Source organism: Triturus cristatus, chromosome 8, assembly GCF_964204655.1.
Source record: "Triturus cristatus chromosome 8, aTriCri1.1, whole genome shotgun sequence".
Lineage (NCBI taxonomy): Eukaryota > Metazoa > Chordata > Amphibia > Caudata > Salamandridae > Triturus > Triturus cristatus.
In genome coordinates this window covers 515,889,224-515,961,312 of record NC_140591.1, presented here as the reverse complement: position 1 = coordinate 515,961,312, position 72,089 = coordinate 515,889,224, and positions in this window count along the sequence as shown.

Sequence of the window (72,089 nt, the reverse complement as noted above, 5' to 3'; positions counted from 1 at the left end):
CATGAATCATATTGTTGATCTTTTTCAACTTTAATATTCATATAGTTTTGCTAATAATTTGTTGGCATTGACTATCTATCTCTACACTTATCTTTACACTCTTACCTTTTCTCATATCAAGTACTATCATCTATCGTTCCTTTTCCTTCTCTTCTCTTCTTTCTTTCTTTTTTCCTTTATTGTTTTTATCCATTAATTATTACAATTGCACCTTGTTTAACTTCATAATGTTATTTCATTCTTTCTACTACCCCTGCTATAATTCCTTGTGCATAACTATTGCTGTGATTCTGTAACATTTGTTTCAACTTTATTTAATAAATCTCTTTTTAAACTAGAAGTAAAGTTGAGCTCTGGCTTGTCCACATCCACAAAAATCCAAAGCAACAAGGGCTTAAAGGCTGCACGCTTGCCCCGTAGTATTCAATCTATATCTTGCCGACCTAAAGAAACATCTGGAAGAAGCAAGGGCATTTCCACCCAAGATAGTGGACCACAAATACAGATGCTGAAGTATTCAAGCACACAATGCTTCATGACCAGGCCCAGACTGGGTTACAGAGACTTCTGAAATCCCTGGTCAAGCATAGTGAAACTAACATTCTACTGATTAAGGTCACAAAGACTCAAAGACAACAGTCATGATCATCAGTTGCATGCTCATAAAAGGGGAGCATGGTTTATCCAAGAGAGCAGAATCGAGAAGGTCGGCACTTTTATAAGTACCTGGGGGTTTGGCTGGATATCTGGGTCTGAACAACAGCGCACATTCACGCTCAGCAAGCATTTGTCAACTCATTGACTTTTGCCTTTTGCAATCTAAAAAATCGATCCTGAATCCTGACTTACAAGCTCTATTAAGGGTCACGTCTAGCAAATGACTATGCACTATGGCATATGGTATGCTACCATTCAGAGGCAAACTGGCTAGACAGAGCTCAAGTAACATACTATATAAGAATGTGTGCTCCACTGGAGTGCATGACCCAAGTCTGTCTATGATTGAAGTTGACCTCCCAGTAGCTGTTCTGGATTGCAACATTTCTGAGTTACTGTCTGAAAGCAAATGAAGCACAAAAAAATACCTTAAAACACATTATCTGGATGGTAATAAACAGGACATATTCCAACTGGCACCAATATCTGAAAAGCTCTGTGGCTATCTAGTAGCAGAGGACATATGGGCCACTTACCTCCCTGCCAACTAGATATCAAAGTTACTTTTAAAGCAAGCAAAATTAATATTCTCAGACCGAGAAATGAAGCCCCTGAAGGGGAAGGCCTATGGTGGCTGGGCAAAAATCTGTACGACAAGGAAGCACTCCCAAGATATGTTTCTCAACCAATTGCCAAGAAAATGAAAAGCAAACTGATGAACTTAAGATTCGGTCTGATCCTGCTGAAGTCTTACTGGAATGCAGATAGGAGCATGATGGAAATAGTCAGTGTAGGCTATGTGTGAGTGGATCAGAATCCCTTGTCGACCTCACCGCAGCATTCGATCAAGTCGATAGACCCACCTTCTGGAAGGAACTAGCAAGCTGAGAAATTCCTTTCCCTCGCCTAAAGGCCATAGTCTCTCTCTATTCTGACACCTGGGTGCGAATGAGAACAGGCCCTACATCTTTATCCACCAAAATTCGAACCATTGAGAGTCTGAAGCAAGGCTGCATGTTGGCACCCCTACTTTTTAACTTGTAAACAGCAGATTTTGGAAAAGCTCTGGTGAATATATGTCTAGCTCTGCCCCGCCTAGGGCACAGCCCTCTTCAAATTCTCCAATATGCAGATTACATACTCATCATGAACCACACCAAAGTGGGGTTCCAACGTGCCTTGACCAGCCTACACAATACAGCGTAAATAATGTTCTTACCGTCAATCCTCACAAAACCAAAAGTCTTGACCTCGGCAGGCACAAGTATAAAAAAACTGGTTGTTTGCACCATGGGTCCCATGTCTATCTTTTCAGCTCCGAAGTATAAATCCCTGGGTGTCTGATTCACAGAATCTGCCCAATCATCTGCTAACAAAAATGACTTGGGGATGAAAGTGACGGCCATTACCTATGGTCTAATTAAACATAACAATGCCATACAAAGTCCATCAGCTTAGGGAATAAGGAAAGTCAGTCAAGCATCTCTTCTCCCAGCACTTTCCTACGGACATCAAGCGTTCCCGGGAGCCTGCTCTAAAATCCTGGAGCAGGCTCAGTGTGTGGGATACAAAAACATTTTCAGATTGCCAAAACACATGCTTAGACTCCGGCTGGAATTCAGACTGGTCAAACAAGCTTTAACCACTGAGGCTGACTTTCCTAAATACTACATCCGTATTCTGAAAATCACCTGAAAATCTCTAAAGAGTCATCTCAGAATCATATTTGAAAAATCCTGCTCCCCGTGGAACATCCAGCTTAAGAAAACACATGTCACCTCGGAGATAAATTAATCCGCACTTGTTTTGCCATGTATTTCCTATGCAACCTGGAAAAAGACCTTTAACATACAAGTGCAATCAGCCTCCTTCCAGCAAGATCAGGCCTCAAGAAAAACCTCTTTGTTCCTGGCACCATTACATGCCTCATATCTGGTAACCAAACCGCAACCTTCCCTCTCAGCTGCTCTCAAAGCCTAAATTCAGAAGAGATATAATGTATATGCGACTGCTGGCCCTACCGATTGCGGATTTCAACCAGGCCTGGGCCAACAGAACACCTGGCTGGAGGAGCCTGTAGGCTCTGTAATTATAAACACAAATCATGGCTACATCTCTTATGTTGCTGTCCTGCAATAGCCCACGCAAGGAGAATGCTTCTTAGGGAACTTTATCTAAGGGGAGGAGCGAGTACCTGCCTAGAGGCCTCGGCCATATGCTTTACACAAAAGGACCCCTCCACCTTGGCTCGCTGTGCCAGATTCATACAAACCCTCAGTGACGCTCTCCAGCCTCGTCTTGACACTCTCCGATGCCCACACAAAGTGCAAAAACTGATACTGGACTACTTTAAATAGAAATCGGAGGTTGGTCCTTTTGTCAAGTTAAAATGAAATCAAGAGGTCATGGCCTTACATTAACAAAACCACGCCGTGGGTGGAGCCTACAGCACTCCGACCAGATCTATTCACCCTCAGATTAGGAGCTACAGTGATTGGGGATCACAAAGGACCTAACCTTACAAAAGGCAGCTTTAGGTTCCAAGGTGGGACAAAGAACAAGCTCTTTCAATCAAGAACATGGATCATGGGGAAAATAGGCACTGCCAAATGGAAATGGAAGAAGAACCCGAAAAGTAGACTTTCTTTGGGAGATGACTTACTTAGCAAAGTGATGCTGATAACATGAACCTTAAGCTCTTAAGCTACCTAATTGCACAGAGCACATGCACTTTATTAGAGAATGGCCCTTGGGCTAAACACGTGCTAATAAAGGGTGAGGGCCATAGAGTTGGAGAACTAATGGGATAGATCCCTGGGGATATGGCATTCATCCACTAGTTACCCAAAGAAGATTCTGGCTGCGACCTATATTACAAACATTAAACATTCGGACATGTGCCGTAGCTCGGGCAATGCTGCTTGAAAGGGAAACTCAGTCAGCTATCAGTGAGCTTTCTGAAATGTTTTATAATTTCAACCCTAACCCTGCAAGTTTCAGAAGAGCACCACCAATGATCAATGGGCCTTACAGGCATCATACAAAGGTAATGAAGTAGGGGTGGTTCTCACTGGGTATTCCTAAGTAGTCCAGCAAGAACCTCAGTGAGGGTATTACATTTTAGACCTGCTGTACAAAGCATTCTACATTTATATAATGATGGAGTTTTTAAAACAGCATGGCATTGCCCTCTGCAACTAGCAAGTCTGAAGTACCATAATGCTACAGTTTGCTGCTACCTCCAATAACTCCAGAAAGCATCAAGCGCAGGCTACAGCACTTCAGACTGGCTGCACGAGGCACTTTACAAATACAATTATGAGTGTTTTTCAATTTTTTACACTCAGGCCCCTGTTACAGTATTTTAGACTTGTTGTACAAGGTACCTTCTATCTATAATGATGAGCCTTTTAATTTTTTTTGCGGCCAATTTTAACTGTGAGACCATTAAATCCTGTATGCTGAATACACACGTTAGAAAGTGTGTTTATCATCACAGCAGGTATTTTTAGCTTTAATTATCAGCTGATGACATCAGGGGGTTATTATTATACCTACAGGTATTTATAGCTTTAAATGCCAGTTGAGGACAATAAATTGATTTTTATGGAGAACGGCTATATTCTGTCTCTAGTTTGTACAGAAGTTTGCGTCATTGTAAGGCATTGTTATGATTTTAAATAATTGTGCAACATAATCTGTTTCTGATTCTGATTCACTTACATGATGATTAGGGGGAACACGCATTATCTGGCAGACAAATTCCTCTATAATTTGGATAAACAGTTCATTTTGGTCGAGATTATGCATTCATTAGAAGATCGCATTGCCACGACTTCAATGCCCTTGATAGCACTAAACATTTTAAAACATCTTACATGACACATTTACCGATTTTAAGACACAAAGAACTAAGGGCCAGATGTATCAAACAGTTTTACCCATCTATGTCTATGAGAAAATGTGTTTGTACATCTGGTCCTAAATGTGCACATTGCACTCAAAAAGAGAAGAGACAGCAGTTGAGACTAAGCTGCATTTTTCCCATTTAGAACTACAGTGGTCCTTTGGCATTTTAGCAAATGTTGCTTTATTTGTTCTGCATATGTTTAATTTTAACTTTCTTTAAAAGAACATTCCTTCAAAGTTCACGTAGAAATGGCTCAGTGGGAAAGTCAACTCTAACCTGATGCCATGGACAGTTACATTGTATAATTATATCGTTGACAAACTTGTGAGGCCAGGAAAACAAATTCTTTATCATGAACAGTATGGGAGAGTATGTAGCATTTACAAAATGTATTTAGTAATTCCATACGCTAACTAATCATGTGATGGACTGACCACTGTAGGGTGATACCACAGCACCTAAGGCATCATAAAGACTATGAAAGAAAAAACACCAAGGAAGGGGCAACACTAATATTTTTCTTTCTATGGTACACACACTCTAAACGCTATTACTTTTTTATCTCTGTGCTAGAGCAACGCTATTCTTTTTTTTGGGGGCAAAAAGACTGAATGCTTTCCCTATGATTTTGTAACCATCCTTTGAGCTCCTATTTGGCCTGCTTTTTTGCTGATACTGCTTCCTTGAGCAGTTGATCTGGATCCCTTGTTTGCCGAACTGCCAAATGTTGCCTACTTCTCCTTTATGCTTATGGACTAACCCATAGAGGACATTAATATGATTCCTTTTACAATAATTTCCACTAAAATTTTGATCCTTCAAGAGACACAAATTTTCAGTCTGCCTTTAATGATGGTAGGACTCTGTATTCTGTGATTGATGTCTATTTTGTGACTATCTTCTTTGATATTTAAATTTGCCTAAAGTCATAATTTTGTACTACATGATCTAATATTTCTGACTGAAATGCTTAAGACTGCTTAGTTGTATTGATTTGGTATCATTAAGGCATTTAGGACTAGTAAAGTTAGGAATCCTAACTTTACTACTCCTAAATGTCTTTTGTGGATACCCAAAGTCGTAAAGTTAAGATTTTTCCCAGTTTAGAAGTAGTAAAGTTTGGAATCTTAACTTTACTGACCCTAAATGCCTATTTTGAATACCGAAAGTCGTAAAGTTAGGATTTTTATCAGTGTAGGAGTAGTAAAGTTAGGAATCCTAACTTTACTACTCCTAAATGCCTTTTGTGAATACCGAAAGACGTAAAGTTAGGATTTTGTCTCTGATTACTTTTGTGAATAGGGCCCAATATCTTTATCTTTCTTCACCTTCTCTCTCACAATTTTAAGATTTGGGCATACATTTTTCACTTTCCCTTTTCTGTTTTGGTCATGAAAGTTACTGATGATGATGACAACGTGAGCAAACTGGTGAGTACCAACCAGTAGCTCCTTGGGTGCTGCTTTGTGAGGTACTTTCCTACCTCTCACACCTTTCTTTTCTCTATTTTTGATGTGAATCTGTGTATGGTGGGTTAACAAACTCTAATTTTTTAGAACGTAGAACACTCAGAGTTGGGCACAACTGTTAAATTGGTGGTGCCTGACCTAGGGACAGATAGATTATAAAACTGTTCCTTTTTCTGAAATTTAAATCATATTGAAGGGTCATAGTGTTCTATGTAATCAGGTCATTTGTGTATGGATCAATGAGTGGAGGGAGACCTGATTATTAGCCCTCTGTTGCTCCACCTTATTTGATGAGTTATTCATACACTCTGTAACTACTGCTGGTAGGACTTTGTGGGGTACTTTTGAAATGTTTGTTAAAAGTAATGATGTTTTTTAAGAAGTTGTTTCTCACAGTTTTACACTTTTTCTTTGTTCCAAAGAGAACTGAGAAGAAGCAACTAGTTTCAAACAGCAGATGCAAGACGTATGGAAAATGAAATCTAGGGTCCTCAGAATATAATCTTGTTGACTTGTACTCTGCTGCAGGTATATGTACATGACTGTCATCATACTGCCTAGACCACTTTGAAATAGTTGAAGAAAATATTGAGCCTCTAAACTTTTCTCCACTCATCGGAGTTCTTTTAGCTTACTTCATCTGGTACAGTTCAATGGCATCCCAAATAACCTCTTTTGAAAGTAGTGGATGGGTATTATAATGCTAATATTTTTTTTCAAATATACTTCTATCCACTTTTTCAAACTGTCCACTTGAAGGCAACATTTCTTCCTCCTTGCAACTTCCATGTTAGACAACAGCTACATATTGATAGTACACGTTATTTTCTTTAAGATGTAATGTAGCTTTCTTCTCATTATTTATATCCACTAGTTCCTGCCCGATCTTTTTGTTTTTTTAGGCACACCATTCATTAGAATAGCAAGCGGTTCTTCCAAATCTCTCTCTATACCTATAGTTTCAATATTGCGTTTAACATCTAAAGGTAAATACACAACTCTACTTTTAAGCCCTCTCTGAAGCTCAGTGGATGATGCTTTTAATGTTAAAGTTTGCTTCTCTCAGAAAGTAATGTGAGTTATCCCATGGATATTCAGTACAACACAAGGCTAGAAACCAAGTTGGTGTTCCTTACATTTCACAACATGCACTTAAGCTCGACATGACATTGATTCCAGTACTCATTCATCCCAATATTTGCAGAGGAAGAGTAAATAGACAACAGCACTGCAAGTACACAGGTGGGGTCCCACTGTATCACTGTATTCCTGGAAAATGCTTCAAATACTACTGTATTCTCATTTATACACAGGTGCATGTCTACGCCTTCCTTGTAGATCTTTATCTATCTCTTCTTCTACATTTCTATGAACCATCTTTTCTTTTGCAATGAGACTACTGTCTTTTGGTTCATTACATCAGCCAGTTTAGCAAAAGTTACTTGTATTAATAAGCCTTTTAATTTTCTTTTTCTTCATAGACAACACTGTTTTATCCTGTGTTGTCATTCTGTTTAGTATCAAAATTAATAGTTTGCGTTTCTGAGCAAACACTTTATCAACCACACTCTCAATATATTATTTTTGTTTGAGTGCTGCTCTTCTCGTCTTAGTGTCCCTCATGTTTCATGCCAAGTTCTGTAGTTACTCTATTTCTACACATTCGTATTCGTATTTCTTTATATTGTTTCAACTTCCTTGTCAAATTAGGTGTTTTTTTATAAAATGTTTTCCTTTTAAGCTGGCTTCTCTGTAACTAATTTGTAAAGGTAAAATAAATAGACAGCAGCACTGTGAGTATATGGGTGAGTTCCTACAGTAGTTAATCAAAAGTTAAAGTTTCAGTGTGTTTATGTATTTGTAAATAGGTAAATAATTTATGTCATGTTTGTTTGTTAATTGCCCAGCTGACATTCCCTGCCATTCTTCAGGTGATGCATAACAATAAAATGCAGAACTTTCGTAGAACAGAGGGCGCTGCGGAATTTCTTAAATCTTTATCAGACACAGGGGTGAGATAGAGACCTGTGTTCTGGTGTTTCCCGAACCCAGGCTGAGTATGTCTTACCTCACGCTCCTCTTTGCTTCTATTTTTTCCTTTTTTGAACTCCGTTTTAGGGTAGCATGGATGATATGTTTTTTTATTCCCTGTTCCTCTTGGTAGTGTCAGTTTGATTTAGAGGAACAAATTTTCAATTTAGATAATGGTCTCATAAACTTTGGGGGCCTCCTCAGGCTTAGGCCATAAAGAAGGAAGAGGAGGGTTTTCCAAGGGAGGGGGGGAGAGGTTCACAAGTAGATGTTAGTGCACACATTCATATAAAGAGCCACTTGACTTTAGACACAATGTTTCCGTAATGATGTGCTTTAACCACTGTTAAATATCACAGTGGTACTTCCAACAACCTTTTTGCAATACACAACACATTTCATATGTTAATGAGGCAGATTAATACTGAAATGCCCAAGGAAGCGCTTCAGCACTATGTATCACAGTTCAAATATGCAAATGTCCAGGATGCACATCAGTGCGATGCACTGAGTCCAAATATGCAAATGTCCCAAGAGTGCTTCAGCGCAATGTGCCCAAAATGCCAGTCATCAATATGTAAATGCCCAAAGAGCGCTTCAGCGCGGCGTGCCAAGTTGCCAAAATCACCAAACATGTAAATGACCAAAGAGCGCTTCAGCCCGATGTACAACAGTGCCAAAATCATCAAACATGTAAATGACCAAAGAGCGCTTCAGCGCGATGTACAAAGTGCCAAAATGACCAAACATGTAAATGCTCAAAGAGCGCTTCAGCGCGATATGCAACGTCCTTTCAAAATGCAAAATAACTAAAACAGCAAATAACAAAAACAGCACGTAGTTTCTTTCACGATGCTGTTGGTTAAGAAAGGAACAATCCTACCTGATTGTAGCTGAGAGAGGATCTAGAACCTGGGAAAGAAAACAGAAGTCTCCTTTCTGCAACCAGAATCTTCTTTCAGCAACCGGAGAACAGGAACAGCTGCTGCTCAAGCACAGGGTTCTCAATAACCAGTAATGAGAACAGGGTGTGGCCCCTATTTAACGGGCTCAGGAAGAAGCTTCCAGATTCCAGCTCACAGGTAAACTACTGGAGCTGAGAAGGGACAATAGGCTTCCAGATTCCAGCTCACAGGGAAACTACTGGAGCTGAGAAGGGACAATAATCTGCAACAAGCATTGGCACAGACCAATGGCAAAGTCACAACAAGCATTGGTAAAAACAATAGAAAACATTAAACAGCTGCTAGACAAGGTTCACCAGGAAACTGATGTGGCAGAATCATGACACTCGGAATCCAACTTTCAAAAGATTAGTTAGGAAGTGAGGAAATAACTACTAAGCTGGGCCCATCTTCTTTTGACTTTATATGGTAGAATTAACCTTGTGAAAATGTCCATTCTCTCTAAGTTCACCTTCCTGTTTCAGAATATTCCTATGGCTTTTAAGGTAGAATGGCTCAAAAAGGTTCAGTAAACAATTACCAGCTTTATCTAGGCCTCAAAAGGTGTCCGAATTGCATGGAAAAAGTTAAGATGGCAGTATGATAAAGGGGGTCTTCGATTACCGGACTTATCGTATTATGCTTGGGTCTTTCTTTTAAACGGAGGGAAATTGCTATTTAGTACACCAGACGATTCTGATGTTGGAATAATGTTTAAGACAATGCTTCAGGATGTGGAAGGGGGAGAACAAGGCTTTACACATAAATGTGGAGATCTGCATTTTCCAAAAAAGTGAGACTTAAGACCCTGCATTCTTTTGCAGAGACATGATATAAAATTCGGAGAGAATTAAAACTAAAATACTACAGCGGAATGGCTCCTATCTGGAATTCTCCTGGGTCTCCGGAGTGGTCCAAGGACAGCCTGGCTCTTCCATTGTAAGATACAGGATTAGTAAACTGGGGACAACTGATAGTGGATGGGGCCTTGATTTCCTGGGGTGTGGGACAAGGAATAGCTAACAATCACCTCTCAAGATTTAAATATCTTCAAATTAAAAGTTTGTACCTTTCGGCTGGTCCTGGGAAAATCAAACAAACTAGAATCTCGGATGATGACCAATGTGACCCGGAAAAAAGAGGTGGTGAGTTGGTACTGGCTTCTAATGGATTTATCAGATGGAGACTTCATTTTACCATTGATAATGTGGGAGAAGATCTTGCCTGGAGAACAGATGAAAGATTTATGGCAAGTATCGTGTAACTTTTTATACTCCAAGGTTCGTGCTGCAAATTTAAGGCGGAACCACCTTTTCTGTCTTCACAGGGTTTATTGGACTCCGTATAAATTGTCCAAATTGGGGAAAGGTGCTATGTCGAGATGTCCAAAGTGTGACAAGGATAAAGGAGACAATATACACATGTTTCTGGAATGCCCTGAGATTCAGGGTTTTTGGTTGGACATGAGTAACACTATATCCATAATACTTGGAGAGACACTCGGTAAGCAAAATCCTTGTTTTCCTTGGAATGTTATGAAGTCTTGTCAAACAATATTAAAAAATTGATTTTCTATCTGATTCTGGTGGCCCGTAGAGAAATATGTAAGAATTGGGTAAAAACCACCCCTCAGAATAAATAAGAATGGATGATGTCAGTAAAGTACACTACCCGGTTAGACAGGGAATCTAAGAGCAAGCGTACCGTGTTCTGGATCCTGTATGAGAACTGGGAAAAATCCTCTACACATATATAGTCCGATGATTAGGCCTCTATACTGCTTGATCACTCCTTTGCTGGCTTTAAAGGTGGCTTTGTGAAACTAAGATACCTATGGTTGGAGAATTGTAAGCAAGGTGTAGAGTGATCCATCCTTGGTTTGGAACAAAGATCTCCGGCTGGTGCTACTTCAAGGGAGACCTCGGAGTTCGGATTATAATAAACCAGGGCAAAGCAGGACTAAAAAAAAATACTACAAAAAAAACTGGTGCCCACGTAAAGCGCTCTGATACCTGATACCTTTGTGTCAAGATCGTACTATATAAAACTCCCCAAAAGAACCTTCACAGACTGCTGATATTATGATGATGTGATGACTGCAGCTGATAAAGGTTCTACCAATGATGCTGTGGATAGGGAATAGTCTGCTGCACCTAGTTTCTCTTGCATTATTCAGTTGTACACATGTTCTTGAATTATTTTTAAGTGCTTCCAATTGGAACTTCTCCCATGTGAATATGTCTTAGAAATGCTGCTGTAACGGTATGCCACAAATATTACACTGCACATATTTAGCTGTAATCTTTTCATCTGAAGGCATTCTAAAATGCTTGCTGGTGTAATGATATACCTGCATATGTTTAAAGTGGTTGTGCAAAAAACTGTATTTATAAATAGTTAAATAAGTTTTGTTATATTTATTTCGTGGTGAGTGCAAAGCACAGTGTTCCTTAATTGGAATGAGATAGTGTGCAGTTTTTTTTCTAACATTTTTAGGATTGTTTTTTACCCACTATTCAATGATGACTGCTTAACAAGTGCATTGTTTACGGTGTATGAGTAAAGAAGCTGAGAACAGTAGAAAAGGGAAAATGAAATGATCGTCTATATAAATGCATACTATTACAGTATGATAAATGATTAGTTAATTTTTTTTATTCTTTCTTTATGCAATGTTCAAATTGTAAGTTACTTTTGTGATTTTATTAATTGTAAAACTAATAAATATTTCAGTTTTTTCGTTTAATACAAATTAATGGTACCATCTATTGGAGTAATGTACTTTAATAATTAATTCTTGCAGTCTTTTTAAGTAACTTTAGATTTTAAGGATGCATATCCAAGCATTGCTAGAGTTGCTAACAAACCTAAGCACACATCAGAACAGAAACTCCCACAGCCAGTTTTACACCAATACAGGTGCTCACATTGATACAGCCACATCTAGGCACACATCAATACAGTGACTGACAAACCCAACTACACACCGATACAGGCATTGACACATCCAACCAAACACTAATACATCCAATAACACACCAAGGCACACGTTTACATACCCAGGGAATTATCCAATGCAGACACTCACACACCCAGGCATACAACAATGCAGACACTGACACAGCCAGTCAAACACTAATGCATCCAATTGCACACCCAGGAACACACTGATACACACACTGAGGCACCCAGATAATTACCTAAACAGACACTGACATACCCAGGCATATAGCAATGCAGACATTGACAGAGCCAGCCAAACACTAATGCATTCAATAACACTCCCAAGTACACTTTGACGCACACACTGAGACACCCAGAGACTAACACATACAAACACTGACACATCCAGGCATTTAGAAATGCAGGCTCCGACACACCCATCCAAACGATAATGTATCCAATAAGACGCACAGGCATACACTGACATATCCACTGACACACCAAGGCATAAAGCAATGCAGACACAGACACATCCAGCCAAACAGTAATGCATCCAATGACACCTCCAGCCACACACCAATGCATACATTGGTATATCCAGACTGACACCGGTGCATACATTGACATATCCAGACTCACACTGATGAATATGCTAGAAAACCCAGGCACGTACTGATGCATACACTAACACATCCAGGCACACACTAATGCATACAATAACACACCCAGGCACATACTGATACAAATAGCAACACACCCAGGCACACACTGATGAATACACTGACACACACAGAAACGTACAATGCAGACACTGACACATCCAGGCATACAGCAATGCAGACAGTTACACACCCAGTCAAACATTAATGCTTCCAATTGAACACCCAGGCACACACTGGGCACACACAGACACACCCAGGACTTTACCAATGTAGACACTGACACACCCAGGTATACAAAAATGCAGACACTGACACACAAATCCAAACACTATTGCATCCAATAACACACTCAGGCATACAGTGATGCATATGCTGACACACCCAGGCATAAACCAAAGCAGTCATTGATATACACAGGCAAACACCAATACAGACACTGACACATTTTACCTAACTCGAATGCATCCAATAACACACCCAGACACACACTGACACATATAGTGACACACGCAGGGTGATACTAGTACATACACTGACACACCTGGGTATACCTTAATGCAGACACTGACACCACCAGTCATACACTAAAGCAAGCACTGACACACCCAGCAAAACACCAATACCCTCCAATAACACCCCAGGCATACACTCATGCACACACTGGCACATTCACTCTCATACGGCTGCAGTCACTGACACATTAAAAACTCAGAGTTGGCTCTTTGTTGTAGTAGTTGGTGGTTTTAACAAGAACCATTGTTTTTTCTTGAAGTGTTTTTTAACAGTTTTCCCTTTTTTTCAAAAAGTGAGCAGGGTAGTAAAAAGGGTAAGGATGGGGAAATGCAAAGATGCAACTGGCTTCAGTCTTCAAAAAACAATATGTAGTCACTGGAAGCAAAATAAAAAAGTAACAGATGCTTCTTCACTGTATCCAAGAATGCACTTACAGAAGACATATTTACAGTGACAAGCATGTGGCATTTTTTACAATAGATAGCCAGGTTACTCTATTCTTAGCGTGCAGCTGGGATTGCAATGGCTGCAGCTGATGAAGGAACTCCCACGGCTGCTGTAGGGGTCGACTGTCCTGCTTCACTTGCTTCATCTGGTTAAAGAACCTTTCATGAATTGTTTTTAGGTGCGTACACATGGAACTTGTCTTATGCGAATACTTCTTTGCAGTGCCTCTGGATAACTGCTTGCCACACATATTGCATACTGCAAATATTGCACTGCACATATTTTGCTGTTATCTTCTTTTCCCCAGAAGGTATAGGAAAGTGCTTCCCCGCACCACTTTCTTTTCTGAGAGGTGGGTGTCTTCCACCTGATCCTCAACAGGTTGTGGATGCTCATCTTGAATGGATGATGTAACTTCAGTCACTATGTAAAAGTAGAGCACCACTGGCTCACAATCCTCCTTCTAGAGAAGTCACTGGTTAAGTAACTGATTTGGCAGTGGTTTTCCATGTGCAAGGGTGGGGTCTCAATATATCCAATCAGAAGACAAGGTCTGAGTGTGCTTGCAAGTGATTTCGCAAATTGGGCCTGAAACTTTGCAGATTCATGAAAGTTGCAAAATGGGTAACTTTGTTGAAAAACAGATATAAGGTGGTTTATATATACTTGCAAATATGTTAACACTGATGTGATTATAGACAATGGAGGAGTGTACATATTTGCAGTAATCTATAACATTTTCAGCGAATTGGCGGATTCGTTCAGATCACGTAATGGGGATTAAAATACATAGAGTAGTAGTCCGACTATGTTTATGGACCCGCGAAGGTACTGCAGTACCCCAAAAATATCTTTTTAACAGAACATTTGTTTAATTACATATATAGTTTACATTAACTACATCTGTGATTTTATTTGTTTTTAAATGTATAATAGTGATATTTATAAAAAAAGAATGTCTCCAGTACAAAATAAACTGAACTGAAAATCAAAATGAAACAGAATTTGAAAAACCTTTAAATTTCACTGAAAAAGCAAAGGTTACATGGATGTTATAGTTAGGACATAGTAATTCAAAAAACCTTAGAAATTCACTGAAAAGAACAAAGGCTACAGGGATGTTATAGTTAGGTTCAGATTTCACTCGTGCAAAGCCATAGAAATTCAGCAGTTATATTTATTTGATGTTAGACATGGCATCTTTGGCGTGTTTTTCCCTAGTTTTTTTGCTTCTGATTGCCTGTGTTTTTTTTTCTGTGTGCTGCCTTTTGTTTTTGCTGCTTTTAGAACTCTGAGTACATTACCAGTGCTGTTCAGTACTAAAGTGCAAGTGCTTCCTGTGTACAATGTGATTGTGATTTGTTATCCATTATTGGCATATTTGATTTACTGGTAAGTCAGTAGAAAAGTACACTATGTGTGCCCTGGGCCTGTAAATCAAATGCTACTAGTGGGCCTGCAGAACTGATTGTGCCACCCACACGAATGGCCCTGAAGACATGTCTCAGACCTGCCACTGCAGTATCTGTGTGTGCAGTTTTAAACTGTCATGTCAACACGGCAAGTCAGACCACTTGCCAGGACCAAACCTTCACTTTTATTACATGTAAGGCACCCCTAAGGTAGGCCCAAGGTAGGCCCATGGGCAGGGTCCAGTGTATGTGAAAGGTAGGACATCTACTGGTGTGTTTTACATGTCCTGATGGTGAAATACTGCTAATTTCATTTTTTACTATCTCTCCCTTAGGTTATCATTGGAGCTGCCTTGTGATCCCCACACTGGCTCTGAGATAAGCCTGGCTGGTTGTGCCAAGCTACCAAGGGGGTGAGCAAGGTTTATCTTGTGTGTGTAACTTCCTTACCCTGAGAAGAAGGATGGGTCCCTACTTGGACAAGGTGCAAGCCACTGCCAACTGGAGACCACACCTTCTCTAAAGAACGATGATGGATTCAACCCAAAACTGTGACTGCGGGTGAGTGTCTGAAAAGTTTCAACGCTCCGTCCATCATCTCCTTGTGTTTGCTTTGTTTGCCCTCAGTTGGCATGGTATGCCCAGACGTGGATCCCTTGCTCACTTTGCCACTGTATTCAAGCTAGCTTGGCTGATGAGGGGTGTTATCCCGAAACCGGTCCCAGGATGCTTGTTTCCGGTCCACGGAAGACATGGCTTGGCAGTTCGGGCTGGACTGTTCCCATGAGGTACAGGGTCAAGAATGAGTTGCATATAGCTTTGTCTGAACTGGGGTGGTGAAGTGAGCTAAAGAACAATGATGGATTCAACCCAGATTTGTGACTGGGGATGAGTGTCTGAAAAGTTTTAGCACTCCGTCCATCATCTCCTTGTGTTTACCACAATTTCTAAAACCTGAGCAAACCATAACATACACCACCGCAATGCACTGCTTATGACCTCACATATTACATCACTCATGACATGGTCAGTGACATCTCAAATTACATCACTGATAACATCATCCACAGAAGCACTCACACCATCATCCAACTCTCTTATATAGCTATTTACACACCCACCCACACAACCACTCATATACCCATTGACAAGCTCATACAATTTCTCACAAACCTACTCACTCCTCCATAGAGTCACTCTCCCATACTGCTACTTATACAATCACTCACTCACCCATGCAGCCACTCACACACCCACTCACTCACACACCCACTCACTCACTCACAGAGCCACTCACTCATCCATTCACTTACTCATACAACCACTAACGCACTCCTATAGTCACACAGCCACTCTCGCACCCATGCAACCCCTCACACACCCACTCAGTCACTCATAGAACCAATCACACAGCCACTCACTCACCAATACAGCCACTGGCTCAGTTACTCACTCTTCATACAGCTACGCACACAACCACTCACTCACTCATACAGCCAAACACATACCCACTCACTCATACAGCCACTTACACACACCCTCCCTCACTCATAGAGCCACTCACACACCCACTCACTCTCCCATACAGCTACTCACACTGGCACTCTCTCATCCATACAGCCACTCACACAGCCACTCACTCACCCATACAGCCATTCACATGCCCACTCACTGACCAGTAAGCCAGTCACTCATCCATACAGCTATTGACACACCAACTTACTCTCCCATATTGCACTTAAACACTCACTCGCCTGCTTATACAGACACTCAGAGAAACTCACACACAGATACACAAAGTCGCACAGCTACTCATATAATATATGTTAGAATTAGCATCACAAAGTATACTAATTTAACTTTTGGAATACCTTTGTTGATATCTTTAACATTCATAATAAACTATTTGTAAAGACTCACAATAACTGGATGATGTCATCATTGTTGTAATTTGAGATGCCACCTGTGATTTCACACACCATGCGAGTCATAAGTTCGACTTAGCTCATGTAAGTATAACTGCTGAATTTCAATGGTTTTGTAGGAGTGAAATCTGAGACTAACTATAAAATCCCTGTAACCTTTGTTTTCTCAGTGAATATAAATATATATATTTAACAGGCAGTCGCCAGTAGGTCATCAAAGTTAGGACCTATATCTTTGGCCCTTGTAGATCACTCTTCACTAAATGTTCCCCAAAAAGTACCCTGGTGTTTCTTGTTATGCATGGAAAGTTTTGGGATGATCCATCAAGCGGGGAGAGAGAAAGATGGGGGTAAAAAGAAAATGCAATTCCCATGGGAATTTAAGACACACTACAGCCCAAACCACTGAAGTGACTTACACCAAATATGGCAGAAAAATAGCTGCTGGTCCAGAAAGCGACCTTTTTGTGAATTAGTGTAAATCTGTTCAGTAGTTTACTAAATATTAGAAGAAATCCAAATTGAGATATATAGGGACGTGCATCCTCTGAGCATCCGACAGTCCCCATGCTAAAATATAATTGGTTGTCACCACTTCAGCCAGGAAGTGTTGGGAGCCATCTTGAGACTTGACTTCAACCAAGATCTTCAGAAAACATTTTTTTTTAATGTCAGGGACAGGGTAAGAATAGGTGTTGTGGTGAGGTCCCCTTGTGACCACAACAGGGCCAAAAACCACATTAAAAAAAACATGCAGCACAAACGTGATGAATCCGCAAATTTACACCAAAAATGTTAATAAAAAGAAGCATGGGCAAGGTCCTTGGGGCATTGTTTTTAAAAAGGAAGAGGGTGTATGGGGCCTCCCTCCTAAGGCTCATTGAGCCCTAGGGACCAATACCTCGCTGAGGCTAAATAACAGCTAATGGAGGGTCCGCATACCCCCATGGACCACCATCTCTCTGGCGCCAGCCTGTGCATATCAAAAGAAGGGGGCAATTTTCTTTTCTCTCTTACTCACTTATTTTTAGGAAGTTTATCACCCATTAAAGATTGTTGATTTACTGTTGGCTTTTCAGCAAATCACCAAAAATGTGAAAGATTTAACCAAATTATCATTGCAGGCTTGGTGGTACGCAGTATGCCATAATCACAGACTATATAAAGTACAATGGTTCTGTCGGGTAAAACCACACAATTACTTTGCTTTATAAAAACATTTAACAGAAAACTGAATATATCAATCGACAAAAAAATAAATTATATTGAGACAGAACACATGAAAAGCAAACAAAAACGCACAAACTAGCGTAGAGTCAGATATGTCGGGTGATAAGATATTTTTTATATATAAATGTCATCATTTATATTAGCACCCATATACTTCTTTTTAGCAAAGGAAGGCTGCCAAAAGTGTAAGCATTAAAGTGAATTCGTGAAAAAGTGACATAGTGACATATGTGACACAATTAGTGCGCGATATATACACAGTGATTAGAAACAATATATGTACATAGTAAAACAGGCCAGTATAAAGAAAGGCAATGACAATGTTTCCAAAGATTACTTAAATTCGTTATGAAACAAGGTCTTGAACTGGGCCTCAGTAATGTCGACGTTTCAACCCTATAAAAGCGATCCTAGATCGTCATGCGGGTCTTCACCAGGACTAAAGCTACACAATGGCAACCTGAAAATGCAAATGAAGCACATATCAAAAGTGATCCTCTATAAAAATTCATGTGTTCCACAAGCCACCAAAATATGGAAGCAAGATTGGATAACCATGACTCACCTAACGGACAGTCTAGGTGGGCCTTGAGTTGGCACGGTTTGGAAAGAATCGCTCATCCAATCGAGTTCTACAGACAAAGTTGGAATACAATAAGTTGTCTGATCATTTGCCCTCTGTGCAAACACTCCATAATGAACGGTGGTTAATCATCCAGCCCCCACAGGTTGTGCAGTAAAGAATGACACATGCAGCACGTAACCAAGTAGGCATGTACTGACCGGATCACGAAAAGACATCTTTAGCAAGCTCGAAAGTGTAAGCGCTACATGTATGCAAGCACTGATCAAACAGAAAGATTACTTCGCACTAAGTCAACGGGCACAGACCACCACTCTGAGAGCGAAGTCAACATCAATCGGGAATTAGGAAGGACTCCTCCCATTCGATTAAGGTGAGCATTTCAGCTGCTTTCCCCTCGGCTTCCCTTAACTTTGTCCTTTAGCACGCTTAACTTTGTCCTTTAGCACGCTTAACTATGCGCCCACCTAGACTGTCCGTTAGGTGAGTCATGGTTATCCAATCTTGCTTCCATATTTTGGTGGCTTGTGGAACACATGAATTTTTATAGAGGATCACTTTTGATATGTGCTTCATTTGCATTTTCAGGTTGCCATTGTGTAGCTTTAGTCCTGATGAAGACCCACATGACGATCTAGGATCGCTTTTATAGGGTTGAAACGTCAACATTACTGAGGCCCAGTTCAAGACCTTGTTTCATAACGAATTTAAGTCATCTTTGGAAACATTGTCATTGCCTTTCTTTATACTGGCCTGTTTTACTATGTACATATATTGTTTCTAATCACTGTGTATATATCACGCACTAATTGTGTCACATATGTCACTTTTTCACGAATTCACTTTAATGCTTACACTTTTGGCAGCCTTCCTTTGCTAAAAAGAAGTATATGGGTGCTAATATAAATGATGGAATTTATATATAAAAAATATCTTATCACCCGACATATCTGACTCTACGCTAGTTTGTGCGTTTTTGTTTGCTTTTCATGTGTTCTGTCTCAATATAATTTATTTTTTTGTCGATTGATATATTCAGTTTTCTGTTAAATGTTTTTGTAAAGCAAAGTAATTGTGTGGTTTTACCCAACAGAACCATTGTACTTTATATAACTCATACCCAGGGACACAGGGACACAGGGTCACCCCATTGTTTATGAAACATAATCACAGACTAGACACAGCATTTGTTCATCCTATTCACTTAGTTATAAAATGTTTAAATCTATGGTTGCCTGTTACAACGTTTATTGATGCTAATGCTAAGCGCTCCTTCTCCATGTCTCCTTCTCAGCAAGAAGTTACTCAACCTCCATGATATTTCATTTTTCTTTAATCTTATGTTGTACCTTATCAATATGCTTTATTGCTTAGGTTCTTAAGCATTGCACATCAAATGTAGTATCTTATAAATGATATTGTTATTTGATTGTTTACTTTAAAATATTATCACTATGTTTGCATACTATACTGTATTGATTGAATTCTTGTGATTTTTACTTTTCTTTTTTCACTCAGTTTATCCTTTGTGTATTCTTTCTGTTATCATATTGTGTACTTTTATTCTTTAATAAAATTATTCTGAACTCAAAAAATAAAAGAAGAAGGGGGCAGTGCAGCCCCCCTCCTGGAGACAATAATAAACTTGGGGACCACCACCCACCAGGCCCAGCTCCTGCTATGTCCCAGGGTGCCAACCTAGGGGACATAGCTGTTCGCTTTGACTTGGCGGGAGTTTTGACAGCTCCCGCCAAGTCAGAGACAACATGAACTTTGCTCTTAGCAAAGTGAGAGCTGTGAAACAGCTCTCGCTATCTGAGATTGGAGTTTTTGTTGCTTTTCCAGCCCAGGAAAACAGACAAAAGGATTGCTCTCACAGACAGTGAACAGCATGCTTAGTAGCTCCCGGTCTGAGAAAGCAATGCCTGTTTCGGCAGGAGGCTGGGAGCCGGCAGGGACTGCGGGGGATTTGAGTCTCCCCCGCAGTATCGGTGAAAAAAAGACGAGAGTGAGGCTAAATACAGGTCAGAAACAAGTAGAAATAGGCAGAATAAAGGTAAAAAAAATTAACATAAAGAGGCAGAAAAAACATCAGCAATTAGCAGAAAAAGGCAAGATTAGGTCCAAAACAAGCAGAAAGAGGCAGAATAAAGGTCAGAAACAAGCAGGAAGAGGCAGAATATAGGTCAGCAGCAAGCTGAAAGAGCAAAATAGAGGTAAGAAGTGAGCAGGAAGAGACAAAATAAAATTCAGAAATGAGCAGAAGGAGGCAAAATGAAGGTCAGAAACAAGCAGAAAGAAGCAAAATGGAGATCAGAAACGATCAAAAAGAGGCAAAATAAAGGTCAGAAACTAGCAGAAAGAGGCAAAATAGGGTTCAAAATATTGATGAGAAATGAGCAGAAAGATGAAATCTAGAGAACAGAAATGAGCAGAAAGAGGTAAAATAAAGAGCAGAAATTAGCAGAATGAGGCAAAATCAAGGTCAGAAACGAGCAGAAAGAGGCAAAATAGAGATCAGAAATGGGCTGATAGAAGCAAAATAAAGGTCAGAAATGAGGAGAAACAGGCAAGATAAAGGTCAGAAATGAACAGAAAGAAAGAAAATAAGTGTCAGAAATTAACAGAATGAGGCAAAATACAGATCAGAAACGAGCAGAAAGAGGAAAGATAAAGGTCAGCAACGAGCGAAATGAGGCAATATAAAGGTCAAAAGAGAGCTGAAAAAAGGCAGAAAATAGGCAGTCTACTCAGGCCCTCTTGCAACATCTCAGACACTCTCACAGCCACTCACAGACCCATTCATTCATGCACCCATTCACAGACAAACCGAAACTTGTACACCCACCCACAGACAGTCAAGTACTCATGTACCCAATTACAGATTCACTCATACTCTTATCCACTCATAGATCTACTCTGAGACTCATGCACTGACTTACAGACCCTCTCAGATACTCACACAGCCACTCACAGACCCACTCAGACACTTATATACCCACTTACAGCCCCACTCATACTCTTTCACACCCACTTACAAAGCTACTCAGACACTCATACATCCGCTGAAAGACTCATCCACTTGTGCACACACTCAGTGTCAAATGTTAGTGATTACAGTTAAGAAATACAATTTAAAACACTTTACAAATTCACTTAAAAAACAAAGGTTACAGGGCATTATCGTAAGGAAATAAAAAAAATTCAAATTTAGAAATTCACTGAAAAAAACAAAGGTTACAGGAAAGTTAGAGTTAGGCTCAGATTTCACTCATACAAAACCAGGGAAATTCAGCCGTTATAGTTACCTGAGCTAACTATAACTTACGCCCCCTCAATGCACTGCTGATGACCTCACATTTTACATCACTCAGGAGATGGTCATTCACATCACTGATGAGATCTCCAATTATATCACTGATGACATCTCCAATGAGATCACTGAGGACATCATCCAGTGATTGTGAGTGATTTTCAAAATGTTTTTGTGTGTTAAACATATATACTAAGGTACCACAAAGGTTAAATTAGTATACTTTGCGTACTACTGAGTGATTTCTTTTTTTAACATAGGTTATGTGAGTCACTGTGAGACTGTGTGTATCCGTATGAGTGGGTGTCTGAGTGACTGTATAATCATCACCCTCCAGTGGGGTTTCCGATGCCAGCTTAACCAGATCAACAGGCTGGAAACCGGCATCCACAAAAAGATTAATCTTGCCTGATGCATTTCAGACCTTCCTGGTCTTTGTTCACAGACTGGAGAGAAACCTTGCACCAGCGCTTTAAAAACACTCTTTTCTGCATGCTAATTGATAATGTTACTGCCTTCCGGTGGGTCTCTTATGTGAGTTGTTTCCACATGCATGATGGGACTGGTAGTGCTTTGAATTAATTATTACCCTCTGGTGGGTGTGCTCAGTGACACAATATTTTTAGCTCTCCTGTGGGCCTCTCAATGGAATAGGTTATGTGAGTCGCTGTGTGACGTGTGTATCCGTATGAGTGGGTTGTCTGAGTGACTGTACAGTCATCACGATCCTGTGGGCTTCCCTGGTGCCACCTTAACCAGTTTGCTGCAGATGATTACATATATATATATATTCTCCGTAGGCTCTCGTGATTACTTCTCGCCACACATGGACACAGACCACAAAGTAAGTATATTATATATATATATATAGATATATATTTATATATATTTTGCTCCTCCACGCTGGTGGATCAAGCCTGCAGGTCAGGCGAAACGCGTACAACCGGCTGACTGTACAATAAACTAGTCTGAGCCTTTGTTGTCTTTCAGGGGATTGGGTGATATTTATATATATATATTTTTATTTTTTTTCACTGAAAAAAACATAGGTTTCAGGGGCGTTATAGTTAGCTGGACATTTCCCTCGTACAAAACCCTAGAAATTCCCCTGTTATAGTTAGTTTAGCTAACTATAACTCGCGCCCCCCCAATGCACTGCTGATGACGTCACATATTACATCACTCATGACATGGTCAGTGACATCACTGATGACATCACTGATGACATCTCAAATGACATCACTGATGACATCATTGATGACGTCATCCATGTGACAAATTAGTGCACCTTCTCACACCCTAATATAACATTTGATACACCGACTCAAAATTTCAAACGGCCATTTTGACAACCATAGATACTCCAAAACCAATAACTACACACCCACTCATTGACTTTTAGGTCTACATACATGTTCACTCACTCACCTGTACAGTCACTCATACTTACAGTCACTCTGTGCATTTATACACCTATATAGACACTCACACACTGCCAATCATCCATTGAGGTACTGACACATCTAGTCAGTCATGCAAATAATTAATCACAGTCCAATTTACTCACCTATACAGTTAAACACACTCAAGTTCACTTACTCATTAAAATACTAACAAATTCTGTGTCTTCCTGCAGAAAAACAAACAGCACATGACACAGATATCCTTGCACTATGGCGCATACAGCCACTCCCAAAATCACACATTCTCACATATAGATAGTTATATACTCTTACACACATATACACTGCGTTTCACATATGTAGTTACTGACACATGTACAACTGAGATTCAATCACTAACACACCCTTACATACAGTCACCCAACCATACAGTCCATCACAGATGCACTCCTAAAACCATGCACCCACTGAATCACCCACTCACACATCTAGTCACAGAGTCACACACACCCTACCCACACAAACACTCAGGCACCCATACAGATACTCAGACAACCAATCAATAACCCATATAGACACTCATATAGCTATTCACAAAACCATGCAGCCACTTATACACCAACACACAGACACATACAGAAATTCACACAGTTTAGTCACTAGTCTGCAGTAAGATACATTTAATGACTCACTTATAGAGTCAGTTACGCACCTAGAAAATCATCCATTCACACACTTGTACACCCACTTATTCTTCAACAGGCCTTTCCCTATAAATATTAAACATATTAAAACTGTTCAGAAACACATACTCAATGGATGATGTCATCAGTGATGTCTAAAAACAATCGTGAACTTTTAACCTGCACGTGTCGTTAAATGTTCAAGAAAATGTTGCAAAAAAATATCGTTAAGTTTTGAAAAATTGATGAACTTTTAACCTGCACGTGTTGTAGAATGTTCTAGAAAGTGTGTTGATAGAATACGTTGCATTTCTGACTTCTATGTGTTGTTGAATATTAAAAAACTGTTCATATGGAAAATTAAAAAGAAACAAATAGAGAAGTTTTGAAACCTAAAAGAATCAAGGAACTATTCTAATTTATTCTTTACATGTATTTATGTGTGGAGCAACAAAATTATAGACACAACAGCACCAGGAAGAGGGAGAAGCAGGGAGTGGGGGGAGGGGGGGAGATGGGCAGAATGGCACACATGCACAATTAAGTACAACACACATATAGACTAACAATGGCCAAAATGAAACACACCAACAAGGAGCACAAGGAGCACAACCCGCCAACATCACACCACTGAATGAGCGTAGAAGTGAAAACCACACTGCATTCATACAGGATGTGTACAAAGGCCTGTCATTGATGTTGTGGGATGTCTGCGGCCGTGGTCATCATGGATGAGATGCCCAGCATGTGGCAAATGGTCGAGTTCACTGTGTGTTATGTTGCCAAACAGCTGCTCCTCCCTCCCACGATCCCCCACACTTTTTTACGGTGCGCTGTTGTATCTCATGCACTTGTACGGCACACCATTGTAATGCCTATTTGCGCATGTCCTGCTACATTCCAACTACACCATCACAGTGCCGTTTGGAGGTGGTGCATGCCACTTTACAACATCGACTGCTGCGGCTCTTGTAGCAGGCCACACCAGAACACAGAGACACACTTACCGCACATCCTGTACACGGACATGTCCGAGACACACCGTTCCCCTTGTGACAAATGTGCATGCGCCCACGCATGCGCATTTCTTGCGAGAAATGCGCATGCGCGGGCGTCCGCGCATGCGCATTTGTCAAAAGAAGTTGGAAACGAGGAAGAGGGAGCCCCGGAGATGCCGCGCTGCAGGTAAGTCTTTACATTTAATTATTTTATCATGCATGATATTATTTTAAAAGGAGGGCGGGCGGGAGGTGGGTGGTGGGTGGCAGGCAGCTAAGCTTCGCCCTGGCGTGTGCGTAGCGCTGCCTGCTTCGCCTACTTCGAAAACTGCGAAGCAGGCAGCGCTACGTACGCTACGTGGGCGAAGCGTAGTATAACGCCCAGGGTTAATTAGTACATGATGCTGAATGGGTCACTAGAGGAGTGCAACGGGAGTGACAGGGTGTTTGCTGGAAGTGAATAGATACTGACTGAGGAATTGAAGGTGTGAAAGACAAGTGTGTAGGTGGTTAGAGGACTGCATGCATAGTGGATAGGGGTTTGAAGAAGTCCATGTGCTAAGACCTGCTCAGTGCATGAATACTTAGGCAGTGACTGAATCATTAGAGTACTGGAAAGAGAGTGTCTTGGTGAATTTATAAGTGTTTGGGTTTTGGCACAGTGAATGGATTAGTACATGGTGTTGAATGGGTCACTAGAGGACTGCAAAGGGAGTGACAGGGTGTTTCCTGGAAGTGTATGGATACTGACTAGGGAATTGAAGGTGTAAAAGACAAGTGTATAGTATGTTAGAACACTACATGCATACTGCATAGACATTTGAAGCAATCTATTTGGTACTTTGAAACTGACTAAATAATCAGACTACTTCTAGGACAGTGCTTAGGTAAAACTTTTACATTTTCAGTTCTGCCACAGTGAAGAGAATAGTACATGGTACTGCACCTTAGTGTCAAACCCTGACTCATTTTATCAATGCATAAGCAAAGACTAGCTTCTAATGCTACTAAAACTTGACAACAAGACAGGTTTTAAAAAAGTTATCTGTCAGCAAATACACGATGTTACCAAATGCTTCTCTCACAGTGCTTCCCAAATGCACACAGACTCACAGTGTGATTCTAGACAACAACCACTATACACAGGAGTTTACCAAAAATCATTCACTACTGTGGAAGTGGTAAGGGAACTGCACACAATCTTCATATTTCAGGACTGCACTTTTGTGTCAAAGCCTGACTCATTTAATCAAAGCATAAGCAAAGACTGGCTTCTAATGCTACTAAAACGTGACAACATGACCGGTTTTAAAACAGTTATCTGTCTGCAAATACACGATGTTACCAAATGCTTCTCTCACAATCCTTACCCAAATGCACACAGACTCACAGTGTGATTTTAGACAAGCAACACTATCCTAGGAGTTTACCAAAACTCATTCACTAGTCTAGAAGAGTTAATGGTACTGTACACAATCTACATATTTAAGTATAGCACATCAGTATCAAAGCATGACTCATTTAATCAACGCATAAGCAAAGACTGGATTCTAATGCTACTAAAACTTCACAACATGACAGGTTTTAAAACAGTTATCTGTCAGCAAATACATGATGTTACCAAATGCTCTCTCACAGTGATCCCAAATACACACTAACTCACAGTGTGATTCTAGACAAGCACCACTATCCCTAGGAGTTTACCAAAACTCATTCACTACAGTGCAAGTGGTAAGGGAACTGCACACAATCTACATATTTCACGACTGCACTTTACTGTCAATGCCTGACTCATTTAATGAAAGCATAAGCCATAACTGTCTTCTAATGCTACTAAAACTTGCCAACATGACATGTTTTAAAACAGTTATCTGTCAGCAAGTACACCATGTTACCAAACACTTCGCTCACAGTGGTTCCCAAATGCACACAGACTCACAGTGTGATTCTAGACAAACAACACTATCCCTAGCAGCTTACCAAAACTCATTCACTACAGTGGAAGTGGTAAGGGAACTGCACACAATCTACATATTTCATGACTGAACTTTAGTGTCAATGCCTGACTCATTTAATCAGCGCATAAGCAATGACTGGCTTCTAGGACATTGATCACTCCTGAGGCACAGCCGGGAGGAAACGCTCGCTAATTTTCTTTTAAAACCACTGTATTTTGTGTAATTTTACGTGTAATCCACTTACTTCTGGGCACTTTTCTAAGCTGCACTCTGCCAAATTACCCCGTGCAGCGGATATTAGCGCTGCTGCGGGTTGAGATCGACACTGACGCCATCCTCGCGCCAAGACCTTGGCCACGCCCACTCTTACGAGGCCACGCCCACTCCGCCCCACCTATATAAGCCGCGCTGATAACTAGCACGCCATAGGACATTGATCACTCCTCAGGCACAGCCGGGAGGAAACGCTCGCTAATTTGCTTTTAAAACGACTGTATTTTGTGTAATTTTACTTGTAATCCACTTACTTCTGGGCACTTTTCTAAGCTGCACTCTGCCAAATTCCCCCGCGCAGCGGATATTAGCGCTGCTGCGGGTTGAGATCGACACTGATGTCATCCTCGCGCCAAGACCTTGGCCACGCCCACTCTTACGAGGCCACGCCCATCACACACTATATCAATGTGCATTCCCCGAACGCGCAGCGGGCGAGCGCAGCAAGCGTGCCGTCAGTGCGCCGAAGGCGCGCCAAAGGGAAGCCCGTCTGCGCCCGTCCGCGCCAGACCGGGCCCAGGGGTCAGCCAGGCCGGCCATACCATCACTTACTCGGCCGACTCCCTGAGGGATCTACAACTCCCCAACCTCACTCCCTCCCCTTCTACCATCAGACGCATCTCCATGACCGGTATCTCCCCATCTGATCGGCGCCCCACCAATCTGGTCACCCCCCCTACCCAGCCTACCAAGAGCAATACCACCATCAGAGTTCTTTATCTTAACACCCGCTCCTTGGTTAAACATCACGCCGACATCTTCATCCTTCTATCCAACGAGAAACCGGACGTCCTCCTGCTTACTGAAACTTGGCTGACTGCGGACTCGCTTCCTGACATTCTGGCGGCCCTCCCCCCAGACTATTACATCCTCCGCGCCGATCGGCCAGGAAACCGCCCTGGGGGCGGGGTAGCGGCCATAATCTCCAAACGCCTTAACTTCATCTCTACTCCATCCATCTCACTCCTGGGAGTAGATAACCTTATCTTCAGCCTAAAAACGGATAGCGGGGCCTTAACTCTCCTTCTTCTTTATCGCCCCCCCAACCGATGCCTTCCTTCGCGGCCACCCTGACCAATCAGTTGATCAACCTTCTCACTTCTCACCCCAGATTCGCCCTTTTCGGCGACCTTAATTATTGGTTTAATGACATCAACGCTGGGCCTCACGCCTTGGAGGTCTTCGAGGCTCTCACTAGCCTCAACCTGTCTCAACAAATCACCTCGCCTACACATATTAAGAGCCACATTCGAGACCAAATATGGACCCAAAACCTAACTCTTTCCCCCCCCTCCGTCTCACCCTGTACCTGGTCAGACCACCACTTAATAGATACCACCCTTATGATCAGTGGCAATCCCCCCACCCCACTGATGGCCGGTGGTCTATCTCGCAAATGGAACGCCTATGACTCCGAAGGATTTCTTGCGACTCTCTCAGACACCCGCCCTGCCCTCGTTTCGCGAACCAACATTGACAAATTAGAAAGTGACATATGCTTCTGGCTGCAGTCAGCCAGTGACCAATTTGCCCCCTTAATCAAATTTCCCCCGACCAGACACCACAACTCCCACCGTTGGTTCTCGGACGACCTCAAAAAACTTAAACTGAAGGTACGTCAGCTAGAAAGGGCATGGAGACGCAACTACTCCGAACCAGCCAGATCACAATACACCTCAGCCCGCAGAGACTACAAAATCGCAATACTTTCAGCCAAATCAACCCACTTTTCTGACCGAATCTCTTCTTCGGAAACAAATCTAAAGAAATTTTTAAAATCATGAACGAACTGACATCTGACGACAGAACCCTCCCAGGCCAAACTCCCACCCAAGAAACTTGTGATGCTCTCAACCTTTTTTTCGTCGAAAAAATTAATAAAATCAAGGCATCGATCTCCACCGTCCCTCAGATCACCACTCCGGAAACTCCCCTTAACAACCCTTCCGCCTTCACCGAATTCCCCCCATGAACCCTATTTCCCTAGTACAGCTTGCGTCCCGGATAAAATCAGGTTCCCCGAACGATGGCTGCCCACCCTCAGCCCTACGAAGTGTATGTCATTCCTTACCTGAATGCATCCTACCTCTCTTGAATGGCTCGCTCAGCACAGGTACTGTTCCCAGATCCTTCAAAGAGGCCATCCTAGTCCCGCTACTTAAAAAACCTGGCGCGGACTCAGCGGAACTCTCCAACTATCGCCCCATTTCGCTTCTGCCCTATTTCTCAAAACTTCTCGAAGCACACGTCACTAGATGCCTCTCCAACTTTATTGAGACCTCTTGCTACCTGGAGCCTAATCAGGCCGGCTTCAGGCCTTCATTTTCTACTGAAGCCGTCATCTTAACTGTTCTCGACACGCTGAGGAGAAATGCCGACTCAGGGATCCCCCAGGCCCTCGTTCTCCTGGACCTTTCGGCCGCGTTCGACACGGTTGACCATAACATCTTGCTCAACCGTGTCGCACAGGCTGGCATCCAGGACCCTGCCCTCAGCTGGATCCGGTCTTTCTTGTCTGGTAGAACCCAAGCCGTCCGGCTGGGCCCCTACACAGCACCCAAGACCCCCACAACCTGCGGAGTTCCCCAGGGCTCCTCCCTGTCACCTTTACTGTTCAATCTATACCTTCGGCCCTTACTCCACTCACTCCGTAACTGGGAAATCACAGTTTATAACTATGCCGACGATCTGCAGATCATCTGTCCACTCAACTCCCCCAATGCGATAGATAATTTTCATTCCGTTATGCTCCACATCCAAGATTGGATGAATTCCAACCAATTGAAGCTGAACCCCGGGAAAACCGAGCTTCTTCTCCCGGGCTCCAGCCCCTCTTTCTGGGGAACCCATTTCTGGCCCACTGAACTGGGCCTCCCACCGACCCCTTCGATCTCTGTAAAAAGTGCCGGCGTGACTATCGACGCCGAACTCTCTCTCCGACCTCATGTCAGCTCCGTGATTTCATCCTGTTCCTTCCAACTCAGAAAGATCCGGAAGGTCAGTCACCTGCTCCCCCCAATTGCTCTGATTCAAGTAATCATATCTCTTGTGCTCTCCCGCTTGGACTTTTCCAACTGCATCTACCACGGACTTCCCAAAACCCTTCTCCACCGCCTTCAGGTGGTCCAAAACCAGGCAGCTCGTATCATCTTCAAATCTCCAAAATGGCAATCTGCCAAACCTCTGATGCATAAACTACATTGGCTGCCCATAGAACAGAGGGTGGCCTTCAAGTTGGGCTGCCTCACGTTCAAAGCCCTCCACTGCCCCAGCCCTGCTTTCCTGACTTCCCTCATCACTCCCTACTGTCCAAATCGCAATCTTCGCTCTGCTCATCCTAAATCACTTGTCATACCCAAAACCAGAACCAACAAATTTGGCGGACGAAGGTTCGTCCTTTTGGCACCGAAGTTCTGGATCTCCCTTCCCCTGATCATCAAATCGAGCAGCTCCCTCCTTCATTTTAGGAAGCTGCTCAAAACCTCTCTCTTTCCCCCACCCTGCTAACCCTGCATTAACCCCAGATTGTGTATCACCTTTGTCCTATAGCGCCAGGAAACCCATGGTGTCAGTGCGCTCTACAAATTTCATTTAATAATAATAATAATGCTACTAAAACTTGACAACATGACAGGTTTTGAAATAGTTATCTGTCAGCAAATACACGATGTTACCAAATGCTTCTCTCACAGTGGTTCCCAAATGCACACAGACTCACACTGTGATTCTAGACAACAACCACTATACTTAGGAGTTTACCAAAAATCATTCACTACTGTGGAAGTGGTAAGGGAACTGCACACAATCTTCATATTTCAGGACTGCACTTTTGTGTCAAAGCCTGACTCATTTAATCAAAGCATAAGCAAAGACTGGCTTCTAATGCTACTAAAACTTGACAACATGACCGGTTTTAAAACAGTTATCTGTCAGCAAATACACGATGTTACCAAATGCTTCTCTCACAATCCTTACCCAAATGCACACAGACTCACAGTGTGATTTTAGACAATCAACACTATCCTAGGAGTTTACCAAAACTCATTCGCTAGTCTAGAAGAGTTAATGGTACTGAACACAATCTACATATTTAAGTACAGCACATCAGTGTCAAAGCATGACTCATATTATCAACGCATAAGCAAAGACTGGATTCTAATGCTACTAAAACTTCACAACATGACAGGTTTTAAAAAAGTTATCTGTCAGCAAATACATGATGTCACAAAATTCTTCTCTCACAGTGATCCCAAAAACACACTAACTCACACTGTGATTCTAGACAAGCACCACTATCCCTAGGAGTTTACCAAAACTCATTCACTACAGTGCACGTGGTAAGGGAACTGCACACAATCTACATATTTCAGGACTGCACTTTTCTGTCAAAGCCTAACTCATTTAATCAAATAATAAGCCATAACTGTCTTCTAATGCTACTAGAACTTCACAAAATGACAGGTTAAAACAGTTATCTGTCAGCAAATACGATGTTACCAAATGCTTCTCTCACAGTGGTTCCCAAATGCACACAGACTCACTGTGTGATTCTAGACACTATCCCTTGCACTATACCAAAACACATTTCTTCATCTAGAAGTAGTACTACATTTTAGTATAGAAACATAACATTTCACAAATTCATAAACAATGACTGGTTTCTAATTATACCAAAATATAAAAACAGCACAGTTATCTGTCTGCAAACACATGAAAAACACAAATGCTTATCACAGAATGGTTTCTACATGCACACACACTGTCAATAAGATTGTAGAGAAAAAAGTACTCCCTACACTTTAGCAGGAGAAATACATTAGTCTGATTAAAATCAAAATAGTCTACATACATCCCCTCACAATTAAATAACTCATCTTTCAAGTTCTTTTGTAGATTAAGAAGTATATCAGTCACTCACCATATTTTCTTTTACAGAATCTCTGCACTGTGCACCTCTCAGCAAAAACAAAGAATGGAAAAGTTTCCCTTTAATTTTCCACACATATACATGTAAACATCAAATCACAATCCTTCACACATAAACTCAAAAGCAAACACACATTTCTATTGGTTAAACATTTCAACCCTTTCCAACTGAAAGACATTTCAACCCTTCCCCCAATCTGCCTTCTGCCTGTTACCATAGAAACAGGTCATGGAACACTGCACTAAGCTCACAGGTCAGAAGTTCAGCACATAATGTTCCTACACAAGAGAGGAAGTGTGCTTCACTTTTCAACATATCAGCCAATCATATATAATGTTCCTCACAATCTGTTTTTGTTAACCAATAAGAATCATACCTTTAAAAAACAGAAATATACACCCTACCTTTCAGTGTACAAAGTAGTCATACAACCAATGATTTCTTGCCTTTTTAAAAAAAATTCAGTGGATCCGCATACCCAACGCGATAGGATGCGCGCACTGTGCACGCATTTTGCCGTTTTTTTAAAAAGGGGGCCCAAGGGGCTCCTTCTGGGACCCCCTAAGCACCTCTAGAGGGTCAGAGTATTTCCACTCTGCCCCCTTTATATGTTTTACACACTTATTCCCCTTGCATCTTCAACCTCGCTTCTACCGAGGCAGAAAATGGCCGCCAACAGTTCCTGGTTTCGAATGTAGAGAGACACTCGACAGCCAATTAGCATTCAGCACACGATCGGGAGGGTGCGCGCTCGATTCGGGGAGGGTGCGCGTACGGTGCGTGTACGGTCCGCGGATCCTCCGCAGCCATAGATATTTAGGTACTTTTAACTCTAATTTTCTCAGGAACTACTGAACGGATTCACACCATTTATGTAAAAGGCACGAGTCTGAACTGAGGGCTACCTCTTTGCCAAATTTGGTGTCATTCCGTTCAGCGGTTCAGTCTGTAGCTGCGACAACAGATCCTATGGGAAATTGCATGGGGAAAACGCGTTTTGGGACCCCCCTTTTTTCTCGGCCCCCACTTGACGAATCACCACAAAACTTTCAGGATAGGAGCCGAGCGGAGCTGGCCAAAAGTTCAGAAAATTTCGCGAGGATTCGTCAACTGGCGCCAGACTTATTGGGAATAGAATGTTGCGGATTTCCTATGGAAAATAGGCCCTAACTATAACTACCTACTGGCGACCGCCAGTAGGTAATACATATATATTAAATGTGAGGTTAGAGGATGGGTAGGGGTAAAGATAATTTAGGGTTTAAGGGGTGTGCAAATTTTATGAGTGGTAAGGGTACATTTTCAGGTTAAGTGTGGGTAAAGATACAGGATGGTATGGGTTATTTTAGGGTTTAGGGTTGGGAAGTGGTAAAGGTAATTTAAAAAGGGGGAGGTGCTTGGGGGTTTTACTTACCTTAAATATACTTACCAAGCATGGTAACAGCATTTGCGTGATAAAGGCATGCATTATAAAGGCTGCATTGTAAAGGCACATGTGGTAATATCATACATCCATACCACTGCATGATTCAGTGAGTCATCCAATAATTTGCAAGCCTGGCGGACATGGGGGAGGGATTTAATTCATACATAAGCAATTGAGGACTGAGTCCACAGTATTTGCAAGGCTGGACCTGCCGCACCAGTCATTGGGCATTTCACCCGAAGTCTGGAAATGTGGGGGGCTAGTTCGGTAGTGGGGCCGGTTTGTGTAGCAATGCAGCAGTATTGAAAGCACCTGCTACAGAGTTCCTTGTATATCCAGTAGGTTTCAGGCAACAATAAAAGTGTCAAAATTCCTCTGGTGATTAAACGACTTGCTGGAGAAAGATAATAGTTTTGTCTAGTGGCAGTTTTGACTCATCTAAGGAAGCACGGAGGGTTAACATGCCTGCTGCAAAGGACATGTAGCATGCAGATCACAATGTTTTATGTGCATAGCTTAGTGGGTTACTGCTTTTGTCACAGAGACCCATTGTTACTGTGCAGTTCAAAAGTTACAATCATAATTAAGGCTCTTGGTTTTCAGTTTAAACGGATCTTTGCATATAAATACAGATGGAAAAATATTGTCCTTATAAAAAGAAACAGAAATATGTCAGTAAATATGTTTAACTGGGAGATTTTTTGTTGCTACAATAACATCACGTTTGCCTCTGTGGACTGGTCAGCCAGGTTTCAGCTGCTTCAGACGTTATCTTTTTGTAAGGATTCCCTGTGAAATGGATCTAAAAACAGAAAGAAACACTTTTGTTGGAAATGTCCTCGTTTCCTGACATTTTTCTCTTCGAGTGCAGCTTCGGAACGGATAACAAAAGAAGGAAAATTATAAGTTCAAAACTTGTAAGAATAAATAAAGCAAAACACAGTGGTTACACCTAAATGTATTAGCACCACTTTACAGAGTTTGCCAGCTTAGCTCTACTTTCGTTTTCTCGTCATTCTTTTAACAGCATCGTTTTCCCCGGGTGGAGAAGTGCACCATTCCTGGAGGTACTGCAGTAGGTTGTAGCCATAACAAAGGCAGACTTTAAGGGGCCATCAGGCCTACTTCTGTTGGAGTATCCTGGCTGGGAGCTATTGGGGAAGCGAGGGGGAAATGCACACCTAAAGGCAATGGAGGGAAAACAAATGCACACAGGTTATCATTTCACAGGTATTTAACCCCTTCAGCGCGGCGCGGATTCCCGCGCCACGCTGAAGGTTCGTTGCGCGGGCGGGCTCATGACGGAACGGTTCCGTCATGAGCACAGCCCAACCGACGCTCATGACGGAACCGTTCCGTCATGAGCGTCGAAGGGGTTAAGACAGGCATGCTTTTTTGACTTTCTTCAGTCCCTGTATATAAGAGATAGGCATGCTCTGTAGAAATGTTAAGTGTGTATGTCTGTCCCAGTATTTACACATATACTAATTTTAAATACCACTACTTTGTTTCATTTCTTTTATATAACTATAGCGTTACTCATCCCAATGACAGGTGTCAGAGCACTTTACATCACACGTACACATTATACAGTGACAATAAATTATATGTGTGTAAATCAATGTGTAGGATGTGTTGAAATAAGATAGTGAAGGTTACAAGGTGTAGGAGCCACATGTCCTTCTTAGCTCACTGTGCTATATTAGAAGGATTACAATTTATGAACTGCAAGTAACAACAAAAGATCTCTTTGTTAAACGCAGAAACCCATTTACCCGTCTACATACATCTATCTTATCCTGTAACAACCAAGTGCGCATTGCCTATTTAAATACATGTGAAAAAATACTAGCTGCAGCATCTTTATATGCTTGCAACAAAAATAAATGTGGATGAATACAGATAAAATGACCAAAAAATAAATATGGATAAGTACAGACGGAAATGTTAAAAAAATATATACCATAAAACCGGGAGCCCTAATCATATTATAGCAAAGTGAGCTATGAAGCGCCATCGAAGATCTACATGCAAACTACATGGTACAGGTTAGGCATTTATATGGTTTTTTTTTAGACTTTTTAATTATCCTAATTTTTGCTAGAAATGATTTGTTTGGGTAGAAATACATTTGTATTACTAAAGCCAACCCTCACCACTTTGTTACTTTCTGAATCCTGGGTTTGTGCTTCTCCACACGAAGCACTCTTAAAAAATGCCTACCAGTATTGGTAGACATGTGAATCCTACATCTTGTATTTGTAACCTTTTCATAACACTGATTTACATGTGTATTACTCATTAGTACTGTATTTGTGTGTGATGTAAAGTGTCTCCACACCTTACACTTCTATGAGAGGCACTATAAAACAAATGAAATACATGTGAGAGAGAGCCTAAGGAGAGATGACAGGCACTGGTGGAGGGTGATAGTGAGGGAATCATTGAAGAGCCCTAACAAAGATTGTTGTATTCTTGTGCACTGTAAGGTCATAATTAGGGCTTCCGTTTTTTTGGTATTTATTTTTCTAACATTTCCATCTGTATTTCTCCATATTTATTTTCCGTACATTTTATCTGTATTTATCCATATTTATTTTGTGTTGTGTAAAGATTAAGTTGTAAAACTGTACATTTCCATATTTATTTAACTGATCGACACACAATCATGCGTTGATGCCTGTCCTGTTTTTGCTATTTAACCCGTTAACCGTGGCGTAAAATCCGCCACGGTGCGGGTAAATTCTTGCGCGGGCGGGGCCGCGTCGGCCAACGGATGTGCGCAGCACTACAGAGGTAGTGCTCGTGACGGCCGTTGGCCGACGGGCGCATCGAACGGGTTATCGAACGGGTTAAGCTACCAAATATTACATAACTGTACATCCACTGGTAAATATTAGCATTATACCACAAATGTATGTTGACATATGCCATTATTTAAAGAAATGTCATTCTGCTTTTTTTATTTTCATTTTCCATGCTGTCCATCTGCTCAGCTGTTGGGCTATAATTCATGAAAGACAGCACAGTGGCTCACTTAAAGAGGTGCAATTTTCTGTATTTATCCACCTTTAACAATTAATGCAGACAGAAAGCACATTGTTTTCTGTCTGTCTTTATCTGCACAAATCTGTAAAAACAGGGAACCTTTAGTCATAATTTACTATGCTTTAAAAGCTAATACAACAGAATACATTAGGAAAAATGTGTTGTAGGATGCGACATTTTTGCCAAACGTTTTTAGGGTTGCGGGAGAACCCCCAAATCCTCCTTGTAGTGGTCAATCTCACTCGCTGCACTCATTATGGTCCATATTTGGGCTGGCCTGACAACATTTGCCAGGGCTACTTTGGGTTCTCAGTCCATCCCTGATTGTTTATGCAGTTATGCCAGCTACATCATACTGATTGCTGACATTTTTGGGCCTTGTAGCAAACAGAGTGTTAGAAGAAGAATAGATAATTCAGCCCTTGTCAGTGAATCAAAGAAATGGCTGAAGTAATGTAAGAAAGCAGACAGCATTTTTCGGATACTTTAGCAAACTTCACATTTAAACATTTATTTCTACATTTCTGTGTTCACTGTGTACTGTGCATGTAAGTACTCAAAAATAAAGCAAATAAAGTAAACCTATATTAATATTACAATATTATTTTTATTATTCTTAGTAGTAGTAGTAGTAATAGCAGTAGTCTTAGTATATTTCATATTAAGGGAGCCTTATTTTCACAGTGCATGCAAGGAGTTAAAATGTATTTATTAACTACCTCCTCCTAACTCCAGTGTGAGATAAAGCGAAAATGTAGACTCATAAAAGAACCTGTTGCTCAGGAAATCATGGCACAATGTCACTGCTCTTTTTGAAGAGACAAACGAGCTGTAAAATATTAGAAACCACAGCGCTTTTCTTTATTTTTTCTCTGTCTGTTCATGTTTGTGGCTTGCTCTGCATAGGCACTATTTTGTCCACAGCACAGTAGGTTGATAAATATTAGCCTCGAAGGGAGAAAGAAAGCGCGCGGCTGACACCTGACCCCTCAGCCCAGGCGTACGGATCTCCTGCCAGCGCGCCGGCTTGACGCACTGCGAGGCTGATGTAGTCCTGCTGTACACCAGACACTGCCGCCTGATTCCCTGTCACTAGCAGTTGAATCATTAATCATAATTGTAGGAGTGACAGCGCATTTCTTGACCTCCTCGAGACAGGCAAAGAGGTGAGGCCCTGGAGCAATTTATCCTTCAAAGGAGCGAAAGCTATGGGGAAGATTTCTCTGCTCTCTTGAGTTCTCTGTTTCTTCTGATCCCTTTGTGGCCGGCCAGCAGGGTGAAGACTTTAGGCAGATAAGCCAGATACTTCCACGTCCCTGCGTTTACCGCACCTCCATGGGAGACGGCCAATATTCTCATCTCTCGGCTGCTCTCCTTGCAGCATCGCATAAAAAGAGCTCATGCACAAATGCAGACCTGCGCAGCGATAGAAAAGTAACGCGAACACTGTCGTGATCAAGGCTGCAGCTGGAGTGTGCACCTCAGAGACAATGTAAGGGGAAGGAGGAGGGTCCCAAGGAAAGATTTACTACCTAAAATCAGAGGTAGCTGGATTCATCGAGTAGTGTTATGATTTTTGACATTAGCAATCAATAAAGCGTTCTGGCCCTCAATCAGCAAGGCTAGGCCAATACATAATCCATAACAACACAAAAATGCCAATACTGATACCATTCATTCAATAAATTCCAACAATCACACGTGCCACTCATAGTGATCGAAGCCATATTAGTTAGAAAAAAGTTTTTTATTTTTATATTTGATTCAAATAAAAAATAAAAAACTTTTTTCTAACTAATACAGTTTCGATCACTACGAGTGGCACGTGTGATTGTGGGAATTTATTGAATGAATGGTATCAGTATTGACATTTTTGTGTTGTTTGGGATGATTTTTGACATGGCACAATTTCAGTTTTAGTGATCCAGTCACGGGAAAAAGGAAATACACAATGGATTGATGAGAAAACAGTGCATTATATTCACATCTCACAAGAGTTAAAATATATATCGATTAGAAAACAGGCCTCATTGGAAAAAATATATATATATATATATATTTACATATATGGATGGATGGATGGATGGATGGATAGATAGATAGATAGATAGATCATACTATGGGCATATATCCAGTGTGCGCAGATGTGCGCAGAAGGACAGGTTGCCTCATACAAAAAAGTACAATCCGGTGTGCAGGTGATCAAACAAATCGATGTATTTATTTACATTTCTATACAGTTTTCTATAGCGTGAACATGGCTCAAGGGCATTAGAGTGATTTATACGAGTAAAAATATATATGGCAGTAGAGGCAGGATAAACGGAGCAAAAAGAGGAGTTTGCACATTCTCAGTCTGCCAAAGTGTCTTTTCAACAAGGTGAGTTTAAGTTGTCTTCTAAAAGGTGCAAGACAAGGAGTAGAACATAGAGAAGGTGTAAGTGCCTTCAGCAAGTGAGGAATGTATCAGAGCATCATATAAGGTGGCAGATGTTTGCCCAGTTTCTTACATATATTCCTGGGCACCACATCAATAAAGTGGTTAGAGGGTTTTACCTCGGTGAAGTTTCAAATAACTTACATTTTGAGAATTTGATCAAATGAGGCCAGGTTATCTGAGCTGTAAAGGTTAATTTACAATTACCCAGACAGTCAGAGATTGGGTGAAGCGAAAGTTCAACGGGCCTAACATTCTCAATGAGGAATTTCCCAGAATCTTCACATTTGGATTCAGTGCCTCAATAGAGATGGAGGTATTGTACTGATTGACTATTTTTTTTTTAAGTTTAGATTTTTTAGTTTAGTTTAGAATCTGATTGACTATTTTAACAGCTATTTTGGGCAGTTCTTGGAGGAGTGCGGCAGTGCTTTGATGAACTAGGACTCTGCCATGTATTTTTGATCTGTGTAGTTTTTTCTTGCTTATCTGAGCTGAGAGAGCTTAGTTGGAGAAGGGGATTGTCTCCATGTATTCTCGAGTCTTCTTTCGGTTTTTCTTTCCTCACATAATTCTTGCAAGAACCAGGGAGAAGAGAGCACTGGTCTTTTCTTCTTACTTTTGAGCAGAGTAAAAATCTTCGATCAGGTCTTTCATGCAATTATTATAATTCATCGCAGCAACAGTATTGATTCTCGATTTCAGATACTCGAGCCCTTCTTGCAGGAATGTTAATATTTATGTTCTTGGAATGCCGAAACCAAACTGTCTCGTCTTTTTGTTGACGCAGGGTTTACAATGGCCTAAGGTTAATGTGAATGGAACCTGAAGGTGGTCAGACCACTTAACAAGGATGGGGGTCAGCCGGGGTTAGTTGGAGATCGTTTGGAATGATCAGATCACATTTTGAGCCTTTAGTGTATATAGATGTTAGGCAATGTGATAGAAGATCTTGTCTTGAAAGAAAGCAGAGAGCGGGTTGGCAGCTGTGGATTTTGCATTGCATCAGTGCAAGTTAATCTAACAGTAAAGGCATTATGAGCAGAAACTTCCTGTTAGAAATTGGGTTACTGGTTGATTGGGGCGTGAGGCCTGGTCAAGCAGCAACCACAATCCTAGTCAGGCTAAGGCACAAGCACACCGTAAATTAACCTGTGCTCATCCCTGGTAGCTTTGCATACAGCAGTGAGGCTTAATTTAGAGGTAGTGTGTTAAGGACGTGTGCAAAACAACAACCAGTAAAACAGTGTAAATATCACACAAAAAAGATCCCACACCATGTTAGACAAATAGAGCAAAATTGAATAAATAAAACAGGACCAAAATGACAAAAATCCAAAAAGTAGTGATTTTTAAAAGATTAAACTGCAAAATAGCATCAACATTCGAAAGTAATTCTGGCACCTTCTGATACAAAGCGCATAGTCCACTGGCCGAACTTCTACAAATGCTTGGGTATTTTTCATTGACATTTTCTTTTCCCTTACAATTTCTCTCACCATTTCTACCTAGTGGTGAAATCTTGCATTGCATCATACTGGATGGTTAACACAGGTGCCCCGTAATCATGGGATATGGTTTGTCCCACTGTACTTATTTACAAAACAGACATTAATTCTATCTTTTTCGAACCAGTCACTATGGTCATTACTTTGCGCAACAGAATACCATGATCCAGGAGCACTGAACTCTTTCTTGGACTACCTGGACACCGTTGACATGGACACAATGCACACAAGTTATATAATTCTGTCCATGGTGCCTGATGGTGTGAATTAAATGAACTCTTCAGATCATGACAAGTACTGACGTTGGGAGTCAATCACATGGAAATGGTCGCAGAATGGCAAACCATCATCGTGAAAACCCTCTGCCATGAAAGACAAGTCAAGATCTTTGCAAAAGGATTGACCAGGGCATTTTCAGACTCTGATTTTGCTTTATTACACAGTATGTTTGTTTGCTGTTTGGCCAATGTTGGAAGATAGGTTGCTCACTGGGGAGGGAGGGGGGTTGAAAGCCTACTGAAGCAGCAGCCACAATTTATGTCATGGTGAAGTCCCAAGCAAACCCCAAATGAACCTCTGCTAACCATCTGTAACTTGGCAGAAATCAGTCAGGCATAACTTAGAGGAAATGTGTAAAGGACTTATGCAGCAATTTAAACTGCAATAAAGTGAAAATACAACAAAGAAAAATCCTAAACCAATTTAGAAAAGATAGAGCAAAATGTAATAAAATATTTGGGAGCAAAACAACAAAATTACAATCAGTAGAACCTTAGATATGCAATTTCAAAGTTTTAACTAAAAATACTGTGTAAAAGCACAAAGCGGCAACAGTGGTTATCTGGCCGAATTGACCGGGACAAAGTCAAAAGTTCAGGCCAACCAAATAGAGCATGGGCCAGATACAGGAACCAAGTTAGACCCACTTTATAAAGTACCATAAATCCTGGTTTGCAGAGATTTGTGAAATCCTGTGTCCAGGATGCATTGCGTAACATCTGTTCCAAGAAGCTGCAGGGCTGTGATGAAGAGTCCTTCATTATCGTTTAGGATGCCTTTGACAAGAGGCTTACAATGCACAGTCTGTCATCGAAGATGCAGCACACACCGCGATTCCAAAGAAGCTGCAGGGCTGCGATGCAGACTCCTGTGTTATTGTCGATGATTCCATCGACCAGGGTCTTGCGGTGCAAATGCCTACATCAAGGATGAGTTATGCAGTGGCGGTTCTGAGGTGGTTGCGGGCTGCGAAGCAACTTCCAGCATCGGGGATGTGCGTGCTGCAGTGGTCACGAAGTGGTGCTGCGACGAGATGCATCACACTGCATTGGTTCTGCCCACAGGACAACAACAGTGTTGTCAGAGCACCTTCAGGCCCACTTCTAAGGGTTTTGGACTCAGATGTCATCACTTGGGGGGATAGGACTCACAGAAGACTGAGTCCAGGTGCTGATTTCCAGCTGGTTGGAGCCTTTTATGTCTCTGAGGCTCTGATCAGGAGTCCAGCCAACTAGCCCTTGAAGTCCCTTTAGTGCTCCTGAGTTCAATATGCAAGCCTGGTCCTTTTAATGCAGGTCAGCAGAGTAACATTTTTTCTTGCAGAGCAGCACTACAGTCCTTGTGAGTCGTCCACAGGTCCAGAGATATACTGACGAGTTGGGGCTGAGTGCCCTCTATTTATACCTGGTGCCCACTTTGAAGTAGGAAAAGGTTCTGGAGGGTTCCATCCTCAGAGGTGTTTGAAATTTCCTGCCTCCCTGTCCTGGTCCCAGCTTGTCTGGGCTCAGGAAAAACAAGTGCCACAACTCTTTGTGAGTGTGCTGGGCAGGACATCTGTGATGTGCAAGTGTGGAGGGTGACAGTGACAGCTCCTACCCCTCATCAAGTCAGAGATGGCCCATCCTGCCAGCTACTATTACCAATGTGTCTCACTGTCTGGGATCAATACACAAAGACCAGCTGCCAGCTACACCTAGTCATGTGACCCACGATACAGGCCGCAGGCACCAAATTGCTGGGACAAGAAAATGCCAGCATTCAAAAAGTGACATTTTCAAAATTGTGACTTTAAATCAAACTTGAACATTACAGAGGGTTTTAAATAAAAAAACGTTAGCCACCAAACTTGACAGTCCTATCAGCTACCAAACAAAACCTATCACTTATTAAATGTAATAAATTAACCCAATGTTATCCTATGGGAGAGCCAGGCCTTGCAGTACTGTAAAATGAATGTAATCGCTTTTCACTACCAGGACATGAAAAAGTACAGGTCCAACATTTTAAATATACTACACCCTGCCCTCTTGGCTGTGTAGAGTCTGCTCAAGGGGTGACTTATATATGTATTAAAAAGGAAGGGCTAGGATTTGCATAAAGGTTATTTAGCCAGGTCGAAAGGCAGTTTAAAGATGTACATACAGGCTTCAATAGCCGGCCAGAGCAATGTTTAAAAGTGCTACTTAAGTGGGTGGGACAATCATTGCTGAAGGTCCACTAGTAGAATTTACTGCATAGGCCCTGGGTACACGTAGTACCAATTCACTAGGGTCTTACAGGTAAATTAAATATGCAAATTGGTTATAATCCAATTTTATATGTTTAAAAGAGAGAGCATGCACACTTTAGCAGTGGATAGAGGTAGTAAAGTGTGTAGAGTACTAAAAGCCAACACAAACGGGCTCAAGAGACACAAGGGTGAAGGCAAAAGGTTTGGGGTAAGACCCTCTACAAAGAGGCAAGTCCAATAGCCCAATAGTTTTTTACCTAGCTTTGTTCCTCCTACAGAGGATATATCAAGTCCTAGGAAGAGCGGAGTGGCAATCCTACTACATAAGAACCTCCCTATTCCTTCTTGCACACATGGTTAGATGTAGATGAGAGGTATATTTTAGCTGAATCAATGTTCAAGCTATATTCATTATTGCATGTATCATATATTTACCCATAACTGACAAGCCCATGTGTCTCTCTAAAATCAGAAGATTGCTCACGTCCTTTGGTTCCATAAGAGCTAGTATAGAGGGATTGGAACATTACGCTTGATCCCATTCTCGATAGGTCAGGCAAGACCTGATCTGCATAATGATAAATACAGAAGTACCATGTTAGATGTCATCCAAGGCAACGTGCTGCAGAAACCCTGGAGGCTATTAGTCCCCTGTGAGAGGGACTACACCATCAACTCCTATTCTCATGAAATAAGGACTAGCATTGACTACTTTCTATTCACGCCCACTCTCCTACAACACCTGCTTATTGCATCTATAATGCCCTGTGCGGTGTCTGATAATGCCCTCATTGATATCCATTTAGACCTAGATTTACAAAATCCCCCGAAGAGTCCCTGGTGGCTGAACCTCTCTAATTACAGAGACCATCGTGCTCATGCTCGCACATGGAGCAATACATCTCAGACAATAAGGGCTCCCTCACACTGGCTCAAATATTAGGGGGCTGGGAAGTTTACTATAAGAGACATGCTGATGAGGGATGTTGCCTTGGCCACGTCACAAAGAACATAGACTCTGCTTCATTTTAAGGCCAGAATCAGGAATATGACAGCTGCTTATTCTCGCTTATCCTCACACAACCCTCAGAGAGAACTCATGTACTCATGTCTGCCAAACAGCCTCAGCACACTATATACAACTGAGGTGGAAAAAGTTATCTTTTCTATTAAGCAAAATCACTTAAACAACTGGAGTCATCTGGATTGATCCATGCCTAAACCAGCTCTGATGATTGTCTCCTTATACTCCTGATGGACATAACTATGGGATTCCAGAAGTACCATGAGTTTGTCTGTACCTATGACTCCTCTACAGGACTGATGGACAAAACAATTGGAATAATGGTTTGCAATGGCCTATGCTTACCAGTGGCGAGTCGAATGAGTTTGAAGGTGAAATTACGATGGAAGACGGCGCGATAAACTACATGGCCACTGGCAAGGCACCCTGAATATTTGGCTTCCCAGTAATTTTAAAATGGCCAAAGTGCTCCTGAACCCCGTTCTCACTCTGTGTTTAATGAAGCGCTTGAGAGGGACCACATTAATAAAAATATTCTTAGAGCTCGGATTCCTGTGATATCTAAGCTGGGAAATTATCAATTGGAATGCTCCAGCTGTAGGCTTATAGCGCTTATTAATGCTGACGTAAAAATCTTAGTTAAAATCCTGGTGAACCACTTGAGTAAATTCATCACACTACTTATATACCCCTTGTAAGTAGGCTTTACACCAAGGCATTCTTGAATTAATCATGTACATACTCTCTCCCACATACCTTGGCAGTTACAAGACAATTTGGAGGAGAAATTCTTTTCCCTGGGTGTCAGAAAGGCTTTTGAACTGGTAGAATGAATGTATGTGTTCCAGTTGATTGAACTAATGGGGATTTGACCATTTTCTTTTCACATTGACTAATGGAATGTAATATACCTCTTCTCCCTTAGTTGGCAGTGGTTACTTTAGTTCCCCTTATTTTCACATGCACTGCTTCACTAGACAAGGCTGCCCGATGTCACCCTTTTTCCCCCTGAACTTTTATATAGAGCAAACTTGACCGGAAGGTACCAGAGCGCTTTTCATGAGCACCAGTTGTGTTACAGACGGACACATTCATTTTATGTTAGGCATGGGGAGATTAACTGATTTTCCCAGAATCACAGGATGTTGAGTGCCCTGCCGAGACTCGCACCCAGCTCCCCAACATCGAGGTTGATTGCTCTAGCAGTAAGGCCACATACTCTCCCTTTGCTGTTACTATTGGCATTAGTACCCCTGGTGATTTCTATCCGTAATAATGTTATGTTATGTTATGTAGGATTTCTATAGCGCACGGCTACTCCATTGGAGTGTCCCGCCGCTTTTTATTGGCAGCTTGAAAACATAAAATCATAACACAGAAAGACAAAAGAAAGACAGCAAAACTGAGGAAGAAAGCATGCTAAGAGGCAAAGAGCCAAGTTTTAAGGCCCTTCCTGAAGGTCAGCAAATTAGACGTGCTACGTACAGACAATGGCAAAGCATTCCAAAGCTGCGATGCCTTCAGCTTGAAGGAACGACCCCCTACGCGGGCCCTCTTTACTCGAGGGACCACCGCAAGGAAGAGAGATTCGGATCGCAAAGATCGAGCCGGGCGATAAAAAGTAAGCCTCCTTTGCAGATATTTCGCGCCCGAGGCATAGAGAGCCTTATGAGCCAGCGTCAACGCCTTGAAGACTATCCGCTTCCGGATAGGCAGCCAGTGCAGCGACTGCAGAAGGCCAGACACTCTGGCTCGCCTATGAAGGCCGAAGATAGCCCGAGCAGCCAAGTTCTGGACCACCTGAAGGCGCTGTAACTGATATTCCGGAAGACCCAGATATAGGACATTAGAATAGTCCAATCTGGAGCCAATTAAGGCCTGCACAGTGATCCTCTTGTGCTCTTCTGAAAGCAAAGGAAGAAACTTCCGGAGCATCTTCAGGAGGCCAAAACATGTACCCGTAAGACCGACGATCTGAGATCTCAGCGTCAGACCATTGTCGATCTTAATTCCCAAATTTTTTGCCTGCTGGGAGGAATGTGCAGGAGGAAACATATTAGTCGGCCACCATTCCTGCCAATCTGGATCAGAGGTACAACCAAAAAAGAGTACCTCAGACTTATCTGAGTTGCATTTCAGGCTGTTCAGCTGGAACCATTTGAAAACAGCCCCAAGGCACTCACGAATACTCTCTCCGTCAAACTCCTCACCTTTCCCACACGTAAAGAGGAGCTGAGTATCATCGGCATAGGATACGATCTGGGCCCCCAAGGACTCTGCCAGAGCGGCCAATGGAGTCATAAAGATGTTAAAAAGAGTCGGACTCAACACAGAGCCCTGAGGGACTCCGACTCCCAAAGGCGGCATCACGGCAGAGCTTGGGGAGACCCAGACCGTTTGTCGACGGTCCGCTAAGAATGATCTAAACCAGCTGAGCACCGTCCCCCTCAGACCGATCTCATGAAGTCTGACGAGGAGACATTAAGGGCATTGTGATGACAGCAAGAGAGATCAAGGCATTCTATTATAAAGAAAACAACCCCTAGACCATACCCAAACACCTTGAACTTAGCCACATCACTTATTACATAATTAAACTACTTTTCCAAATGATTGGCATACAAAATAAATTGGTCCAAATGGAATCTTTTTCATTAAACCTAACCACTATGAAAGCAGTTATTGGGACATTCACATTTAAATGGCTTAAGAGAAAATGTAAATACCTCTGCACAATAATTAATCAGGGTTTTCGAGAAATGGTGCAGGACATCCTATCCCCGATCATTGACAAGATGAAAAGAGGGTCTCATAAGTGGGCACACCTAAATCTCTCCTTTTTTAATGTGATACCCAAGTTTACCTATTCATTTGCCATTATACCTCTCTTCATACCCACAATTCTTTTTAGAGATATACAATTTACCATTTCTCAATTCACATGGAGGGGCAATAAGCTGAGATTGATAGACTCCAAGTTCTACACTTCCTCCATGAAAAAGAGCTCCACTTACTCCACATAGGATGTTATTGGTTGGCACAGCAGCTGGCACACTCAATCTACTTGAAAGACACCCATAGAGCAACACCTCACTGGGTCATAGCAACATATCCTGAGTATGAGTGATAAGCTACTGCACAGCCTCGATTTACCCAGCTCTCCAGCCCTATTATACACACTTCTCAATATGCTTGGGGACAGGCCTTCTGAAACTTCTGAGAATCCCTGACCTTCTATACTCCAAAGCACTGTTATGATGTAATGCTGACATCACTGGTGGGGGTGAAAATGAATTGGCCCCGTTGGAAAGCTCATAAGATTCGATATGTGGATGATTGTGAGAAATGTAGGTTTCTGGTTGGTAGAGTATACACCCTGTTGAAGGAGGAGCCGCAATTCTAGCCAGGGTAAGTCAGATACACAACCTAAATTAACTTGTGCGCACCCTCTGGTAGCTTGGCACAGAGCAGTCAGGCTTAGCTTAAGAGGCAATGTTTAAAGCATGTGTGCAACACTTAAATTTCAGTAGCGCAGTGAAAACACCACAAAAGATTCCACACCAGTTTGGAAGAATAGAGGATATTTATCTGAGTAAAACAAGACCAACATGACAAAAATCCAATAAGTAGAATTTGAGATGTGAATTTTTAAAGATTAATTCTAAAACAGTTCTTAGACTTCAATAGTGCTGAAAGGTTACTTGAGGTCGCGATAGACCGTGGTAAATTCAAAGTTCCAGGCCAACCGCGATGGAGGACAGGCTGACTACAGGACCCACACAGGGCCCACTGAAAAAGTACCTTTGTATGGAATAAGGTTTGGCATCAGAGGCTCAATGTGTTGATTTCAAATCACGCAGTTTGGGTCAAAGCATCGAAGTTGAGTCTTGCAGCGGATTCTTCAGATCGGCGCTGCATTGTCGTCGAGCCTCACAGTTGAGATCTCAGATCAACACTGCGTGATCGTTGAATCTCGCAGTCAGGTCAATGTGTCTTTTTTGAGATGTATAGGGATATACTCAGATCGGCACTGCCTCAGTGTTGGAAGGCACTGTATTGGTTTTGATTGGTGCAGTAGTCACAGTGGTTTGATTTTTGCAGAAGCAGCTGCAGAACCCACCTGTGAGGCCCAAGACTGGAGGGGGCCTCTCAGACAGGGGTAGGACTCACAGATGGCAGAGTCCAGAAGCACCAGTGAAGTTGCAAGAAGTCTTTTGTGAACCTGAGACTTCAGAGAACAGGAGGGAGGCCAAGTAGTCCTTCGAGAAACTTAGGCTCAGGGATATAGAGAGCAGGTGTAGCCCCTCTGACTCCCAGCCAAGTAGCACCAGGCCATAGGCCAACACAGCAGAGTAAGTAGAAAAGGGACAGTCCCTACTACAGCACAGCAATCAGCAGGCATCAGGTCAACACAGCAATGCAGTTAGCAATGTGGCAGTCCCTTCTACAGCAAAGCAGCTCTTTTTACAGGCAGAAAGTTCTTAGTTCCAGCAAAGTTCCGATTTGGTGGTGTCAGGAGTCCATTTCTAATACCCAAAAGTGCCTTTGAAGTGGGGGAGACTTCAAAGAGGCCTTTAAAGTTCACAAGATCCTTGCCTTTCCTGCCCTGTCTCCAGACTCACTACAGGGGGGTAGGCAGCTCTTTATTTGGAGACAGACATGGCCCTATTCAGGTGTAAGTGTTAGCTCCTCTCTTCCAATCTAAGTCAGAAAGGTCCATCATTCTAGTGATGGGCCATCAGGATGCACATGTCACACCCAGCTCCCTTTGTGTGAATTTCTAGAGGAAATGCACAAAGACCAGCTGCCACCTCACCCAGGCGGGTATTCAGGGACAGGCAGAGGCACAGAATGGTAAAAGTAAGAAAATGCTAACTTTATAAAAGTGCCATTACCAGGCTTTCAATTTAAAATCTGACTTCACCATAAATTGTGATTTCAGACTGTGGGTCCAGAGACACCACATTGCAAATCTCTTTATTTTCCCTATTGAAAAATTACACTTAAAAGATGTTTTAAGGCAATCCCAATGTTAACCTATCGGAGTGATAAAACTTGCAGTAGTGAAAATCGAATTTAGCAATTTTTCACTACCAGGACATGTACATTTCAAAAGTATGTACATGTCCTACCTTTTAACTATATTGCGCCCTGCCCATAGGGCTGCCTAGGGCGTACCATAGGTGTGATTTACATGTCATAAAAGGGAAGGTTTGGGCCTGAGAAGTATGTTAACTTGCCAATTCGAAATGGCAGATAAAAACTGAACAAACAGGCTCTGCAGTGGCAGGCTTGAATTATGTTTAAAGGGCTACTGAGTGGATGGCACAATCAGTGCTGCAGGCCCACTAGTAGCATTTAATTTACAGTACCTAGGCACATATAGGCACAGGTACTGCACTCTACTGAGGACTTATAAGGAAATTACATATGCCAATTGTGGATAAATCAATGTTACCATGTTTTGAGTACAGAGTATATGCACCTTAGCAGTGGTTAGCAGTGCTAAAGTGCCCAGAATCCTAAAGCCAGCAAAAATGAAGTCAGCAAAACAGAAGGTCAGAAGGCAAACAGTCATGGGCAAACCACGGCAGCGTTGCCAGGTCTAACAATGATGTTCTTTCTCAGCGTGTGATTAAAACGTTCTCCTCGCTCCCATGAGACTACAGCTTTCCCATCTCACAGAAATGGAAATATTTTCAACGGTTACATGCTTTATCTGGAAGATTAGGGAAACCTCTGATTGCACTGTTACAGTCCCCCATTGCACTCTACTTATGAACCTGCTAGGTGATCCAGAGTTAGCTGTTAGTTGTTCAACTCAATGAGAGAAGACTCGAGTAGGATTCTGATTAGGTTAAGACATGGAGAGCTAGTTAGGTTGGAGGTTGAGGCTTTCAGTTGGCCTAACGGCTAGGGTGGTCAACCTCGAATCTGCGGAGCTGGGTTTGAGTCTTGTCAATGACGCTAAACATCCTGTGATTCTGGGCAAATCACTTAATCTCCCCGTGCCTAAAAAAAAAAAATGAATGTGTCCTCCTCATGTAATACAACTGGTGCTATTTAAAGCGCTCTGATACCCGATTCGGGTCAAGTTCGCGCTATATAAAACTCTGTAAAATAAATAAATAAAAATGGTGTGAGAGGAGGTGTGAAATATCAGACATTCAGTGATATTAAACACATATCTATCCTCCAGCAAATGAATTTAAAGATGAGAAGGGCAAATCAGGTCATTTGAGTGCTATAGTGAGCTTGGGACTTAAATAAGGAAGGAAAGAATATATATTGTCATAGTACATAGGAGTAAAACTTTACTGAACTATAAAATTTGCCTTCACAATATTTTTATCCTCAATATTCTTGACTCGTTATTTTGTCCCACTATATTTTTGTTTCTCTTATTCTGTGTCAACACCGGTGGTAGGGCTTGGCAAAAGAGGTGTGATAAAAGAGTTTAGGGTGAATGTACAGAGATGAGAATTGAGAGGAATTAATAAGTGGGCAGTGGCGGCCGCAACATACAAAAAGTGGAGGGTGGTGTAGAGCACGCGGCACAGGGGAGGGGGGGACAAGGGACTGTTTATAATAATAATAAAAAATAAAAAGTTAAACCTATCTACTGCCGCACTCCTGCCGCCTACCGCGTCGGTGCTAGGACTTCCTTGTCCCAGCAGACAATGTGACTACATCACAGACTCCCTGTCCAATCGATTGGCATGAGCAGGCTCGAAAGACGGTCCGCTCTGCTCAGGGATCTGTGGTGTTTCTGAAACCTGGCTGTTCAATACATCCAGGTTAGGAAACCTAAGTGCATATGTGTGTTTTGGTCAGCCAAACACACATGAGCATTTAGAGAGTGCATGTAGCACTCCTCCTCTCCCCTCCCATGCCTCAGCCCCACACCTCCCTGCACATGCTGGCTGAGCCAGCAGCTTAAAATTAAAACAATATTGAAATATAGTTTTATTTTTTTACTGCCGCCTCTAACCCAGTGGGGCAATGCTCCTCCACGATTGCGGAGGAGCCGCCCCTGTATATAGGAGAGAAAAAGCAAAGAATGTCAATGTATCTAAGGGATTGAGTTGAAGAATAGCCAGTGAGAAACAGGAAGCTGGGGACAGATGAACCAGGCAAGGTGAGAAGAATGAAGGCTAGCCAGAATGAAAAATCTGTGTCCAATCTGGTTGGAGGAGGTACAGAGGTCATAGGACCTGCCATTAAAGATATGCTTAGGATAATAGGCAGGGGAAAACATAGCAGACAAGGTAACGTTGGATACATAGAATTCGGGTGGAATAAAATCTGTTGATTCACTTTTAGGAGTAGAAGAAAATGGAGCAATTGGGGTATTAGAACATGACAGATTGGTCAGAAAAAGGGCTAAGAGAATGAAAGAGATGCTCAAACAAAGTGAATTCTCAGTCTTCATTTGAATCATAATCTTGCCATTAGTAACGATGGAAACAAAGTGTGAGTGCCCTCACTAGAGAAGATGCAGAAAATAGACCTGGAGCATTGGGTGAACCTCTCACTCCCTATCTGTGTTTTGCTGTCCATTCAGAAGGACCAGAAGAAACCCAACAAAATAGTAGGCACTATTTCAAAATGCACTCCTGGTGGATTTATGTGGGCCCCCACTGGGACAGCACTTGCATTACACTCTCAATTACATTCACAGGCCTGATTACAAGTTAGGTAGAGTGGTGTCCTAGAATGTTGCGGCTCTGCCCAATTCCATGTGTCTGGTGCTCCCATATCTGGTATTACTAAATGTGGGAATGTGAAGCCCAATTTTCCTGGATGGAAAGGCAATCAGTAAAATGAAGTACAGGTTTGGGCGGAGTGAATGAAAATATGCGTAGCTCTACTCCTCCTAATTCCCTCTTATGACACAGTAGAGCAACAGTACTGCTCCCCCTGCCTGGTACCAATCTCTCCCAACCCAAGATATGGCTCTCCTCCGGGCTCTTTACCACTGCTCCTATTTACCACCTGCTCAGAGCAGGTTGTCAATGGAAGCAGAATAAGAATATTATTTGTTCAGAATTAGAATCACATGGTTTTTGACCCAGTAAAACTGTATCCAAACATTATTCCTCATTCCAGATGGAATAACTCATGATAGCCAGATTTAAGCTTGGAGATACCAGCTCGAAAACCAAAGCCCAGTGTGGTATCCTGTATTCCATATCAGTGTTCTATATCTAAGAGATGAAGCACTGTTCTGGAAACTGTTGCATAATACATGGAATGTGATTATGTGATTGTGGGACAGCAGTTGGAACCCCAGGCGTATGCTGGACTGAAGCTGCAGATGGGGTTTCCTGCTATGTTTCATCTTGATTAAAGGAAAATAACCCTTAAGCTGTTCTCTGTGTTTCATTTGACAACTTAACACTTGTGACAACCAGGATCATTTTATATGGTACAGCTACCTCTAGCTTTAATTGGTTTGGTGGCATTGGAGACCCCAACGGGACACATTGGAGTATGAACAATTCTTGGGAGAAGCATGCTTCTTTCTGTTGCACTTCCAGGTAATGCCTGGATTATTAATTTTGCTTTGACTGGAGCCATTTACTGTACGTCAGTGTAGGTGCCCCGCTTGAGTGCAGGCACACGATAGACACACTGGTGACTTGAGCGCAGGCTCACAGTTGATGCGCTGGTGACAAGCATCATCACTGTTACCTAAATCCTCTCTTGGATGACCACACCTCCATGCGTAGGATGTAAACGTGGGGCAATTTTGGATTGGGAGACATTTTAGGCACCGTTGCCCTTCTGATATAAGCTCTGATTGTTTGGTGCTACATTTCTGCTATATGCATGCATTGGGGTACATCTCTCTGCCATTCTCCTCTCTTTAGTCTTTAGTGGCTAACACTACCATCCATTGTAACACATACGGATGGTTGTCTATGTCACTCGCAGTTGATGCCTTTGCGACATGCACACATTTTAGTGGCTCTTTGATATACACATATTTCATCTGGGTAAGAGTTGCTGTGTGCATCTTATTCCTCATCTTCTGTGATTTGCAAGCACTTGCTTGGCATTAGTTAATATTTTGGAGATGTTATATGTGCTTGGGATTACAGTTTGGTTGATTTAAAAATTAAATTTCATTCCTGCAGTTGTGTTTCCATGCATCGGTAAGATGCAGAATGTTCCAGCTCCTCTGTTTTTCCTGAGCTCAACTGTTATACCTTTGATCAAATGGGAAAAGTATCCTTGCACTATGCCAAGGTGTGCTGCACATCTTTAAGTGCAGAAAGAAAAATGTCATTGTTAATCTGCTGTCTTGGGTCTGAGGTATTTGAGCATCTTCTGCGTTTATGTTATGGAGATGGTGCTAGTCTCAATGATTATGAAATATGTCTTAAGAAATTGGATCTACACTATCTTGCAAAGATGAGTACTGTTCTAGAGAGTTTCCATTTCGGGAAGAGGATGAAGTGACAGGGAGAGACTGTTGAGCAATACATTACAGAGCTGTGAAGATTAGCCTCTACTTGTGGCTTTGGAAGAGCGCTTGAGAGACCAATTCATGTGCGATGTGCATTAGAAGATGCCAAAGAAGCAATATGGCAGAAGGATAATCTCTCTCTACAGGAAGTTTTGACAATGACAAAAACCTATGAGCACTCCAAAGCATGTGTTGAGATTATTCGTAAAGACTTGACAAGTGTAGAGAAAAATGGTGAGGCAGTAGTTAAAGCTGTTTCTGATCCATGTAGGCCAGAAAAAGAGGCACAAGATAAACTGTTGTTTGGTAAGGGTGGTACAGATAAAGGAGAAAAACAAGGTAATGTTTTAAAGTCATTTTGAGGTAGGTGTTTTCAATCTGGCAACAATGGTCACATGACCAATCATAACGATTGCCCCGAGTGGAAATCTCTATGCAAAAACTGTGGCAGAAAATGGCACTTATCGAAGTGTTGTAGGTCACTACGTGGCATGAAGAGTGTAAAGAAGTGTGGTGTGATGAAGAGGAGGATGAAATTGACATTGATGAAATACTAGTGTTACAAACCAAGGAGGGTGACTCTGATCTACCCGTTGGAACTGTGTTGGTCAATAGGGAACCCGTCAAGATGCTATTTGATTCTGGTGCAAAAATCATTTTAATAGCAAAAGTATTTCTAATCTGAAAGAGTAAAATTGTTAAAACCTGACATTAAGCCCAGAGAGTATAGGGGGTGATCCTATTAAGTTGCTCGGATACTTTTGGGGGTCGATTGAGTTCAGTGATCACATTGTCCCTAGTGCGATCTATGTGTCTGTCAAAAGAGACTCACTTATCTGTTGGTTTCACCAACGGTATCTTGATGAGTATCTAGACCCGAAAGCGTTCCCACAGTCAGGACTAAGGTCATGTCCACTGTCTGAAAAGTCCTAAAACGGGTAGTGGGTAGTGATGATGAAGAGCTATTGTGAAATTTTCCTGAGGTCTTTAGGGATAGCTTGGGATGCTTGAAAAACTATGCGCACTTGATTAGGCTCAAGGATTATGCAGTGCCAAAGATCATCAAGGTCAGAAATGTGTCATTGTCTGTTAGGGAAAAGATGAAAAAGGAATTGGACAAGTTTCTGGGCAATTGTATTATGCAGGAAGCTGAGGCTTCTGAGTGGGTGCTCCAGTAGTGATAGCTTGCAAGGCTAACGGGGAGGCTAGGCTTTGTGTGGATTTGAGGGAGCTCAACATGTCCGTGGTGGTGAATCATTATCCTCTGCCTAATATCAATGAAATGTTGAGTTCTCTTAATGGGGCCAAATACTTCTCCACGTTAGACTGAAGTTCTGCATACCAACAAATAAGGCTGGATTCTACTACTCAGGAGCTCACCCCGTTCATTATGCCTTTTGGCACATAACTATTCTTAAGGCTGCCGTTTGGTTTAATATCTGCTACCTCTGTCTTTCAGAGAGCCATGGAAAGGGTACTCAAGGGTCCTGAGGGGTTGAGGTGTACCAGGAGGATGTATTGGGGTGGGGGTCAATTTGGAAGCGCATGAAAGGAAGTTGTATGAGGTGTTGGCGAGGTTATAGAAATATGGACTCACAATAAGACAAGAGAAGTGTAAGTTTAATGTTAAGGAAATTGAGTATTTGGGTCATTTGATTACTGGCTCAGGTATTAGACCCAAAAACCATTTGCTTGGTGCAATTAAAAATGTGACACTCCTGGGTGCAATCAAGAAGTTGTGAAGTTTCTTGGAATGGTTATATTCTATAGAAAGATTGTTACTAAGTTTGAGGCGAGGAATGAATGCATGAGATCTTTGTTAAAAAACAGTAAGGAGTTTGTGTGGTGCAAGGGTTGTCAAGAAAAGTTTGGGGACATAGAGTTGAGTTTACAGAATGCTATGGATTTTGGCAGTTTTCATATTAATGATAATAATGAGACTATAGTGATGACCGACGCCAGTTCCAAGTGAATTGGATCAGTGTTACTGCAGAAATCTGGTGGGAAATGTGGAACTATGTTGATTGTTTTGTGAGCTTTGAGGCATGCTGAAAACAATTATTCAGTAATTGAGAAGGAGGCTCTTGTTGTGTTTTGGGCCATTAGGAAATTCAAGAAATTTCTGTGGGGGTACAGGTTTGAGATCAATATAGATCACAAGCCTTTGAGAGAAGTGTTCAGCAAGAAAGGTATTGATTAAATTTCGAGTCATATTTGCAAGTAGGTTGTCTCTCTTTCAGACTATGACTTTGTGGTATCTTATGTACCTGGAGCACATAGTTTTACAAGCAGGCTGTATCTCACAGCTGTGTTCATCTCAAAACGGTTGTGATGAAGAAGGTGGAGATTACTTTAGGAGCGAAGATTTTGAGGAAGAGGTGAATGTGTGTTTGGGTCCTGAAGGCATGGCACTGGAAGATGAGCGGAAGAGGGAGCTGGTGAAGGAGGATTGTTTGCAGAGGGTGATAAGGTCAGTGAATGAGGGGTGGTCCAATATGGATAAAAATGTTGAAAGAATTGCTGTTTTGTGGAAAGTAAGGAATAGATTGGCTGTGGTTGACAGATTATTATTGATAGAAATAAGTTGATTCCTCCTCAGATTCTGAGTAAGCGGTTGGTATGCGGTGCTCATGTTAGCCATATGGATATTTCCAAGACTTAGGAGAGACTCCGGGAAGCTTACTGGTGGCCAGCTATGGATTTGATGCTGGAAACAGAAGTAAGGGAATATGGGAGTGTGTGAATTGTGATAAGTGTAGAAGACAGCGTATGGTCATTAGGAAACAGGCGGCTGGTCAGTGAGAAGATATTGCTCTAGACATTGTAGGACCAGCGAGAGTGAAATCCACTACCAGATATGTTTTAGTGTGCATTGATATGTTTTCGCGATGGCCAGAAGTAAAAGTGGTGAATTCGCTTGATTCTAAAGATGTTGTCTATTTTTGGGAAGAATTGTTAGAGAGGGAAGGTTTCCCTCCTCCATTCCTATGCATAACGGTGTCTAACTTACCTCTGCAGTGGATGAAGAGTTTCTAAGAGTGAGATAAATCATACACATGAAAGCTGCGCTGTACCACCCAGAGACTAATGGTGTTGTGGAATGCTTTATCAAAGTGTTGAAAGAGTGTTTGCAACTGTCTTTGGTGTGTGGGGTCAATTAGGAGGATGGCATGAAATAGAAAGTTGTGGAGTATCACCTCATGCCACATTCTACTACTGGAGTATCTTTTTTTCAATTGTTTTCATGCCGAGTTCCCAATACTGCAGCTGTAACGAGCTGGGTGAAGTGTAAGCGCAAGAATGTGGATGATCAGGTAGATGATATTAAGGGATGGACAGATAAAGAAAAAATGAGGAAAATGCATGTGAAATCTGGTATGGTGGACGCAAAACGGTCAAAGAGACATTGGTGAGAGTCGGGACCTGGGTGAAGATTTAATCTCCAAGGAAAGATGTTTTCAAGTTGTCGAGGTTCAGTCGCCCATGCAAGGTGGTTAAACGTTTTAGGAATGCAATTGATACTCATGATCAGATAATTTGGGATTTCAACAGTGTGGCCAAATGTGCCCCAATGGTGGAAGAAGGACGTGGTTTCAGTGGTATCTGTCCTTCCTTCGATCAAGATGTGAAAACCACAACATGTAAGTGTAAAACCAGCGTGTTTACGTGACTATGTGTGAGGTTTCCTCCTTTCTGTGCAGTTGAACCTTTTGAATATTTCTTATGACATGTTTATGGCTTCAGTGTGTTTTGTGTATTACTTGCTTTAGGTTAATTAGGTAAAGAGGGAGGTGATGTGGTATCCTGTGTTCCATATCAGTGTTCTCTATCTAAGGGATGATGCACTGTTCTGTAACCAGTGCATCATCCCTGGAATGTGAGGATGCAATTGTGAGATGACAGTTGGAAGCCCAGGCGTTTGCTAGTCTGAAGCTGCGGATAGGGTCTCCTCTTATGTTTTATCTTGAATCAAGGAAACTGACCCTTAAGCTGTTCTCTGCATTTCATTCGACAACTTAACCCCCAACCACTCAGTATTTCACTCCTCAATCCAGCTGACTTGTAATAAGGCCTATTGTGTCAGTGTGTGTGCCCCCCAGACCTCATCTAGAATCGGGTGAGGTGCTGCACATGGATGGGGAAATGTAGACATTTTTCTCACCTGCTCAAAGGGGGATACTATATGGGCTCCTAAGAACTTGATACATGTTTTGGACCCTTTCTCAGGGCTTGCAACATGTGTGCCAGCTCCAATGTAGAAAATATTCTGTCCATTCCACTGGAGCTTCTTTTACTAAGCTTTGTTAATGCAAGTATAGGCACTGGCAAACACGCCCAAAATGCAAATAAGGATGTTCTAAAATGTCAACGTGTACCCAGCACAGAAGGCACACTTCTTGTATTACAACAGGTACCTATCTGCATCCATTCTGGACTATAAATATGTGCCCTTTGCAGAGCAAATTGGGTGGCATCATTTCCGTACTACCAATATGTTCCCTCTGGAGAGCAAATCCTTTTAATTAAGTACTGTTTAAGAATACATAGATACAGAAATGTTGTTATTCTGAGTTATTTTATAATTCAGCACAGATGTGATGAGCTGGAAAGATGATAGGGCCAATATGGATACTCACATGAATGAGTTGCTGGCGATGCTGTATCCATTGTAAATGCTGGCGTGGCTATGACCATAACAGACCATGCTGGCAAGTGTGGAAAGTGGCATGTCTTTAGCGCTGTGCAAGCCCGTGCCTATACTGTGAAGCAATTTTGACATTTATGGAAGTGTCCTAGCTTTCAAGGAGCACTGGTATGCACAGCAATTTAAGCGTTAAAAAATTTATATTTCTACATTTCCGCATGTAGGAATGTCATACTGTAGTGCATTTTTTGTTATTCTCCCAGGGAAATTATTTTCCCTTTCCGTCCCCAACATCTACATCAATTTTGCAAGTTTTCCCTCTTCCTGCCCCTACTAAAAACAAGTTACAGAAGCAGATATAAGCCTACATAAGTACTTCTTAGGTTTTCGGCCCTGAGGGTTTGAGTATCAAACCATTGCGAATGGAGTTTGACCAAAAAGTAGGATATGAATATAGCGTTATCAAGAATACAACACACACAAAACATGGTACTTTAGAGTTTATAGGCTGTATGATACACATGCTCAGTAGGAACAGTATAATAATAACCGCTCAGCCCTCCACAGGGCTTGGTCGCCCCACTCACTGTTGCCGCTCCTGCCTGCCTTTGCCGCCTCCTGCCTGCAGATTCCTTCGCTCGCTGCCTGCTGCTCCTGGGAATTTTCCGCTGTTCCTGGGAATTTCCCGCTACCCGCTGCTTCTTGGAATTTACCGCCGCTGCCTCCCTGCCGCCCTGCTCCACTGTGATTCCATTCGCCGCCCCGCTCCCGCCACCCAGCTGCTCCTCCCTCCCGGCTCCTTACTTATGACGCCCCCAGAGCGACCGCGCAGCGGACGCGTGCAGCGGGAGCGCCGATTGAGCGCCGAAGGTAAGCCCGTCTGTGCCCGTCCGCGCCTGGACTGCGCCCAGCTCCAGACCCCCTGGTACTCGCCCTCTCCAGCGCACCCTGCACATCTACGACGCCAAAACCCTCCACGCACTCAACGCCGGCCGAAACACCGCCTGCTACCGAGCCACCCCGAGATGCACCCACGGACCCTTCACCTGCCTGACCTGCCGCTTCACCGGCCTCCGACCCAACACCGCACCTGCTAAACCGAGCCCCAGCAACAAACACCTGATGTGCATCCTGCTCAACACCCGCTCCGTTCACAGGCATGCCGTCGAACTCTGGAACCTCCTCGACTCGACAGCATCAGACATCGCCTTCCTGACGGAAACCTGGATGAATGCCTCCTCAGCGCCCGACGTCGCCATCGCCGTCCTGGAAGGCTACAAAATCACCAGGAAGGACCGCGTCAACCAGACAGGAGGAGGCATCGCCATCATCCACAAGAACACCATCCGCATCACGACCAACTCCGATGACACCTTCACCTCCGCTGAACACCTCCACTTCCAGATACACACCGACCCCAAGACCACGCTCAGAGGCACCCTCGTCTACAGACCACCGGGACCACGCACACAGTTCAGCGAAGACATCACAGACTTCGTCAGCCCGCACGCCATCAATTCCACCGACTACATCCTCCTGGGGGACCTCAACTTCCACCTGGAGGACAACAAGGACTGCAACACCACTGCTCTGCTGGACAACCTGGCCAACCTCGGACTCAAGCAACTGGTAACCACCCCCACCCACTACGCCGGCCACATGCTTGACCCAGTCTTCTCATCCAGCAAATACGTCACCTTCAGCCACTCCACCAATCTCCAGTGGACTGACCACAGCTGCTTCCACTTCAGCTTCAGTAAAACGACGACCCACCACCACCCTCAACAAGCCCCCGGCAGGAGCTGGAACAAGATCACCGGCGACCAGCTCACCACCTTCCTCTGCCAGAACCCCCCCACCAGCTCAACGGACCCCAACGAAGCCGCCAACAACCTCACACAGTGGATCACCAACTGCGCAGACGCCCTCGCACCACTGAAGAAGAACCCCCCCAGCAGACGCGGCAGCAAGAAAGCCTCCTGGTTCACCGACGAGCTCATCACCTCCAAGAAGAACTGCCGCTCCCTGGAAAACACCTGGCGCACCAACCAGACCACAGACAACATGACGGCCCTCAAACACGCCACCCGCAAACACCACCAACTGATCGCCGCCACAAAGAAGATAGCCTTCAAGGAACGACTGGACAACAACACCCACAACAGCAAGGAACTCTTCAGCATCGTCAAAGAGCTCTCCAACCCCGACGCCGGAAACAATTACATCACTCCCTCGCAAGACCTCTGCGACTCCCTCACAGCCTTCTTCCACGACAAGATCGCCAACATTCACAACAGCTTCGGCCCACCAACCACGAACCCCACCACCGAACCGATGCCCCCCACCGCCACCCTCCGCACCTGGACCCCAGTCAGCACCGAAGACACAAAACGCACAATGAACACCATCCACTCCGGATCCCCTACGGACCCCTGCCCACACCACATCTTCAACACGGCCAACCACATCATCGCACCCCACCTCCGCGATATCATCAACGCGTCCTTCAACACCGCCACCTTTCCGGAGTGCTGGAAGCATGCCGAGATCAGTGCCCTGCTGAAGAAACCAACTGCAGACCCCTCCGACCTCAAGAACTACCGCCCCATGTCGCTCCTCCCGTTTCCTGCCAAAGTCATCGAGAAGACCGTCAACAGACAGCTAGCCGCCTTCCTCGAGACCAACGGATCCCTCGACCACTCGCAATCCGGCTTACGAGCCAACCACAGCACGGAGACCGCCCTCATCGCACCCACAGACGACATCAGATCCCTAATGGACAACGGGGAAACTGTGGCCCTCATCCTCCTGGACCTCTCCGCAGCGTTCGACACTATCTGCCACCGCACCCTGGTACAGCGCCTGAACAACACCGGCATCCAGGAGAAGGCCCTGGAGTGGATCACCTCATTCCTCGCCGGAAGAACCCAGAGAGTCCGCCTCCCCCCGTTCCGGTCAGCGGCCACCGAAGTCATCTGCAGCGTTCCACAAGGGTCATCGCTCAGCCCCACCCTCTTCAACGTCTACATGAGCCCCCTCGCAACCATCGCACGTCAACACAACCTCAAGATCATCACCTACGCCGACGACACCCAGCTGATCCTCTCCCTCACCAGCGAACCGGACGCCGCCAGAGCCAGCCTACACGAAGGGATGAAAGACGTCGCCGAATGGATGAAGAACAGCCGCCTGAAACTGAACTCAGACAAGACGGAGGTCCTCATCCTGGGATCATCACCCTCCGCCTGGGACGACTCCTGGTGGCCCCCCGCCCTGAGAGCCACCCCCAAGCCAACGGACCACGCACGCAACCTAGGCTTCATCCTGGACTCCTCCCTCTGATGACCAGACAAGTCAACGCCGTCTCTTCTTCATGCTTCAACACCCTGCGCATGCTTCGAAAGATCTTCCGGTGGATCCCCACCGAGACCAGGAAGACGGTCACCCAGGCCCTCGTCACCAGTCGGCTGGACTACGGGAACGCCCCCTACGCCGGCACCGCCGCCATACTCCAGAAGAAACTCCAACGGATCCAGAACGCCTCAGCACGACTCATCCTGGACATCCCCCGACACAGCCACATCTCCGGACACCTGAGAGACCTGCACTGGCTTCCCGTCAACAAAAGAATCACATTCCAACTCCTCACCCATGCACACAAGGCCCTCCACGACCTGGGCCCCAAGTTCCTCAACAGCCGCCTGACCTTCCACAAGCCCACCCGCCAGCTCCGCTCCGCCAGCCTCGCTCTCGCCACCGTCCCCCGCATCCGCAGAGCCACCGCCGGAGGAAGATCCTTCTCCTACCTGGCAGCCAAGACATGGAACTCCCTCCCCATCCACCTCCGGACAACGCAAGACCATCTCGCCTTCAGGAAGCAACTCAAGACCTGGCTGTTCGAGCAGTAGCGTTCCCCCCCCCCCAGCACCTTGAGACCCTCCGGGTGAGCAGTGCGCTATACAAATGCCTATGATTGATTGATTGATTGAACTTTAATATATGTCAGTGTCCTTATTGTAATAAGTATGAGATAAATAATACATACATTATCAATTTTTGTTCTGTGATAACCTTGAGAAAAGTTGTATGATTAATGTAAAATGATTAAATACAGGGTAGTCCATGAAACACAGCTTCTATTATTAAGTATACATAACAAGCAAAAAGAGATCCCACAGTCCTGCATCTATTCTAATTTGTATAATCAAGGAGTGGATTAACTCTAAGCCATCTCATTCAAAACAATTGCAAAATGAAGTCATTTGTTGCCATGTTCATGATTATAGGTTTTCCATATGAAAACAGCTGTAAGAATCTATGAGGCAGGGGTATGGCCTCAATTTACAAACTTCTCATTGAATGATAAAATATAAAGAGAACAATGTTAGTGTGCATAGAAAGACATTTCTATTTAATCCAAGGATTAACGAAAATACAGTTCTTTCGATTTCATTACATGCTGGTGGCATGTTTGGGAACTTGAGGTGAAGAAATCAGGAATCTAGCAAATAGCAATCACAACAACATGGAAACATCCTTCTGATAGGATTTGAACACCTTTACTTATTAGTTGCTTTTTTCAGTGTTGACTAGCTATAAAGTAAGAGTGCTTTACAGAAGAAGCAGTTTACCAATTACAGCACGAGAATCAGACCAAATACTACAGCATACGAAGTAAAACAAAATACACAATAGATAGAGTTTATGGGAGGGGAGATATCAAATTAAAGATTAGAATTGATTTCTCAAAATAGTACATATGAAGATACATATTATCAATAGTGTAAAGGTGCTGTATATAAAACACGTAGTGGATAAATATAGGCATGAAGATAAATATTAGAGGTTGTTACAGCTTCTTTGCACTGTAGCTTCCAGAACACTAGGGCCCATATTAAGTTTCAGGCACTCTGTTCATGTTTGCACACCTTTAAACCCGTATTCCGGGTGCAAACATGGATTGTGTGCCAGATTACAATCAATTCACTATCTTCAGGGCAGCCAGGAAATCGGGGCAGCGCATTCAGTGAAATATGGAGCGACTGCTTCAATCAGTCGCTCCATGTTTCACTGTGCGTGCGGCACCTGCCTGCACTTTAGGGAAGGGACAGAAATTCCCTTGCAGACAGTGGCATTGAGTCATTGCACCCGCTTGCGGGGATGTCCTGGGGAAGTCCACAGGACCCCCTTTGTCCCTTTCAGAAGTCTGTCCTCAGGGGGTGTATTGACTGCCTCACCTTTTTGAGGAGCATGCTCCACCTTATAGCTTCTTTGCGCCCACATGCATAATATGCTGCAGGTGCAAAAGCAAAGAGATTTCCTTATTTGCATGAGGCTACGCCCCCATGTAATTTAGGAAATGTCTTCTAGAGATAGCACTGACACTACATATGCGCCCTAGCGCTATCAATATTACAAAGGGGACCACACAAGGGTCTGTGGCCCTTCTGTAATACCAAAGTGCTTTGAGGGCGCACAAAGTTGACACACATACCCTTTTGTAAAACAGCCCCAGGAGATGATTAAGATGAGTAAGATACTGTTGCAATAACCGATGGTTTAATTCCTGCAGAACTATGTTATAAAAACATGTTGTTCCAGGCCACAGGGGTGCTACCGGGGAAGGACTACTTTAGTTTAAAAAAAACAATAGAGTCTGTTCTCTGCAGAGGTCGCTGGTCACCTGAGATGTAAAGTATCTGTACTAGATTGGTTGGGGAGCCTGAGCTTACAGATGATTTTTGCCTTCGTGAGATCCAGCGTGCTTTTGCATGTGGCATGCATTCCCCAAAATTCAGTGCTTCTGTGAGTGGAGGTTGGTGTATTTTATGGATTGCTACTCAGATGTGAAGTTCCATATTCCAGCTTCATGGCATTAGGCTCGAACCACTTGTTAAAAGTCATTTTCTGGGAAGAAGAGTTTAAGATCTCTAAGGAGTCTAAGCTGATGTTGTGCCCCTTTTCTCAATGTGTTGCTTGAAAGGTCAAGTCCGTCTTCATGATGAAGCCAAGTTATTGGGAACATTCCACCATGACAACTTTAAGGCAGTGCATTTTAAATGTGATGGTTATTCTGCATAAGATTCATTTTGGAAAATATTTGAAGGCTACTGTTTTTTATTCTTTTACCACCATTGCAAAGTACCTTTGTGAATCTGAAACAATATCTATTTTTGAACCTTGCCTGTATAAGGTGACTCTACGTATAAGGGTATGAGTATATTTGTAATATAAACTCTATGTTTCTTTAGAGTAGACCTTAGTGGACCTGGGAGCTATTGGTGTTTAACCTTTGTGGTTTCTTTGAAATGGACTTATTGAAACAGAATATTTGGTCCTGTACTGTTATTGTCGAGTGAAATATGTGAATTAGAAAAACTTTAAGGTTTACAGCTTTCTCTATTTGATTCCTCTCTAGATTCTTTGCATTACTTGTAGTTGTTCTGAGAATGTTAGATTTATCGCTTGAATACACAACCAGTCCCTCTATTTTATATCTTTTAAGCTCTGCTTTTTTAAACCATCTGCTCAATATTTAATTTTAATTCGGATCTTTCAGGTATAATTATAATTGATACCTCATAAAAGGACCTGGCCTTAGGACTCATTCTTTTAGATGCTCTCAGAACTCCTTGGTGACTTACAATACTCTTCTAATGTATGGCAGATGGCACTTTAAAATATTTATAATGTATGGGAACCGGCAATCCTTGTGTAAAAGCCAGTTTCTAATTTCCTAATACAGACAATTTGAGATGCATGTAGTATAGGAATTACATTGCAGTGCAACTGTAAAAATGTATTACAGTTCAGTTATGACAGCACAATGCCCGACACCAGGCATCCAGGCTCCAAGGCATGTCACAGACAATGACTGCCGCAATGGTTTTAAGGACGAAAACAGGAATTACAAAAGTTTGGAGTTTTCACTCTTCATCTGTTTAAGCCATTGAGGGGCTTATGGTCTGTATGAACAATGAAGTGAGTGCCAAACAAGTATGGCCTCAACTTCTTCAGAGCCGAAACCACAGCAAAGGCTTCCCTTGCAATAGATGACCAACATTTCTCTCTGGAAGCCAGTCTTCTGCTTATAAAAGCTACTAACTAATCTTGACCCTCTTCATTCAGTTGTGATAACACAGCCCCTACCCCAAACTCAGATGCACCAGTTTGAACAATACATTGTTTGGAATAGTCAGGACTTTGCAGAATGGGAGCAGTGCACATGGCCTGCTTCAGGTCATCAAATGCCTTTTGACAGCTTACTGTCCACTGAACTTTCTTAGGCATATTCTTTGAGGTCAGATCATTCAAGGGGGTCACTATGGATCCATATCCCTTGACAAACCTCCTGTAGTACCCAGTTAGGTCCAAGAAAGCTCTGACCTGAGTCTGGGTAGTTGGAGCAACCCATTCCATTATGGTCTGGATTTTGCTCTGCAATGGTTGAACCAGTCCTCCACACACAAGGAGGCCTAAGTACACAACCTTTATCTGCCCTATCTGGCACTTAGTGGCCTTGATAGTGAGACCTGCCTTTTGCAGAGCCTCCAAAACATTTCTCAGGTGGACCAGGTGATCCTCCCAGGTAGAGCTAAAGACAGCAATATTATCAAGATAAGCTGCACTATAGGCTTCCAAGCCTGTGAGAACTTTATTCACCAACCTTTGAAAAGTGGCAGGTGCATTCTTCAAACTAAAAGGCATCACCACAAATTGATATTGCCCAATAGAGGTTGAGAATACTTTTTTAGGCTTCTCATCCTCAGCTAGTCTGATTTGCCAGTAGCCAGCTGTGAGGTCAAATGTACTTAGAAACTTGGCTGAGGCCATAGTATCTATAAGTTCATCTGCCCTGGAAATAGGATGAGCATCAGTCCTAGTGACTGCATCGAGCCCCCTGTAGTCTACACAAAACCTCATCTCTCTCTTACCACCCTGGGTGTGTGGTTTGGGTACCAGGACTACTGGACTAGCCCAAGGGCTATCTAAGGGGTTCAATTACTCCCAATTCCAGCATCTTTTGGACCTCAGTCCTGATGCAGTCCTTGACATGGTCAGTTTGCCTGTAAATGTTGTTCTTTACATGTAAGCTCTCCCCTGTGTCCACTTCATGGGTACACCAGGTGGTCTGACAGGGAGTCAGCGAGAACATGTGTCTCTACTGATTGAGGACTTTTCTGCAATCAGTCTGTTGCTGCTCAGTGAGGCTGCCTGCCAGGGCTACACCATCTACTGAACCATCATCAGGGTTCTATGAGAGGAGGTCAGGGAGTGGGTCATTCTCTTCCTCCTGTCTCTCATCAGTAGACAATGAGCAAGCCCATGTCTGCCCTGTCAACATATGGCTTGAGCCTGTTCACATGGAGCTCCCTGTGGGGGCTCCTGGGAGTTCCAAGGTCCACCAGGTAGGTGACCTGTCCCTTCTGCTCAAGTATGGTATGTGGTCCACTCCATTCGTCCTGGAGAGCTGCTTGGGCCACAGGCTCCAACACCCATACCTTCTATCCTGGTTGGTACACAATCAGAACAGCCTTTTGGTCATGCCAAGCTTTCTGTAATTTGTGGCTAACCTCAAGGATTTTGGATGCCTTCTTCATGTACTCAGCCATCCTAGAGCATAGACCAAGTACATAGTCGACTATGTCTTGTTTAGGTGGTTTGAGAGGTAACTCCCATCCCTCCTTCACTAGACACAAGGGACTCCTAACTGTATGTCCAAACAGAAGTTCAAAAGGGCTGTAACCAACCTTCTTCTGAGGAACCTCTCTGTAGGCAAAGAGAAGGCAGGGCAACAGGACATCCCATTTTCGCCTAAGCTTTTCTGGAAGGCCCATGATCATGCCCTTCAGGGTTTTGTTGAATCTCTCAACTAACCCATAGTATTGTGGGTGATAGGGTGTGGTGAATTTGTAGTTCACTCCATACTCCTTCCACATAGCAGTTATGTAACTTGACATGAAGTTTGCACCTCTGCCAGTTAAGTCCTCCTTAGGGAAGCTCACTCTGGAAAACATTCCCAGGAGGGCCCTGGCCACCACAGGGGCTGTGGTGGTTCTAAGGGTTATTGCTTCTGGATACCTAGTGGCATGGTCCACCATCGCTAGTATGAATCTGTTCCCAGATGCAGTTGGAGGATCCATGGGACCAACAATATCAATCCCAAATCATCTCAAAGGGAACCCCCACCACAGGTAGTGGTATCAGGGGGGCCTTTGTCGTACCACCAGCCTTACCACTGGCTTGACAGGTTGTACAGAAGCGACAAACCTCCTTTGTGTCCTCTGACATGTGAGGCCAGTGAAAGTGAGGGAAAAACCTGTCCCAAGTCTTTCTTTGGCCTAGGTGTTCTGCTAACGGGATATCATGTGCCAGTGTCAGTAGGAAGCCCCTAAACATCAGAGGTATAACCAGCCTCAGGTAGCCCCAGGCTTGGGGTCTCTACCCTCTGGGGAAAAGAGTCCTTCATCCCAGTAGATCCTGTGGGACCCACTGGCACTCCCAGCAGCCTCAGCAGCAGCGTGTTGTCTGAGGGACTCAAGAGAGAGACAGCTGTGCTGCTCCTCACTCAGTTCTGCCCTGGAAGGGCCCCCTGTCCCCAAGAACTCAACCTGATCAGGCTCAAGTTCCTCTGAGACAGTTCCTCCACAGGGACTGGGATCATCTTCCTCAGGAGACGGACCTCAATCTGAGTCTGGGGGGAAGACATTACCTTACCCCTACTGCTCCTTCTCTTGGAAGGCACCTGGTCCATTTTTCCAGTTCAGTGGAAGACATTTCTGCCTGTGACCTGTTCACAGCAAAAACACATCTGCAGAGATGCCCAACTTTGCTGCATGTGTCCTGAGTTCCACTTCAGCCCAGGCTGAAGTTTCCAAATCATTGCCTAAAAAGCATTCCACAGGGAGGTCTGAGCTAACCACAACCTTCTTAGGGCCAGTTACCCCTCCCAGCTGAAATAAACAACTGCCAAGGAATGATCTGTCCTGACATTGCTAGCATTGGTCACTTAGTACATTTCAACAAGTATGATCTGGTCAGGGGTCACAGGGTCCTTAGTCACCATTGTGACACTGGCTCCTGTGTCCTTATATGCCATGGCCTCCTTACCATTGATCAAGGGCTGTTGTCTGTATTTGCCTAGATTACTGGGACTGACATATAGGGAGGCAATATACATGTCCCTCATCACAGACTAGATCAGCCTGAGCTGGAGTTATGACTAAGCCAGAACCCATCCCAGAACCCAGGGTTAACCCTGCTATACCCTTGTTTCCAGAACCACCAATTGGAGCTGACCTAGGGGTAACAGTTGCCTTAGGGGCAGTGGTCTTGGTAGGAAGATCCTTGGCTTTAGGACAATTGGCATCCCTAGGCCAATGTGTCTTTTCCCTACACAGGAAACACCAAGGCTTCTTTCTGCCTTTTACCTTGTTAGATTGTGACCCACCCTCAGATGCAGGTTTTTGGGGCCCTGAAGAAGACTTCTGGTCTTTACCCTTATCTGCAGGCTTAGCATCAGACCTATTTTGGTCACCACCTTGGTTCTGTTTTTTCTGCTTCACCCTGGTTCTGACCCACCTATCTTCCTTCTTTACCAATTCTTGGGGAGAAGTCAGATCAGAGTCAACCAAGTACTGATGCAACAACTGTCTTTGGCAATTATTAAGGATCTGCTCCCTCATAATCAAATTGTACAATCCCTTGAAGTCATGCACTTTGCTGCCAAGCAACCAGCCTTCCGGAGCCTTAGTAGCACAATCTACAAAGTTTACCCAGTCCTGAGTCTGTGCCTTCTGGGTGTGTCTAAACTTAATCCTGTATTGTTCAGAGGTTAAGCCAAACCCATCAATGAGGGCACTCTTCAAAACTGAATAATTGTTACCATCCTCTTCTCTAACAGTGAGGAGCCTATCTCTACCTTTGTCAGCAAAGGAGAGCCACAAGATATCTGCCCACTGCTCTTGAGGGACCTTCTGTACTTTACAGGCTCTCTCTAAAGCAGTTATCCATTTGTGGATGTCATCCCCAGCATGGTAGGGAGGGACTATCTTGCACAGGTCCCTATGCTCATAAGTGTATTCCTTTACCCTAGGGAGATTGTAGCTGCCACCAGGGGAGTCTAGTCAATATCTCTTTCTAGCCTTCTGGAGCTCTAAGGATTCCTTATCTAGTGCCAATTGCTCTTGCCTGAGCCTAAGCTTGACTTTCTCAAGCACTAGAAATTGGCACTCTCTGTCATAAGAGCTATCTCTCTTATTGGATATGGAAGTCCCTATAGAAGTTCCTGAATGGTAAGATTATGCAGAGGGAGATCTAGATCTCCTGGGAAAACTCTGTACTCTTCCTGGTGGAGTGAAGAGAGGGCCACTGGGACCTTCTCCCCCACCTCCTGGAAGATCTAGGTTGTCCAGGGGGTATTCATTTTGATCCTCCTGGTCAGGGTTTGATTCTAGGTCAAAGAAGCTTTCTCTTCCTGGCCTGTCCTCATTCCCTGTCCCACCCACTCTATTTACTTCATCAGACCCTGGGGTCTTCCTAAGGTCATCTAAGAGTAACACCTCAGTGAGACGTTGGGTGTTTGAATTTCTCCATGTCTTCAGCTTCCTAGAAGCACACATGGCTTTCAAATTCTGAAATGAGAGACCATTTTATCTAGAAGGCAGAGAGCCACTGGCTTCTCTTTTAGAAGACATACTAAGTGTGGTGTGTTGTATGTACCTACCTAACCTAGTGGGAACTAAACTCTTTTAGGTTGGAAAAAGGGTGTGCTAGACCCTTAACTTACCCAACCCCAAGTTCAGTAGAACTTACTTATTCTAATCTTGAAGTATTATATGTGACTAATACATTAGTGGTTTTCAGTTAATCACTCAATGAGATTTATCTGGTAAAACAATAGCAAGCTTGAATCCCAACCGCTGCACACCAATGTGAGAAGGTGGCTTAGTATATGCTGTCCACTAATTAAAGTGGGCACCTTGTGCCGATCCACATGACCCTTATGATGTATGAGGTCAAAGATAACCTTTAGAAAGCTATCCTAGTGGTAGCTGTGGAGAGCAGCCTTCAGGCTTAATCTTGAAGGAATGAAAAGCAGCTTGTTTTACCAGAATATCACCTCCTGAATGATTAAATGAAGGAGAACCACACAGTAGTCATATAAAATATGTATTTATTAATATAACACACAGCACACAATATGTAATCAATAGAACAATCGTAAGTAGCACAATACACAGTGTGCTCCAGGGGGAGACCAAACCATATACTAAAATAGTGGTATAACAATCACCACTTGGATCAGGACAAGGTCTGGAGCACGTAGAATCACTGGGACCCCAAGGTGAGTAGACAGGCACCCCACGAAGGCCGGGTGCAGTGTGGGAACCCGACCGCGGGCCCCATACAATTCTATGGGAAAGTCATGGTAACAGTTTTAAAGTTTAAGGACCCTTCTAGGAGGACTTTGAGTGAATCCTTTGGAACTTAAGAGTTTGAAGAACCACACCACCCATGGATACCATAGTATCAGAGTTACCTATCCCAGATAAGCCGGGTGCATAGGTCTGAAGTGGCATCGGAAACTCTTGGCATTCTCAATGGAGGTCTGTGAAGAAGCACTGCTGCCGTGAAGGTGAAAAGGGTCCGGTGGAATCCAAGCCTGGATTCTGGAAGGAAGGAACCTGAAAGCAGAGGGGACAGAGTCTGGGTCACTTCAGAGTGACCAGGTGCTACGAAGCCGAATGCCCACCGATGTCGGGCGCTTCAGGTGCACACAAGGGATGCTTGACACTGTAGCCACGAGGACCAGGAGACGTCGAGGATGACCAGGAGCCAGATGTGAGCTGTCCCACCACTGTGTCGAGTGCTGAGGGGTCAGTGTCCGGTGGAAGCACCAACAACCTTGGCAACAGCAACCCACGCAGGAAGGTCAAGCAGGTTACGGTGTGGACCAGCTAGGTCCAAGGGACTCACCAAGCAATAGGGAGTCAGGGCATGTCTGGAGCAACCAGAACAGCCCATGAGAAATCAAGATGACCCTCAGGAGGACCCACAGGCCGAATGACTAGGAGTCATGAGGAGACTTCAAGCAAGATTGCAAAGCACCAGCCCACGGAGCACATGGTGCGAGGAGGCCAGAGTTCTTTGATACAAATTCCGCTCAGGGTCAGGACTACACTGAGTCCAATGCACAAGCTCGGGAATCTCCAACATGCATGTGCACTTGCAAATGGACGCGGTGCACAGGGGTTTGGGTTACGCAGCCCCAACAAGGGATACTGGTCTCAAACTTGGTGAGAGGGCAGATCTACTTCAGGGACCTTGAGAAAACCACTTCCTGTGTTAGTGAAATCTTCAGAGTCCGCAAGAGCTCAGGAGCAGTAGACCGGTCAGTTGCACTTTAGGTGCCTGCAAAGCAGGGAAGTGACTCATTCACTCCAAGGGAGATTCTTCTGTTGTCTTAAGTGCGCCACAGGTCCTGTACGGAGACTGTATGGAGCAAAGGCACAAACTAAGCTTAGGACAGAAAGGGGGACGAAGTCGAGCCCAGTCGAGGTAAAGCAAAGTCCAAGGTGTCCAGACAGTCGAAGGCCAGTGGTTTCTTCTTGCAGAATCTTGTCCACCTAAAATCTAAAGTCTTACAGCGAGGTAAGCCCTTTTGTACCCCCGGGAGAGGGTTGGACAGATTCAGGGGACCCTCCTAGGGGAGGGGCAGGACAGAGCGGTGGCTACAC